Source organism: Bos grunniens, chromosome 4 (genome assembly GCF_055505025.1).
Source record: "Bos grunniens cultivar Pamir isolate PY7600 chromosome 4, Bosgru_T2T1.0, whole genome shotgun sequence".
Lineage (NCBI taxonomy): Eukaryota > Metazoa > Chordata > Mammalia > Artiodactyla > Bovidae > Bos > Bos grunniens.
This window is the reverse complement of record NC_141168.1, coordinates 27763680-27834465: the sequence shown is the minus strand read 5'-3', so window position 1 is coordinate 27834465 and position 70786 is coordinate 27763680. Positions and strand designations below refer to the sequence as shown.

Sequence of the window (70786 nt, the reverse complement as noted above, 5' to 3'; positions counted from 1 at the left end):
CGCCAGCCTGGAGCACAGCGGCCGTGTCCACGTGCCCGCCTCCCTCCCTCCTGCTCTGTTTCTCCTCTCTGGGCAGCCTCCAGCTTCTATTTCTGCCTCCCTCTGTCCCTCCTGCCCTTCACTTATCACGGTCATTATCAAGTTCTACACCTGGAGAGCTGAAAGTGACCCTCCACACAGTGGGTCCTCAACTTCTGCTTATTAAATTGGACTGCAGGTCACTTCCCCCCGTTTGCCCCTGGGTCCTCACTGCTCTGACCCCTCTCCCCGCTCCCAGATGACCTGTACATTGTCTGCTCCTGACTCTTTCATCCTCGTAAATTTGCTGCATCCATGCTGCCTTCCACCTCTCTGGGTCAGGTCCCTCCTATTGCCTCTCCTCGGAACTGTTGCAAAGCCTCTAACCTCTCCCCCCAGCCAACAGCCTCTCCCTCTTCCAATCAATTTCATAAATTTTTCCTGTTCCAAAACCTTCAGAATTCTTTCCCATTTAGGTTGTTACATAATACTGAGCAGAGTTCTCTGTGCTATACAGTAGGTCCTTGTTGGTTACCATTTTTTTTTTTTTTTTTTGGTTCCACTATGCAGCCTGTGGGGTCTTAGCTCCCTGACCGGGGATTCCACCCATAACTCCTGAAATGGAAACATGGTGTCTGAACCACTGGCCCCTCAGGGAAGTCCCTGGTTATCCATTTTAAATATAGCATATATAGAACTGAATCACTTTACTGTACAACTGAAACCCACACAACATTGTTAATCAACATACCCCAGTATAAGAATATATATAATATATATAAGTGGGCTTCCCAGGTGGTGCTAGTGGTGAAGAGCCTGCCTGCCAATGTAGGAGGCGTCAGAGACGTGAGTTTGATTCCTGGGTAGGGAAGATCCCCTGGAGGAGGGTGTGGCAACCCACTTCAGTATTCTTGCCTAGAGAATGCCATGGACGGAGGGAGCCTGGGGGGCCACAGTCTATAGGATCACACAGAGTCAGACACGACTTAAGTGACTTAGCACTTATACACACGCACATATACAAACAACCTTCAGAAGCTGCACATTGCCTGCTGGAGGAAATACCTGACATCGAGGCTGAACTTTAGCCGTTTGACCTTTTATTTGTCAAATGGCCATTTGACCTTTTCTGACTCCTCCCCATCCTTCACAAACCACCCAACCCCCACCCCAATCTGTTTCCACCTGGAGCCTTTGCTTCAGCCAGTCTCTCTCCACCTCTGAGTCCCAGAAGTTCAAACCCCTCCTGCTCCCCGGGACAGCTCCCAAGAGGCTCCTGGGTGAAGCCTCCCCAGTCTCCTCATGCTCCCCCATCCCTCCTGGAGGAGTGTCCCCTTCCTGGCCCCAGGGGCACTGGCACCTCCTCAGACACCCATCGCTGCCTACCTAGCCCATCATTCTCTGTGCTGGCACCTGCGCAAAGGGGTCCCAGGGGAGATCAGCTCCCGAGGAGGCTGAGAAGCTCGCTGGGAGATAAGTTTCGTCTGAGGGGCTCAGGACACCCAGGGAGCCATGTCTACATTTTCCCTTCTAAGCTGGGAGTTCCTGGTGGGTCGGGACTGTGGCGGGCTCCCCTCTGCCTCCCCAGCATCCTGTGCAGTTGTGGCATCCGGCAGGCACTCACAGACATCTGCCAAGTGAACAACCAGGAGTCTAGCGAGTGACCCTGAGACACACGCGGGACCAGGATTAGGGAACCCAGGAAAGTGCCAGGAAGAGGTGGAACTGATGGACTGAGCCAGGAGTTCAGTGAAGAAAGAGAGGAGAGGATGGAGAAATAGCGGGTGGAGGGGGCAGAGGGTAGGCGGAGAGACAGCCTCCTTGGGAGGAGCAGAGGGGCTGGGGTTGGGCTCAGACAGGGGACTGTGTCTGGATCTGGTGAGGTTGGTCCTGCCTGGACAGATGGTGTGCCAGGCAGAAGAGCTGGGGAAACAGAGGGAGCCCTGGCCTCACCCCACACCTATGGACGGTCCCTCTCCCCTCCCACCAACAGGGGCGTGGCCTGAGGAAAGCGCTTGAGAACCTGGTCCTGCCTGTGTGGGAGGGAAGAGCTGGAAGCTGGAGGGCAGCCTGAGGCCTTCTTCCCTTGTGCCATCCCATGGTTTATGCCTTCCAAATCCCCAGAGGTACATGGGGAAGGTAAGGATCTCAGCACAGCACACAGCTGTTGCCAGAGCAGTGCAGGGCTAGGATCAGAGCCACCTGGCCAATCCTGGGGCATTAGCAGGCGTGCACAGAGATGAAGAATCAGAGGAGCCTATGGAGGCACAACCTGGTGCTGATCGGAAGTGGGGGGTGGCGAAGGGGGAGTCACAGTTGACCTGGATGGGGTCACTAAGGGCAGAGCGTGGAGGGAGAGGAGGGGAGGGGGCACCCGGTTGACTCTGGCGCAGGGAGCTCGGGGAGATGAGGCGGGTATTGCCAGCAAAGGGGTGGCCAGTGGGGAAGGTGGCAGACAAGCTGGGGAGGGGTGTTCCAGAAGGACTGCACAACCAACTGTGTACAGCACTATTGACAGGTCAAGTGAGACAAGCTTGGAGAATCGACCACTGGATTCCAGCACGCACATGACAGTGGCCTTGATAGGAGTGATCTTGGGGACAAAAGTGACTGCGGGGGATTCAGGAGAGAGTGGGAAGGGGGTGATCAGAGTACCGAATAGTTTTGCTTGCAAGATGGGCAGTAGCTGGAGAGAGATATCTGGCCAGTGGAGGCCTTTTATTCAGGTGGGAATGACCCAGGAGGGGGCCACTGGCCAGTCAGTGTCCATGAGGTGGCCAGGGGGGGAGGGGTTCCAGACAGAGGGGAAGAGTGGGCCTTAGGGAGGAGCAGGATGGCTCATCAGAGATCAGAAGGGAAACACAGGTGTGCACAGGTGGGGAGACGTGGTAGCAGAAACATAAGGTGTTTCTATCAGAGCCACACACTGGGTTACTACGCCCACTTTAGTGGTGAGGAAGCCAAGGTACAGACAGGTCAAGTATCCACTATTAGGCAGTAGAATTAGAACTTGGCCTGAGATTGGAAGCCAGCAGACACTCCCCAAGGAGTAGGAGAACAACAGAGTCAGGGCAAGGCTGTCAGCAACCTTCTAGCTCCTGTCTGTCCTGGAAGCCAAGGGCAAAGAGAGCTGCATGGGCTTTAGGGTCAGACAGACACCAGTTCCGGCTGGGTCTCAGCCACTCACGGGCTGTGATTAGACAGGTCAGCTTCCTCCCCCGTGGGGGTGGGTAGAGAGTACCCCCTCCACGGGGTCTCTGTGAGATGTGAGCAGCGTGTGATGACTTGCAGCTCCTGTGTGATAACAGTGGAACGCCCTGGAGGGCCAACATCAGAGCAAGGAGGAGCCTTGGAGAGGAGGACCAAGCACCCTGTGGGGGCGATGGGACCCGTGCACGCAGGAGGGGGCCGGCTGACTCCCTGAAGGCTCTCGGTTGCCCTGCCTCGCGGTCCAGTACCGAGGCCCGCGAGTCTCAGTTCAGACCCTCCAGTGTGATCCTCCTACGCCTTCAAAGTCCGGCCCGGGAGGGCTGCGGCACAGGCTGGAGCGGGGGAAGTAGGGCCGGAAGAAACCGCGGGGTCCCCAGGGAACCCTGGAGCTGTGGGGAGAACGGGGTGGAGGGCACCTGGGAGCAGTCCGAGCTCAGACAGGCTGCGGTGATTCTCAACTCCTGTGAACATTCTGAAGCAGCCCCAGGTCCCTGTCCTCAGGATGCAAATGAATTACCACCAGGTATGGAGTCCGGAAGGCGGTGCGGGGCCACGCATCGAGGAGGGGGAGGCTGGGCAGGGCCAGTGTCTCTGGGCGGCCCCTGCTAACAAGCCTGTGTTGAGACCCGGGGAGGCATGAGCACCCAATCTCTCTGGCAGGTTGCAGATGCGTCCTCGACTCATTTAGGAAAATCACGAAACAAATCACCCTGTCCTGAGCTCTGCCATGGACCACAGGCCGAAGCTGTCTATTCGGCAGACCTGTGATGCTGAGCGGACTATGTCTCCCTCCACCCCTCAGCACTTGTGGCCTCTGGGGGCGGAGTGGGGCGGGGGTGGTGGGGTGGTGGAGTCCTCCAGGCAAGACAGGTGAGACCCAGGCGGGGCGGCTCCTGGCACTTCTGGGAGGCTTTGCTGACTGCCCTCATTAGGGAAGCAAGAGGGCGCTGAGCTGTGGGTGCTTGGCTGCCACCTCCGTGAAGCGGTTCATTTGATACGTGCAAGGGAGGTTTCACAGGCTAAGCCATCTGGCACTTGACCCCTGACTTCACCATAACCATCTCATCTGCTGAGACAGAGGGCGTTGTCAGAACACACCAGAGGCCCAGCCCTGCAAGTTCAGAGTTGTCTGGCCTCAGAGGTCTCATCTGACAACTGTCATCCAAGCCCCTCTTCTGGGGGCTCTGGGCATTTATAACTCTGCGGGATTCCCGACAGGATCTGGGTGCACGGATCCCCCCACCCAGGCTATCATACAGGGAGGCGTGGACCATGAAAAGGAGACATGCAGGTTCAAACAGCCCTCGCTTGAGGATGCATTACCGTTCTCCCAGGCCTGCCAGCCTCCCCACCAAATGGACCAGGTAAGAATTAGGTTGTGACACTGAGTTGGGGGAGGAAGGGGTTACTGAGAGTCTTGCTGCCCGCTTGCTTCCTGGCACTCTCAGCTCTCTCCTTTCACCTCTTCCCTCTCCCCAGCTCCTGGCTGCATCTCCTATCAGAAGGCCACCTGCAAGCTGAGCCCCCGAGGGCAGCGCCTTCCCCTCCTGCCCACTGGCCCTAGCAGGGCTTCCGGCCCCTTTGGATCTTTTTGCGGTCTGGGCTTGCTGTTCCTCTCTACAGTAGTCAGGAAGCCCTTACCCCAAAAAGTATCTGCGGGAGGCCTTGTCTACAGAGACATGCGCCAGAGAGCTCCCAGTGGGTCACATACCAAACCCATGGACATGGAGTGAAGCCATCAACCTGGCCGTCCCGTAGAGCTGCTGTGTGACCTTAGGGCAAGTGCTGAGCCTCTCTGTGCCTCAGTGCTCCACCACTGGACCGTCAGTCATTTGACCTTCAGTCAATTACCGGTGCGCGAAGTCTGCGGGAGATTCCACGAGGTAAGAAGAAATAGGAGTGGCTCAGTTAATGTGATGGAGGTTGTGTGATGACTTGGCCCCAGTCTTCTGTCCTGTCTGGAGACCACCTCCCTCTAAACTTCTTTTGGGGAATCACCTCTCCTACGCTGTGGGCACTCCTGGTGGGACTGTCACTTGAGGCATCTCACATTTCCCTGCCCACTGTCCCAAGACAGGCCTGGGAATTGAAATCCCATGGGGAGGGATATGAGATTGGGAACAAAACATCGATGCTGACTGAGTGGCAGCTCTGCTGATGGGAAGACTGTGAGCTCGTGCTGCTGAAGTCCCCTGAACTGCCTGGCACCTGCCCTTCCCCAGCCTGGACCCTCAACCCCCCACTTTCATTTCATGAACCACTCCCAAATCTCTCCAATAAAATGCTTTATTGCTTTAGTTAAGCAGTCAATAGAGTTGCTTGCCTCAAGATCCAGAGACCCCTAAAGACAGGAGGTAGGATTGCTTACCTTGGAGAGAAGGCAGGGCAGGCCCTGGGGGAGCTGAGTGAGCATCCTGGAGGGAGGGGCCTCCCATGGTGTCAGCCCCCAGGGCACAGGGGACAGGGCAGAAGACAGAGATCACATACACAGCTTGGGTTAGTGTCCCAGGAAGCGTTCCCAGAAGGTGAAACAATGTTGGGATTCAGGACAGAGGAGGTCCATGTAATATGGAGAAATGTGACATACAGATAAACAGGGCCCTCAGGACTTCCCTGGGGGTCCAGTGGCTGGGACTCCCAGCTCCCAGTGCAGGGGGCCCAGGTTCCATCCCTGGTGGGGGAACTGGATCCCACATGCTGCAACTAAAGATCCCGAGTGCTACAATTAAGGCCTGGTGCAGACAAATAAATAATTTAGAAAAAAGATAAATAAGGTCCTCATTTTCTCACTGGGGGACAGGATGGGTTATGACAACCACAGGTGGCTGTGGATTGCTGTCCCTCCTACCAGCTGCGGATTTCTGGGGACGCCTTCTGTGGCTGCAATGAGCACAGGCCTCAGTGCTGCGGATTTCTGGGGACGCCTTCTGTGGCTGCAATGAGCACAGGCCTCAGTGTCACGCTCCATCACTCAGAGAGGTCCCGAGTGCCTCGGCACTCTCTATCCAGGAAAGGCTCACTCCCCTGCCCCTCTGTTCCTGAAATCCTCCCTCTGGGGGCCCTGGCTGGCTGCTGTGCCCGGGGCAGCCCACAGCGAGGGGCACGTGTCAGGCCCATAACCCTTAGAGGCCACACAAGAACCACAGCCTACAAAGAAACAAAGCAGCTGGAAGTTTCCCTCCCCACACAGAAGCCACTAGAGGCAAGTCGGAGAGACGTCCGGTGAGCTGGTGTATGACCCACACTGAGTTTAAAGGTGCAGAAGGAACCTGAATGAGGCTCGGTGTTCACTGGGTCAGGGAGAGGGCTCAAGGAAGGCAGGCTTGGGTCCCGGAGCAATTAACTGTAGGTATGTGAGGTCACCCACCCAAACACAGTCAGACATGAGTGGGAAATGACAGGATGGTGACAAAGCCTGCAGGGCTAACTAGTGCCTGTGACTGCCAGAGCTCCTGCCCCCAGTGCCATCCTCATCTCCCAACCCCACCCAGCTGCAGAGGAGGCCATGCCTTGCCACCTGCCCGCGGGCATGCAGGTGGGGAATGCGTATGCAGCTCAAGGGTGTCATCGTGTGGTCATTTGAGGTAGTGCACCCTACAGCCTCCCAAGAGCTCCATCCATGGATCACTCCCCCAGCTCCAAGACCGACTCTGTTCTAGGAGGGCAAGGCCTATGGACCTTGCCCACAGAATTGGAGTTCTTTGAGGTGCTGTCCTGAGGGGCTCAGAGCCTGCGAGGGGTGGTGGAGAGGAAAAAGAGAGATGGAGTATGAGAGGGAGGTGGGGGAAAAGGTTGCTGAGTGGAAGAAGCCCCTCAGGGAGGGTGTCTGCCCCCCAGGCTGCTCTCCTGTGTCTAAGCCACCTTTCAAAGTGGGTTTCTGGGTCCACATCACAGGCGTTTGACTGTCCTTGGCGCTTCACTTGAGCCCCTCAGGCTGCAACTCAGATCCCTGCACCCTAGGGAAGCTGCTCCCAGGGAAGAGAGTGGAACCAGGGAAAGGGAGGATTCAGAAAAGACTCCTACTTCTGGTGTGAATGAAAGAATCTCAACTTCAGAATGGATCGGATCTGGATTTACATCTCGGGTCCTCGCCATACGAGCTGTGTCACCTCCTTCACCCTCCCCGTGGGTACCTGTGGCCTCATCAGTGACACTGCTATGATGCGCACCTCACAGGAGCGTGGAGAGGAGTCAGTGCCGGTACAGTGAGTGGTCAAAACCGTGTAGAGGAAGGTCCCTGGCTCTGAGTCTAGGGGTGTCGGCTCTGGGGAGTATCTGCCCGGCTCCCCGAGCGTTGCTGTGTCTTTCTGCTTTTGTGTGTTTGTGTTCATCTGACAGCGAGCTGTTTGATTGAAACCAACCACGTGTGCATGCCCCCCACCTAAGGCACCCCAACAGACAGGAGGCGTGCCAAGGGCTGGAGGGCTGTGGCCAGCACTGAAGCAAGTCCACAGGCCCCAGGAGCTGAGAGGGAATGGGGGCAATGGTGGGGGGTGGGGCACGGCTGCCAGAGTGGGAGGCGCCAAGGCTGAGTCTTAGGGAGAGGGAGGAGGGGGAGAGGAGAAGGGGCAAAAGAAAGTCAAGAAAGGAGGGGAAGAAAAGGGGAGAGTTCATGGCAGCATGGAAAGTCTTTCCAGGTGGCCAGGGTCCCCCTCTTTGGGGGCTGACACTGATGGAGTGTCCCTGAACCGGTCCTTCTCTGGGCCTCTGCTTCTGCCTCCAAAAAACCAGAGGAAGTTGGATTCCCTCTCTCAGCTACCATTGCTCCCCTCCAGGGCCCACCAGGTCTCCTGGAGCGTGGGAGCCGTGAGGGCGCTGGAGGAACTTGTGGGCTCACCAGCCAAGGGGTCGGGGGGTGGAGGGGGGTGGGACTGAGATAGAACATCAAGCTCTGGGAGGAAAGAGAAAAATTACCAGCAATGAAACCTATAGGTTTCCCCAAACTACAGTTTGAATAGAAATGTCAACCTCACCTGGAGTTATTACACCCTGTAATCCTAATGACATCTAATCCTATATACCAACTTGATAATATCATGAGCATGTATGGCAATACCTCAGCGTGTTAATCCTGCCTTCCTCCCGGAAATAGCTTTCTCCTCCCAGCGGCATCCTGCCGCTGCCTTTGTTCTCCCCAGAGGCGGCCTCATCCCTGCTGAGCCTGGGGAGGGACAGTGGGAGGACCAAAGCGCTCCCAGAAAACAGCTGTTGTTTCACCTGGAGGGGAGTGGACAGTTGTCATTTGGTTTGTGCCTAATCTGGCTGGAACCCGAGTCCCTGGGAGTTGCTGAGCCCCCACCTTCAGCCTCTCTGTTCCAGACTGTCTTTTCCCCACCCTTCCTCTGTATCCTTTTCTTCTCTTACTCCTCCTTCCCATTTCCCTCCCTTCTTTTTTTCCTGGCATCTATGGCATGTTTTGCCAAGGACACCCTCAGACACGGTTCTGTCCTTCGAGAGCCCCCTGGGACTAGCCCATCTCCTCCTGTGGGGCTGTGTCCCCCGGCTGTGGGGTCTGGGAGGGGGAGCAGATTGTTGCTTGAGGCTGGAGAAGCATGGTTAGTGGTCTATGGACAGGGGGCTTTCAGGAGAGGGGACAGAACATCTGGGCCAGTGTACCCCTTATGTTGGATCCTGGGCTTGGCCTATCTGCAGGGCAGCCCATGATGGTCCCCGGGTGTGAAACTGCCTTTGCTGTCAGAGCAGGAAATTTCCTGGGCTCTTTTAATTTTTTTGGCCACACAGCATGTGGGATCTTAGTTCCCTGACCAGGGATCAAACCCCTACCTCCTGCATTGAAAGCATAGTCTTAACCACTGGGCCACCAGGTCCCTGGGCTCCTTTTAAGGAAGTAGGATTTTTAAGGTCAAAGTTGCAGAGTTATTCACGCAATCCAGGAACCCCATCCCAAACTCCACACCCCTGTGCTCAACCTTCTAGAACCATGATTCCAGAAGCCTGGTCTCCCTGGACTAGTAGCTTCAGTGTGACCTGGGATCTTATTAGAAATGCAGATTCTCAGGTCCCATGACAAAAATGTGCTGAGATGGTTTGCATCACCTTGGGAGAAAGAAAAGTGCCCGTCCCCTCCCTAATCCCACATTTAATGACAGTCAAGTTGGGAGTCTGAAATCAGCTGTGATGGGAATACTTACACCATGGGAACTGGCAAGCACTGCAAATCAGTGCCTGTTATCCCTTCAGAGAGCAGCTTCCAGCACACCACTGGGCCCATCCAGACCTCCTGAATCAGAGACTCTAGAGGTGGGGCCCAGCGGTCTAGGTTCGAATAAGCTTTCCAGGTGACTCTGATACACATCCAAGTTGAAGAAGCCCTCAGTGGGTCAGCGCTGGTGGAATCATGAATCTTGAGATTGGGATAGAAAAGGGAGATGTTGGGACTTCTCTTGGGGTCCAGTGGCTAAGACTCTGCACTTCAAAAGAAGGGGGCCTGGGTATGATCCCTGGTCTGGGAACTAGATCCCACATGCTGCAACTAAGATTGTGCAAACAAATAAGAATATTAAAAAAAGAAACAAAGAAAGAAAAGGGAGATGTTGGGGGTGGCCAAGGAAGAGCATTCCCAAAGTAGAAAACTTTGGGAAAGGTAAAGAAAGGAGAAAGTAAACCAGACCTTGAGCCTTCCCTCCAGGCAGAAGGGCAGCAGGCTTTTGGCAGGAGGCCCTGCTGTGCAGTTGGGTGCGGCCTGCCTGGAGCAGTCTGCCCCCTCCAGGTATCTGGATGAGGGAACCACGCATGAGATCAGGAGGGCCCAGAATAACTGGCTGGAAAAGTGCCCCTCTTGATATTTCCCCAACAACAAAAGCACATTTACGAGCATTTTGTTAGAGATTCAAGGAAAGGAAGTCTTGGAAAATTTTTTTCAGATACAAGATAAAAACGGAAAATCACAGTACCATACTCATTACGGCTCATGTCAATGGGTGCAAAATGCCATGGGAATTTTCTTTGTCCAACTTACCAAACATACAGAAAAATATAAGGGGATAATACAACAAAATCCTTGCACCTACTCCCAGAAATAGCAAAGCTGAACATTTTTCCACAGCCATATCAGATCAGTAAAAAAAAAAAGAAAAAACTTTTGTTTGGCAAAAGGTTTGGCAAAGTTCCCTTTGCACCGCTTTTCCTCCCTCTAAAAAATAGCAACTGTCCTGAGACCGATGGATTTTCTTTTCATATATGTGTTCATACTTTACTACATATGAATTACTCATATATCACAACCTGCAATGCTTTGAGTGCTTCTTAATTTACATAAGTGGTGTCACACTGAATGTATCATTCTGGAACCTGCTTTTTTTGTTGTTTAACCTAAGATTACATTTCCAAGATCCACTCTTGTTGATGGGTGGAGACCTAGTTCATTCATTTTGATTGATGAATAGCATTACACTGTACAAATAGACCACAATTCATCAACTCACCTACTGATAGATATTTAGGTTGCTTCCAATTTTTCACTACCACAAAGGTTTCTGGGTGAACATCCTTGAACTTGTTTCTCTAGGACACATCCCTGGAAGTGGTGCTGCCACTCTAGGGAGGGTGCATTCCCAGTGACACTCACGTTGCTCAACTGCTCACTAGCTTGGCTGAACTGGTTGACGCTTCCACAGGTGTGGATACGATGTATCTTAAAAGACTCTTTATTCAGTATGCTCTTGGATTGTGTTCTTTTCTGAACAAAAAACCCCTTCTAATGTTCTCTAGTTCATTCCTGACCTTTCTTCTTCTAACTTTACTCTCCTTTGAAGTCTTAAATTCTTCAGTCATCAGTTCTCCTACCAGTAGTTTTCCAGGATCTGAACCTAGTGGCCCACAAGGCGCGACCAGTATGAGTATTGCAAGGTGGAGTGTATGGCTGTGTTTGCAGCTTTGTGCCAAAGCAAGCAAGAAGGACTGGAAAAGGCAAGACTTCCCACAACATCTTTTCAATAATCCATCAAAACTGAGGGGTTGGGGGTACCCGCCGTGATGGAGAATCCTCTCTTCCTCCATCCCTTCCTCTTGCTTGGCATGGGTAGGGGGCAGGATTGTCCCAGGATGTCACCATCTATGCATCTGCCCAGCTCTCCTTGTTGTTTAGTCTCAGAGTTGTGTCCGACTCTTTGCAACTCCTTGGACCATAGCCCACCAGGCTCCTCTGTCCATAGGATTTCCCAGGCAAGAATACTGGAGTGTGTTGCCATTTCCTCCTTCAGGGGATCTTCCCCACCCAGGGATCGAACTCTCATTTCCTGCTTGGCAGGCAGATTCTTTACCACTGAACCGCCTGGGAGCTCCCAGCTCTCCTACCCCCACCCAACTCCAAATACTTCTTTAAGCCACACAACCCACGGGAGAGGGGAAGAAGTGTGCTTTTCTGGGGAGGGGCAGCTCCATTTGGGGGAAAGGGTTGATTTCTTGGCCCTGAGCCTAAGAGTTCTTTGTTCATGCCAAGGGCTGCCTCTTGCATCTGGGCCTGTGGGATTAGGAGAGCTGCCAAAATCCTAGACTGGGAGTAACAGTGGACAGCCTAGATCTTGGTCGCTGACCCTGGGGCCGTTCGGAACTGCTCTGGAGTTCCTTTCCTCTCAGGAAAGACTCCCTGAAGCAGGGAGTCTTCAAGGCCTCAGAAGTAGACTTGAGAAACGGACAACACAAAATCACCTGCCTCAAACTAAAGGCCTTTCAAGAGGCAAGAACCCAAAGTGGATAAAAAAATATAATTCACAGTTAAGTGGGAATAGGGAAGGCACGGATTCAAAGACTATTTCTGGATGAGACATTTCCTCCCCAACACTTTAGGTGCAGCACAGGAATTGTTTGTTGTAGGGGGAGTTTGTCCTTTCTCAAAAAGATGAAGCCTGAAACCCTTGGCTTCCTTGTTCCAGAGATTCCAGGATTTTGGCCTTAAGCAGCCCACTCTCCTGGGCAACAGGTAGCTTTCTTCATGCTGGAGGACAGGAGGCCTACCCCTATTGGCAAGGGATTTCCACTGGAGTCCTCACCTTTGAGCCCCGCCCACCAACCAATGAGGAATCAGAGGTGATGTGACTACATCCTGTTTCCCAGCCCAGTGGAGGAGGATGGGACCCGCTGGGGAAAAGAGCCAACGTAAGTGACGGATGCCACGACCATGTTGGTAAAGAAGTGGAAGGCAGATGAGTCAGCAGCAAGTTTAAGCAATGAAACAATTGCACCACGGGGTGTTTCTTAAATTCTTGTCTACTTTTAGAAAGTATGCAATTCCATTTGGTTGAGCCTCTCAGTTCTGAAATAGCTACAGAAAATGTTAAAAATGTTGTGGGTGAAGATGTGCACACATCTACCTCTTCTAAAACAGTAGTTAATAATTGCACTGTGCGTCTCTCAGCAAATCTTTAACCCGATTATTCCTTAGTTTCCTCATCTGCAACAGATGAAAATTATCTCTGGAAATTCCTTTCAGTCTAATTCCATGATTTGATATTATGCTCACATTCTTAATACTCAGGCTGGGTCCACACAATGCCAAGGCCACTAGCCAATTTAGTTAGCGTGGACAAAATGTTCTCTCCCATCAATTCCTTGGCACCATGTAGATAAAACAACCAGTTAATTGACACAATTTTTCATTTCACAACAGGTTGGTCTGGGATCATCTTGACCAGTAATTCATCCATGCTGGTATCCTGACACGCTGCATATCTTGAGCAGTTATGAGGTGTGTCATAGGCAATTCGCTATTAATAATTAACTATTGGGATTTTCAGACAATTGATGCACTTTTTAAACAATTAGGACAGATCCAACATATCCCTGTGATGATGCTTCTGTCACTCACTTGCGGTCTGATATGCCTCCCAGTCTAAAAGAAGAAAGGGTGGAGTTACAGCTGCCAGCCGGGGATCGCATGTAGCCCTGAGCTGATGGGGATGCCCATGGGAGGGTGTCACATGTCATGCATGTGAGTGTTGCCCATCACCTGCAACCAGGCGTTTGACTTTGACTGATGGAGACCCTTGTTACATAGTGAGACATCAAGTCACTGGAGACTCAGGCCCTGGAGCAATCTGATCCAGATGTGAACTGCTGCCAGCATCCTATGATTCAGCTGTAAGTCAATAAAGTGTTGAAGAAAGCACAAAATGAAGGGCCTGTTCATTATGCCAGTCTCTTATTCCAAAACAGCAGTGTTTCATCATAATCTGTTCACAGCTGGGGGAGGGGAAGGGGTGTGAAGTAGTGATTATTGAGCACGTAGGTACCAAGTTCTGTGTCACACACTCATGGCAGGTGTGAATGCTGCTTGCCATGTACTTTCCATTCTCTGCTGTCCAATGGGATGGCACTTCCTCCCCCTTATGGTTTGGAATCTTCACTTAAAATTCTGACCAGTGAGTTGTGGGTAGAAGCAAAGTGTGTCAATTCAATGTCAGGGCATTTATCTGCTAGTTTTAGACCTTCCAGAATGCCCTCTCCCTCTACCATGGGGACTGGCAATAGTCCAGTGGCTGTTACATCTTCAGCAAGAGTCCTGGGGGACTATGGGGCAGGGCCCCAAGCCAACTGTGATGCATGTGAATAAGGCATCACATGTGAAGATAAAGCAAAACTCGGTTGTCAGAAATCACTAAGATTTGGGGGTCACTCATTACTGCAGCACAACCTAATTTTGTGCTGGCTGGAGCAATGTTTTATACAGCATAGTACTGGAGAGGGAAAATGTGAGCTTTAGAGTCAAAAAGACCAAGACTGGAATCTTAACTTACTGACCTTGAACAAATTCATAACTTCTCTGAGTTTCTTTATCTATAAAATAGTAGTTATGATTCTTATCATGATCTTGCCATTAGGTTTGGAAACAGTATTCATAAAATACCTAGGATTGGCATGTAGTAGACGGTTGACTATAATTATTTTAATTTCATTTATTTCTCAAAATAAGCCTGTGAGTAAAGAGAGATCATGGGAATATAAGAGAAAGGACAATTCATTATTGATGTTTCAAATGACTTTATACTCTATGGACTTTATATTCCAGGGACCCCAAGGGTAAGTGGACGTGTGGAATCATCTGTGCCTATCCCCTCTCACCCCCCACCCTCCATCCCCCCAAACCTAAGCTCAGAGAGGCTCTAGAAAAGAGAGGAGGCCCCCAGGATACCATTTACAATTCAGTCTTTCCATTGCCAGAGGAAAGATGAATTCCACTTACAGAAGTGATTATCGATACCATCAGCATATAAAGTAAGAATATAGCAGCGGAGTGGGCTAGTATCCTTGTTAGTTTCACAGAAGCTTGTTATCTTTCCAGGCAAGGGCCAGCTGAGATCTATCCCAAAGGCCCAATGAGCTAAACACTTCTGTTAAATCATCTTGTTAGTAGTATCATGCCCACTTCAACTGGCTCACCCAGGATAAGAAAACGTTTGTGGAGAGTAGAGAGGAAGGGAGAGGGGACCACACATGGGACAGAGGGAACTGGGGAGCCCTTTGCCTCCTCCTGCGCCCCACTGTGCCTGGCCTGGTAGAGCAGCAGGGGCACAGCCAGGGAAGGAGGTGGGGGACCCATCCCTTCCTCCCCACCTCAGTCACTCTGGAAACCATCACATTCCAGGGCTAATGCTTGCTGCAACTCCCAGTTACATGTAACTCCACCAAAGTGGAGCATGTTAAACCTCCAAGCCTTGTTTTCTCCACTGTCTGCTCCCAGCTTTCCTCTGAAATGCTACATCGTGGCCATGAACTTGGAATTGCAAATATTCAGTGACCTGCCCCACGTCGATTCTGCCTCTCTCTGGGATAGAAGCTCCTTAGACACACTCACACACATGGAATGCAGACACCCACTCTCAGGGCCCAGGGAGAACTTGACCACCGCTTAGACTACCTGGTCAGCAGTAGGTCAGGCAGGAAACACTGGTTGAGGCCCCCGCAGCCTTGGTTGAATGAAAAATAAAGAAATGTCCAGTTCCAGACAAAGCCCCACAGGCCGGGGCAGCTCTTTGTTGCCGTGAGTGGGCTTCTCGTTGTGGTGGTTCCTCTGGCTGTGCAGCACAGGCTCTAGAGCTTGGGTTCAGTAGTTGTGGGACCTGGGCTTAGTTTCTCTGAGGCATGTGGGATCTCCCGGATTAGGGATCGGACCCATACCTCCTGCATTGGCAGGCAAATTGTTAATCACTGCACCACCAAGGAAGTCCTCTTGGTGAACTTTTGACTTCTCCCAGGCAGATCAAGGCCCCATGAAAATTCCCATGGCCAGTGAGGTGACTGACCCCCAGCAGTCTTCTAAGTTGGGGTGGTTTAGCAGAAGCATGTGTTAGATATACATGGATCTGTGCTCAGGGGATTACAGTATAATGAGAATGGAAATAAGATTGTGGGATTGGGTCCCACTCCAGGGGATCTTCCTGACCCAGGGATGGTACCTGAGTCTCTTGCTTCTCCTGAATTGGCAGGTGGGTTCTTTACTGCTGTGCCACCTAGGAAGCTCCAAGGTATGCGTGGCTTCTTGCCAAGTCATTCCTTTCAGTGGAAAAAATGTTCTAAAGATGGGACCAGAGAAACCAGTTTTGTGTATGGAAAGATCAGAGCCCTCTGGATCCCTAGACAGCTATGAGAACTCAAAAAAAAAAAAAAAACAACAACAACAACAACAACAAAACAAAGGAATATTGATAGAAACTTAGACCACATAAGGGGCTGTAGCTTCAGTCCCCATGTCAAGATGGTAAATGTAAAAACTTTAGATGAGGTGAAAACTACGTGTAAATGTTGGGTTTTATAGAGCTGCAAGGAGTCTGTAGTAACATGCTGTTTATATATATGTGTGTGTGTATATATATATATATATATATATATATACAGTCTTTATTGAATTCTCAGTGGGGCAGTGGTCTCTCAGGGGTGTGGCTTCCAAAGAGCAGTCTCCAGCCCCCAGGTCTTGCAGAGAGGGGCGGATACCTGGGGTTGACCTGACTGTGTCCCATGCTGTGGGGGATGCTATAGAAAGGACACAGAATTTTGAATCATCTACATAGGAGACAGAATTGTAGCCTTGAAAATCGTGTGTTAAAGCCCTAGGCCCTAATGTGACTGTATATGGCAACAGGACCTTTCAGGAGGTGATTAAAGTTAAATAAGGTCATAAGGGTGGGGCCCTAAGCCAACAGAGCGGGTAGAAGAGACATCAGGATGTGTGCACACAGAGAAAAGGCCACTCGAGGACACAGCCTGAAGGCGGCTGCCTCAGTTCTTGCCGGATATCTATCTTGCCAGCACCTTGATCTTAGCCTTCCAGCCTCCAGAATTGTGAGAAGATAAATTTCTGTATTTAAGCCACTCAGTCTCTGGTATTGTTTTGGCAAGTCTTGCCAACTGTTGTGATCTACAGTGCAGATTGCTTGTTTTCTGTTGTCTGTTTATTGATCAATTTTGCAGAATAAGACACCTTTCCACAATTCTTCAGACCCTCTTAGTCCTGCTCGAGATTCTGAGTGGTCCCACTCACCCAAGTGTGAAGCCAAAGGGTAGAATCCTGTAGTCTGAGTCAGAACCATGGCAGGTGAGGAGACTGAGATTGAACATGGGGAGAACTTGCTTGTTAACCCCTGGTTGTGGGAGAGTGAGCAGATCCTCATCCCTTCTGTGCCTCAGTGTCCTCATCTGTAAAACGGGAGCAAAAATACTATCCTCCCTCAAAGATTATGATGAGGATAAAATGAGATAACACAATGATTAACACGTGGCGTGATGCTCAGCGAGGAATTCCTCTCAAAGCACAGGTAGCCTGGGTGCAGCCTGGGTGGGAGACATGTCTGCTCACCCTGACTCCGGTGGGCAGAGGAGTCCTGAGAGAGCATGGTCTTGGCTCTCCAGGAGACCAGCACTGTCCAGGAGGAAGTCATCTTAATTAGGACAGCTGCTCTTGACATCAGCACCTGTCCCCAGTGGAAATTTCTCTCTCCGGACTGTTTCCAAATAGGAGGAGACCGTCCTCCTCTGGAGAACCTTGTGCATCTTAATTAGTAAGATAATGAAGAAAAGCCTTCACCAAAACCTGGTTCCCAGCAAACACTCAATAAATGTTAATGATTTCTATCTACATGCGACCCACAGGCAATTCCACACCACCCCTGCATGGAGCTGTGGCCTTAAGATTAAGGCATAATGTGGACCCTTTTGATCAGACCGGCATTGGGTAACTTTAGTAACCAAGTTGGCTCAGCTTTTCTAAGGCAAAAACCTCTGTTAGTGTCAAAGGTTTCCCCAGGCCTTTCTCAAACATCCCTGGAAGGCTGAACTTCCCACGACCCCCATTAGGACACAGCAAAGCCCAACAATGTTCCTTCCTGATGCTCTGGGCCTTGTCACCCTGCCTGCTGAGGGGCAACTCACCCCTGTGACTTTACCGAACTCCTGTCCTCTCAATTCACCACACTCGCTCCCTCCCCCATGAGCGAGAGCTCTTTTGACCTGGGAGAGAGTAGAAACCAACACCAATCCTGGGCAGAGAATTAGATTTGCAGGAGGATTGGTAACCACAGGAAACAGCTCAACTTACAGGTGGTCTGAACCCAGGGGAGTTCACCTCACTGAGTCGGACTTGATGGGCTGCGACAGTCTGGCCAGGGTGCTTTGTATCTGACTCCCAAGGGGCTCTCCCTAAAGTGACTGCCAGCTCCTCCAGCGCTTTTCCGTTTTTGCATCCCCTGGGATCGTGCTGAGCACACAGGGATGCTCAGATAGAAATCTTTTTCTGTCTTTGTGTCCCCTTTTCATTAAAAGGGCTTTAAAAATCATGTTCTGAGATGGACTGCTTTGTACCTACGAGAAAGCCAGCTTTGCAGAATCTGGTGACATTAGGGGTCAGCTTACAATCTCACTTTATCAGGACCTGGTTGCTAAGGGATCTTTTGATGGAGATTAGTGATAACAAACTCAGCAAAAAGCTGATTCTTGAGGAAGGGATTCAGGTGAGGAAAATTCTCCTGCTGATTCAGCAAAAGGCAGTCACAAGTTTTGAACATTCTGGAAACATCACACTTTTGTATAATTTACTTTCTTTCCGCAAGGAAGCAGGGATGAGACAAAGAAACCTACAAGAAACCGAATCCTTCTTCTGAGAAGTTGTAAGAGGTCAGGAGGGGGTTCTTTAAAAGATGAGAGATCAGGGCTGGAGAAAAGCTATAGACCAGGACTCAAAAAATCTAACCAGATTTGGCAAACACCTAAGACAGAAGATTCAGAGTCAATGAATGCTACTCAAGCCCAAGGAAGACCAAGATTAAATTAAATAAAGGGGCTTGAGGCTTTAGGGTACAGCTCTCCCAAGACTGCTTGCCTGAGGTTCCAGCCACCTTCGCTCTGTGGCTGCTCTCCTATGGTGGAGATTCCTTCTGGGCTGGAAAGTGGAGACATAGAGAGTCAGGAGACACCTGTTAACCAGCCAAGCTCATGACCCTCCCTAGTCAAATGGGAATAACACCGTCTGCCTCTCCTGTGCTCTGGCCTATGGCAGGATGAGCAGAAAGCAGTGTAGGGAGAGTGCCTAGTGAGTGCTATGCAACTATGAGGTGCTGTCACTCAAGATTCATTCATGTTACAGACTCACTTTCTGCTCAGAACGGTGCTGGCTGGTGGGAAGCCAGGGATGAAAGATGCGTTCTGTCTTTAAGAGGTTCCCCGTCTAGTGGATGAGACAGAGTAAACATCGCTCAGTCATGTCCGACTCTTTGCAACCCCATGGACAATTCTCTAGGCCAGAATACTGGAGTGGGTAGCCTTTCTCTTCTCCAGGGGATCTTCCCAACCCAGGGATCGAACACAGGTTCTTTTACCAGGCAGGCAGATTCTTTTACCAGGGTGTGAATCACAAGGTGTGAAGAGTGCTTAATAGATGCATGTCCAAAGTGAGATGGGAGCACAAAAGAAGGACTCCCTCTTGATCCCAGAGAGGCAGGGAAGGCTTCCTGCAGGAGGTGACATCACTGAAGGATGTGTCGTGTTTAGCCAGATGAAGAAAGATGAGGAGGGTGTTCCAGACTGAGGGACCTGCAGGTGTGAGGGGTTAGGGGCATGGGAGAGTTTACATGTTTGGAGCCAGGCTCGCAGCCAAGTGTGGGGCCAGGAGAATGAAGAATAGTGGACCAGGTACAGCCCGGAGCATGTGGCGGAGCAGGTAGAGACTGCTCCCCGATTCCCTAGAGACTGGGCCCTTCAACACATCATTCCAGCCTCAGTGGGTGACCCTCCCTCTCTGCTGACACTGCCTATAACTAAGAAACTGCCAGACTTATCTCTGGCCACAACTTGCAAGGTGGGATCCCATGGAAACCTCCCATCTGCACCACGAGCAAGAACATGGACCACATGGGTCAGAAACAGAGACACAGCAAAACTTGCTCAGGGACACACAGGGGTGTAGAAATCTAGGATTCTCCTCTGCATTTTCTAGCATAAATACGAGGCCACACGCTCACAGACATGTCCTAAAGATGCAAGGTCCTGCTCAGAATTTGCCAACAGAAAACAAGCCCGGTCCCACCACCTGCATCTCAGAACTATCCCTCCCCAACCTGTACCCACCACCTGCCCAGAGCCACCCAGTGAGCCCTCAGCCGGTCAGCTCTCCCTGCATCCACCCCCTCAACCCCATAACCCCCTTCCTGGGATGGTTCTGCCCGATTATTTGCAACGTGAACACTCAGTGCCTGGAAGTCCGGGCTTGGAAAGACTAAGCAGCAATTGTGCTGTGCTTTGCAACCTGCCCCTCACTCCTCAATAATTCTTCTCTTTTTTTCTCTTCTGGAGAACACTTAGCAGGAAAAGCTAATTTATGAAGTCCCTAAAGATCTGAACTTTCCACAGAATTGGCTGCAGCTTCTAGTGGGTTAGAGTCTAATTGGAGTGGAGCAGAAGCCAGGATCTGTGCTGAGGAGGAGGAGGGAGGCACGAAGCCACAGCCCAGGAGTCACCCCTGTCTGGGGTCCCCAACCCACCCTCCTGCCCAGCAGGGAGCAGGGGGAAAGCAGAATGGGGAAGGGGCAGCACACAGAATGAGTCCGGAAAGACAGAGGTTTCAGGGGATTCTTGTGACACTTATTATTGCTAACATCCTAGCCAAATCTGAAACTCCCCAAGAGCTAGAGGCACCATCCACCCTTCTTCCTGTCCAGGTCGGAAGACTAAATCCAGCTTAAGTCTACACTACCCCTCAGGTCGGGGCTTCCCAGGTAAAAGAACCTGCCTGCCAATGCAGGAGATGCAAGAGATGTGGGTTCGATCCCTGGGTCAGGAAGATCCCCTGGAGAAGGAAATGGCAACCCACTCCAGTATTCTTGCCTGGAAAATCCCATGCATAGAGGAGCCTGGTGGGCTACAGCCCATGGGGTCACAGTCAGACACATTTACGTGCTGAGCAACAGAGCACCCACAAAAACACCCCTTAGGTCTTGAGCCGACTACACCTCCCTCAAGTTAAACATTCCCATCACTCCCCTACAGGCTCTGCGGGAGGGCCAGTGTTCTGTAAGGGTAAATAGAAATTCAAAATAAGAAGCTTAACTCTCTCTGTTGAAAATAATAGAAGAGACTTTTCCACCTCACCTCACTCCCTTTTCTTAGAGCATTTACTTTAGAAAACTTGTAATTGGAAGTGCTTTCTCAGTCTCTTCGAAATGTATGTAAATTTTTTCAAAAGCCAAATAAGCCTCTTGCCAGCTTTACTACCCAGGCATGTCTTTCTCAAGGACCCAGGAATCATTCATTTCTTTGAAACGGAATCATCCCGGAAGAAGTGCCCCGTCTCCTAGATTCTGTGAGAGAATAGGACCCTAACTTCGGCTTCCATCACAAAACTAGCTCTTGCCATAAAGAGATGAGTTTCTTTTTCTTTCGGGTAAAGGCAGTTAGCCGACACAGGTGGCCACGGCAATGAATGAATCCAGGATGAGCTACGCGTGACCCACGGTGCTGTCAAGGCCGCTCATCTAGAGGAAAGACTAGTGATTGCTTTCCATCTTTGCATTCTCCCAGCGGATCACCTCACATTCTGGTTTAATGCTAATTCAGTAGTAAAGTTGTTTTCCTTTGCTACCTCCGGAGAGAGGTTTGCCTGGTTGGGAGGAGAGTTTGTTTCAAACTCTGGTTCCCCAGAAATTCCCACGCTCTCCTAAAGGGAGAGCAGTGTTCTACCCAGGCTTTTCCCGAGGAGGGAGGGCACAGAATGGAGAGGGGAGAAGCACACAGGCCCTGCCAAGGTCACAACCAGCACGGATTAGAGAGCCTGGACGTCACCTGGAAGAGGCAGGCCCCATTCCACCCTGAACTGGCCGCCGTGTTTCCCAGCCCCCAGCTGCCCTCCTCACCGGGCTCCTTGCCCCGGGTTCACCTTGCTCTTTCGTGCACTGAGTGTTAAACTTCTTTTGTTTTCCCTGTCAGCATAGTAATCCTATTCCGCAGCTCTTTTCCGCTTTGCATACAAAAGCCGGTGTATAATAGATTGCACAGATTTCATTGCTCTCCGTCTGCTGAGTCCCCTTTGTCTCATAGTTAACCTCATTCATCTGGACCCCATTCATGACGATTTTTTTATATCATTTTTCTAGGCAAAGACCAAAGTGCACTTTGCTTTCTCTGTGAAGAAAGAATCTGTCAAGTAAATTTGTCAAGGAATTTGCTGGAAAGCATTTAATTGATTTGAGAGCAGGAATTCTTTCTGAGCATTTAACAACGTCTTTGCATACTGATTGTTGGATGCTGATTCTTTTTCTCCTTGTCTTCCTTCCCCAGAGCTGGCTGAGAAGTTAGCAAAGGAGAGGTCCCTTTCACCTGGTCTGCCGTAGTCAGGTTGGGATTGCTCAGCTGCCTTCCCAGGCCATTTGGTTCTAGTCTTCAGAGTCCAGTTCTCAACACTGGCTACACTTTTAACACCTGGGGAGTTTTAAAAGTATATATGCTGGGGCTTCCCTGGTGGCTCAGTGGTAAAGAATCTGCCTGCCAATGCTGGAGACATGGGTTTGATCCCTGATCCGGAAGGATCCCACGTGTTGTGGAGCAACCAAGCCTGTGCACCGCAACTATTGAGCCTGTGCTCTAGAGCCTGAGAGCCAAAACTATTGAGCCCATGTGCTGCAACTACTGAAGCCCGCACACCCTAGAGCCTGTGCTCAAAAACGAGAGAAGCCACCGCAATGAGAAGCCAGCACACCACAACTAGAGAGTAATCCCCGCTCGCCGCAACTGGAGAAAAGCCTGCACATCAACAAAGACCCAGCATAGCCAAAAAAGTGAATAAATAAATTTTTAAAAAGAGTATATGCTGATGCGTGTATCCCACCCCAGCATCTCTACCTTCATTGATCTGTGGTGGAGCCAGGGCAGCATCTGCCTTAGAGGATCCTGGGTAATTCTGAGGTGAATGGAGAGGAGCTCTGTAACTTGGGTCAGATTCCTCCCTCCCTGTGACAGCTGAGAGACAGCTCCCCCTGGGTCCCCCTCCCCTATCCTGGCTGCTCATTTAAGCACCTGAGGAGCTTTTTAAAAATACAGATACCTGGCACTGAGCCTAGCAGTTCTGATTTTATTAGGCTGGAGTGGAGACTTGGGCACCAAGAGCCTCTGGTGTGCACCCACGAACCCAGACAAGGGAGAGAGCCCTGACTTCTGAGACTGACCAGAACTAGAATCGGGGCTCTGCTGGGCAACTCTGAGCAAATTAATTAACTTCTCTGAGCCTCAACCTTCTCATTCCCAACCCTGGAGTTGTTACCCACATTAAAGGGTTGACTGTAGCCTACACGAATAGGGTCTTCCCCCACCCTCCTGGTACAGCAGGGGTTAAAGGGGTTAAATAATGCTCCCTTGTGCAAATTTACTATCAGTAATTAACCATGCTACCAATAAAAATTCAAGTTTTATTAATAAAAGGGTGCTGCTTTAGGGATGAGAAAAAGAGGATTCCAGGGCCTGCCCATCCTCCCAGTCTTTAGTAAGTGTCAGCAGCTTCTTATCTCATAAAACCCTGTTCAGGGCGCTGGCACTTCTGAATCAAATTTTAGTTCATTAAAATCTCCCTGGAACTCCCAAGGGGAACTCTCTGCATATGTTTAAAGTTCTGCACGCTAGATGTTATTGTAAAGAAGTGAATGCTTTTCTGTTAGAAGTAATCACATTTGTATCATAATATAAATATGCAGTGATTGAGCTCAGAAAGCGAGCCTCAGACTTGAAATCAGATCAGATGGATTCTCGATCGTTGTGTATGCCTTCGGCCAATGCCCTTCACCTCTCTTGGCCTCCATTGACTCACCTAAATTTTAGATGGAGATTCTAAAAATTGGGGTTGAAAATAGTTCTGCTGCTACACAGGGCATTTGATTCTGCAGCTCATCTCTGATGCCAATGTCTACAGGCTGAAGATGTGGTCTCAAAGTACCGCAGACGGTCACTGTGAGGCTTTAAAAGAAACTCCTTTCCCGAAGGGCACCCTTCCATCCAACTTTCTGAACCTGCTATTGGTACCACACTCTGCCAGATGTAGAGAAGGATGAAGATAAAATAGCTGTGGATTCTGCCTGCCAGCCCTCAAATAGATTGTGGTTGGGAGGTTCAGATAAATCATGCATGTAACTGACTCTAATGCACAGTAGAAAAGATGTCCAGCTGGGGGTCAGGGCAGGCTTGCTAGAGAAGGTAGTATTTTAACTGTGCCTTGAGGAGAAGAATTTAGGTAAAGGGGCAGGAAATAGCAAGGATGTGGAGGAACCCAGGATGTGAATGGAGAGCATGTGAGTGGAGGGGGCAGGAAGAGAATCCCTGGGAAACAGAGGCGAAAGGAGAGCAGGCAGTTCCTGGGGGTCTTGGATTTCTTTAGGGTGTTCCTAGAGGTGAAATCACCAGTTGAAAGGAATGTGTATTTTAAAGCCTTAGGTATACCATTGCTCAAGTGGCCTATGGAAAGGGTGCTCCAATGTCCACTTCTAAGGCAGCGAAATGTCAGAAACTTTGATCTAAATATGGGGGACAAGGAGGTGCAAGGGCTGTGAGTTGGGGTGCAGGCTGTCAAGTCAGTTTAATCAATATTTTTGGATCACTGGGCTGGGTGTGGGGGTGCAGAGATAAATATACACATCACTGCTCTTGGGGAGCTCGGTCGGCAGGACAGACAGACTACAGTCCAGCAGTGTGGGCAACCCCAGGGCTCCCTTGAAAGCTACAAGCAGGCTTTTGTGTGGAAGGGTGTCCTTTCTGGGATCTTCCTCTTTGAGGCACCTCGCTTACCTCTGCAGAGTTACATACATGGTTTCACCTGTTCTCATCAGATTACCTGCTCTCCAAGGGGCGGCTCATGGTCCCAACTGCAGTCCACTTCCTACCAAGGTCCTTACCCCAGCCACCACCCTTCAGCCTTGGGGGAATTTCCAAGATGCTTGGTGACATCTGCCCAGCTCCTTGCAGGTGGTTCCCTTCTCTGGGCCACAGGTAGGACAGCCACCACTGGGGGTCTCAGCTGGGGAGTCTTTGCAGTAGACATCCAAGGCCTTAAAATATACACACCTGTTGACTTAGCTTTTCTAAATGAGCCTAAGGAACTAAGCATGAATATTTGATTTATTTACAAGATTAGGCATGAGAACATTGTTCATGAGAAAAAAAAAAAAAACAGTGAAAACAATCTAAATTTTCAACCATAGGAAATTGTTTAAATAATTTATGGGACAGTTGCACATTGCCAGCATTATAAATTACATGGTAGAAGCATATTTTACAATGTGAAAAGAAAGTTGAAGACAATTGAAAATATCACATTGCAAAATGGTATTACTTTATGACTATTTATGATAGAAAAAAGTATACACACACACACACACACACACACACACACACACACACACCTATTAGAGAGGGAAACAACAACCCTCTCCAGTATTCTTGCCTGGGAATCCTATGGACAGGGGAGCCTGATGGGCTACAGTCCATGGGATCAAAAAGAGTCAGACACAACTGAACAACTGCCCACACACACATACACATCTATAGAGACACAAAAGAGAAGAGCTATGCATGAAAAACATAAAACATTTCAGGATAGTGAATTATAAGAAATTTAAAGCATCTTCTCTGGATGTTGTCTACAAGAATGTTCAGTACTTACATAATAAGAATAAAAGATACCTATTTCTTTCTTTTTATTTATTTATTTGGCCACATTGCCCATGAAGAAATCTTAGTACCCTGACCAAGGGTTGAACCTGCACCCCCTGCAATGGAAGCATGGAGTCTTAACCATTTGCCCACCAGGGAGGTCCCAAAGATACTCTGTTTCTTAAAGTGACATCTTCCCAGACACAGGGCTATGGGCAGTGTCTCTCATCTGAGATATACCCAGGTCCGAGAGGATCCTCCAGACCTCCGGGTGCCCCAGGTCATGCCTCAACCATGCAGGGTGCCACAGAGAAACCTCTGCTTATGCAACGTGTTGCAGGAAAAGTGCTCTTGGAAGTCTGGCCTCAGCCCTGGGCAAACAAATCTGCCCACTCCTTGGCTTCATCACAGGCCATGATGGGACAAACCAGGACTCAGGCTTGGTGGTTGCATAAAAGAAGGATAGATGGATGGAGCTTCTGGTCATTGCGTTCCACTCCACTGAGCAGGCATATTTGAACTTCCCCTCCCTGACTGCTCAGCCCATACAAGCCAAGAGCCTTCTTCAGGAAGACTTCCAGACTAACCCCACCATGCAGTGTACCCTGAATGTCCCCTTCTCTAATTAATAACTAACATTTGTAGAGTGGTTACCAGGTGTTTACTTGTAACAATCTGAATACCCTGACGATAAGGTGTGAGAAGGTACTATAAGGATCTCACTACCAATGAGGAAACAGAGGCGGAGAGAAACTCATTCCCTAAAGTCGTGTCTGACTCCTGCGACCCTATGGACTGTAGCCTGCCAGGCTCCTCTGTCCATGGAATTCTCGAGGCAGGAATACTGGGGTGGGGTTGCCATTCCCTTCTCTAGGGAATCTTCCCAACCCAGGGATCGAACCCAGGTCTCCTGCATTGCAGGCCTATTCTTTACCATCTGAGGCACCAGGGAAGCCCCTTCCCTAATGTCACAGGCTTCTAGATCACAAGTCCAGGATTCCATCTCAGACAGTGTGACCCCAGAGCCAACCCTCAGAGATGCCACACCTTATAGCCTCTCTGGCAGATGACTGATGTCACAGTCATGTTTCCATGGTGATTTTGAGTTGTTCCCAGATTTTTCCTGGAAGACTGAATTCCTCCAGGGTCACTGAGAAGGTGCTGGATACCCTGTTACTATTCTAACTACAGGAGAAGCAGGGGTAGCCTATGGAGCTAGCTTCCAGCTGCTGCCACCATATCTACAGGTGACTGTGCAAGTCGTCTGATAAAACACCTTTAGGGACAAAATTGGGCTGGTGACTTGGGAAGCCTCGGAATGCATTAGATCTGAGTTTTCTGTAGGATTGAAGGCTTCTTTCTGCTTCTCCACAGCATCTTCCCAAATGCCTGTTCAGCCCCCGGTACCTGGGGAGGGTCCAACTCTACACAGGATCATGGCCCGCGTCCTTCCACTCCAGTGGGGAAGAGAGATTAGGACAGAGAAAGAGCATGCAGCCCAGAGGCTGAGCCTCTTGAAGTCAGTCTCTTGGCTGTCATCTCTTTCTTCAGAGATTCCAGGCTGGATTCCAGCCTGGGATGTGAGAAGGCATTACCAAGTCTGGGCAAATCAGCACAACCATATTAACAAGTTATCTCCACATGGTAGAATTAAAGATGACTTTTTGTCATAGCTTTGCTTCTTTGCATTTTCTAATTTTCTGAAATGAACATGATTACTTGGGCAATTAAATTATTAAAGGGAGCAAAAGTTACTGTGCTTATTCTGTTCTTTGCAGGACTCTTTCCCCAGCCGTCTATAGACAGCTATCTCAAGGTGCTCTCTACTACATGTGGCTTCCTCAAAGCCCATTCTGTCCTTCAAATCAACAAATTCCCATCACTGCCATCTTCTTCCACACCCTCCACTGCACACTAATCTACTCAAAACCTTGTAAATGACATAGTGTTTCACAGGCCTGAGGCTGCTGGTCCCCCAAACCCTGGTTTCATGAGAAGTCATCTTTCCTGTCTTTGAAGATAATGCCTAGAACCATGTCTCCACCTGGAATTCAGCCTCAATTAACTGCTGGACATCTGCAAGCAGAGGTTCTAAACAACCCCACTGGCAGCATACCTTAGTCCCACTCTTATCGCTGCCCTCCACATGCAGACACCCCCTCAGTTTCTGTCTCTGCCAGTGAGTGACACCATCATTGAGCTCTAGGTAGGAAAGCTTATGGAACTTTGACAGATGCTTAGTTTCTTCCCAGAAGAAAAATCAGTTAACAAGGCTGCTGTTCTTTTATTCAAAACGTCTCTTGGGTCTTTCCTTCTTCTGTCTCCTCACTCATGCTCCTGAACTATGGCTGAGGTCCGGGACTAATTCTTACTCATTTTTGAAAACATCTTTTATTTTATTTTTATTTTTGGCTGTGCTGGGTCTTCGTTGCTGCATGGGCTTTTCTCTAGTTGTGGCGAGTAAGGGCTACTCTCTAGTCGGTGGCTTCTTTTGGCGTGGAGTGGAGACTTCGGTAGCTGTGCGTGCTGGAGTCTCGAGAACGGGCTCAATAGCTGTGGTGTTCTGGCTTAGTTGCTTGGCAGCATGTGGAGTCTTCCTGGATCAGGGATTGAATCTGTGTCCCCTGCACTGGCAGGCATATTCCTGACCACTACACCACCAGGGAAACCCAAATCTTACTCATTCTTGCATCTCCAGGATCTAACGTAGTCCTCAGCACACAATAAACACAATGTACGCTTTCCTGGTTGAATGAATGAATAAATGGGTATAAAAGAAATCTTTTATAACTTGTCTCTTTTAGTTTTTCCCTGCAATCTTTCTTATATTGCTTTGCAGTTGAATCTCCCCAAATGGTGACTTGACTATGTGAATCCCCTCTGGTGCCTTCAATGGTTCCCATTCTCTGCAAGGTCCTTCAAAATCCAGTTCCCCTAGAGACACAGAGGTAGAGAACAAACGTATGAAGGGGGAAGGTGTGGGAGTAAGATGAATTGGGAGATTGGGATTGACGTATATACGCTATCAATGCTATGTATAAAATAGATAACTAATGAGAACTGACTTCCCTGTGCATACAGCACAGGGAACTCTACTCAACGCTCTGTGGTGACCTAAATGGGGAGGAAATCCAAAAAAGAGGGGATTTATGTATACCTATAGCTGATTCACCTTGCTGTACAGCAGAAACTAAAACAACATTGTAAAGCAACTATACTCCAATAAAAATTAATTTTAAAAACTCCAGCCCCCCCCCCCGCTTTTTTTTTTAAAGAATTTGCTGTCTCTCGCCCTGAGGCTCTCCTCCAGCTATGATCCTGTGGAAGCCAGTGGACCTCAGGTGGGCTGTCTGTCCATCCCGGGCACTGCTGGGCAGCCTGGCTCCTTGGCTCTGCTCTGCTTTTTCAAACTGGAGTCTTCAGCTCAGCTGTCCGAGATGTGTGATCATGAAGTCTCTGTGGTATGTAGTCAGGGTTTATTCCAGGAATGTTTATTGAGGGCCCATTATGTGCCAGACACTGCTAAAAGCATTTGCTCAAAGCTTAACTGTTTCTAGAGTCCTTACTATGTTTACCTGGGCTAGAACTGGGCAGACCCAGTCTTGACTCTCATGGAACTTACGTTCTCATAACAAAGATAAAATCATTGACAAATTAGTAATTAACTGATTGTAGTTTTTGATTCATGCTATGTAGAAAGAAACATGGTGCTCTGACAGATGGTAACAGGGAGGACATCAGTCATTAGCAGAAGTAACTCAGACCATTCATGCATCTGATGGGCATTTATGGAGCCCTCACTAGGCATCAGGAGCTGTGCCGGGGCAGGCAACAGTGAGGGGAATAAGATACAGTCTTTTCCCTTAGGGAGCTCACTCCTGAGAAGCCATATACATGCCAGGAGAACAATCCGGTCCACCCACCCACCCACTCCCACCTTCACACAAATATTTAACTTAGAGAAAAAGAGCCCATTATTTGACCAAATTATCCTGTTGCTCCTCCTCACTGTGGTTTGAAAGGCACATTTCACACAAGAGAAGGTGCCTGGGATTGCCTAAGATCAGAACAGAGATCTAACCTTTGTCTGCCTTTTTCCTCCTTCAACAGGGCACCAGTAGTGACTCTGCAAAGCATAGAGCTCTGTGAGGACACCTTCAGACCCTGGCGCACCCACGTGAGCCTGCAGCTTGTGACTGATCTCAGTGCAAAACCACAGGGGCCATGGCAGCTGGGAACTGTGGTCTCTAATAATGCCACTTGTTGGGCCTGTCCTTTGACCACGCTGAATCGCAGGCTCTCATATATAATAGGGAAATAAGACCCATTTTATCTCTTTCTGTGGGTTACTGTCAATCAAGAGACCATGAAAGTGCTTTGAAAAAGAAAAAGCAATATTCAAATTCAAAGGGTTAGAATTACCTTTTTTGTTTTAACTGTGAGGGTTTTCAAGGTTCAAACAAAAAGGATTTTTAAGTTTTACTATTTAATAAAGAAGTCAAGTGTATCAGAAGTTTGATAAAACACCATAGTTGAGTATGCTGTTTAATCACTAAGTCATGTCCGACTCTTTGTGAACCATAGACTGTAGCCCACTGGGCCCCTCTGTCCATAGGCTTTCCCAGGCAAGAATTCTGGCATGGGTTGCCATTTCCTTCTCCAGGGGATCTTCCCAACCATGGGGATTGAATCTGGGTCTCGTGCTTGGCAGACAGATTCTTTACCACTGAACCACCTGGGAAGTATAGCAAGCATTGTTCACTGTATACACAAGATCCATTTCTCCTCTTCTTCTGAGCTCACAGAACCCCAATTCTTTCAGGAAAGAACAAAGCTTCCTTTCATCTGCCTTGATCTCCCCCAGACCCAGGGGCAGACCTATGATTTGTCTTATCAGTCATGGCAATCACCTTCCATTTGGCCAGTGATGGGTTTAAGGATATTTCCCAGTTCCAGTCAATGAGAAATAAGGGAAACTGTGACTTCTCTTTCCCAACTTGAAACACAATCTCAAGAGGAGAAAATTGAGGGACTTCCCTGATGGTCCAGTGGTTAAGACTCTGAGCTTCCACTGCAAGGGGACACAGATTTGATCCCTGGTCCAGGAAGTAAGATCTCCTATGCCACATGGCTTGGTGGGAAAAAAAAAAAGAGAGAGAGAGAGAAAATCTTTTACCTCTGCCCTGCCCTTTGTGAGGCTATGGTGCCTGGAGGAGCAGTTTCCGTCTTCCAACCGTGAAGCAATGAGCGCAAGGGCACAATGCAAGAAGAGAGAATCAGAAGAAACAGGATTCTTGATGATGTCTCCAGGCTACTGCAACCGTCCTTCTCCAGGTATAAGAGACGATGAAATGCCCTTAATGCTTGAGTCAGTGTTACTTGCTGCCAACTGCATATGTAAATCAGTACAATCTCTGAGGAACGTAGCTTGACAATGTATTTCTATTTTGAATGTACATACCCTTGAATTCAACAATTCTATTTGTCAAGAAATCTCCCACAAATATACTCACACTGTGCTCCAATAAGTACTTTTGAGTCTATTAATTAACAACATTATGTATCTAACATTATGGTTAGATTGATTATGGTGCATCTGTGAAATGAAACATACGCTGACTCTAAAATGATTGGCACAGTCCTGTGTATTGGTAAGAAATTGTATTCTAGATATACTAGGTGAAAGAAGTGAGATTAATAATGGTTAAAATTGGGCAATGGTACATGGACATTTGTAATGCCATTTTTCCTTATAAGTGTATTGTGGAGATTTAAATTTTTCCAAAAAAAAAAATGTGGAGGCAGGGGCAAGAACATTAGTGTGAATAATATGACATTATTTAAATGCCCTTAAATATATTTTTTTAATTAATTAATTTATTTTTTCTATGCTGGGTCTTCATTGCAATGTGCAAGCTTCTCACTGTGGCAGCTTCTCCTGTTGTGGAGCATAGGCTCCAGGTGCCCAGGGACTCAGCGGTTGCAACACACAGGCTCTAGAGCTTGGGCTCGGGAGCCGTGTCACATGGCCTTTGTTGCTCCCAGCATGTGGAATCTTCCTCAACCAGGGACCGATCCCGCGTCCCTGCACTGGCAGGCGGATTCTCATCCACTGTACCACCAAGGAAGGCCTGCACACTTTTTTTTTTAAGGAAATGGATATATGAAGGACAGAAAAAGAATATCCATGGAAGGTTACACCATAAACTGAGAAGAACAACTACTTCTAGGGAAAAAAGGACTGGGGAGAGACGGAGTTTTCATATCTTTGTTCCTTTTGAATTTTAAGAAAAATAATACATTATTCTAACACAACATTGTAAAGCAATTATACTTCAATAAAAAATTAAAAGTAAAAATACTTTATTATATAATAATATATAATTATAATATAATATAAACATTCAGTTCAGTTCAGTTCACTTCAGTCGCTCAGTCATGTCCGATTCTTTGCGACCCCATGAATCGCAGCACACCAGGCCTCCCTGTCCATCACCAACTCCCGGAGTTCACCCAGACTCATAGTAATATATAATAATTTATTTTAAAATAATCATTAATCAACAGGAAATGTAAAAAATAGGTAGGTGATGGGTAGATAGGCAGACAGGCAGTCCACACCCTCACATGTGGTCTCAAGTGCTACTTGGTGTTCAGGCAATAACTCTGGTCCCAATCTGACCTCTGACCCTTAAAAAGGTGATGGTAAGACAAGTAACCTGAGGCTGCCAGGGCCCCTGCCTATGAGCTAAGACTCTGCTTAGAACCAAGTTACAAAGATGTTGCAGACAAGAAAAATTTGGTCGTAGTGGATGCTACTGCCTCTATTTGAAAAACAACACAAACATTTCCGGGGAGGGGGGAGGCGGAGAGGAGGAAAGATTTTCTTCAAAATGTAATTTCATTGTAGACACTTCTTTAAAAGAAACATTTCTTTATTTGACAGTTCCAGGCCTTAGTTTCAGCAGGCAGGATGTTTAGTCGCAGCATGAGAACTCTTAGCTGCGGCATGCGGGACCCAGTTCAGTTCCCTGACCAGATATCGAACCTGGGGCCCCTGCATTTGGAAGCAGGGAGTCTTAGCCACTGGACCACCAGGGAAGTCCCCTGTAGATGTTTTTATGAAAAGCAGAAAAGCACAAAGAAGAGCTTAAAGATTCCTGATCCTACTCCCAATAGTGATAATGTATATTTTGGTGTGAGTGTGTGTATTGATTGGAATGTGTGTGATCAGAAAACACATACCATTTTATAATCCGGTTCTTTCCAGCTCACAAAATAAAGTTATTTTCCTACATCATTAAATATTACTTTACAACATAATTTTTAATGTGTGCATATTGCTGCTATGTGATTTTCAATAACTTACTAATTTCCTATGCTGAACATTTAGTTGTTGTCCAACCTTTTTAGTGGCCATGTAATTATAAATCATGGTCAATGCTAACAATTTCTGACCTCACAAACATATAGTACAGTATCCTTCCTTTCTTCAATAGATAATTATTAAAAGCAAAACAACCAGGCTCAAACAAAGCAATTATAAAATATCTTTAAAAAGACATTGGGTAAAATTCAAATGCAGACTAGCTCATGATGTTAAAGAATTACTCTTGTGTGGTAATGGTCTTGTGATAGAGATAGAAATGCTTCCTTATTTTTCAGATAAACACTTAAGTATTTAAGGATGAAACGCCCTGATGTTTGTAATTTGCTTTAGAATATTTTAGCCAAAAGAATTAATGATGCAAATATGCAAAAAGAGTACGTTAAACCTAAATTTGCGATTTTCATTTAAAAATATATCTATATATCTATAGCACGGGGCTATCAATGTGGGATACAGATGTGAACAAAACGGACCCCTGTGGGACTCGGCGGAGCACACAGATTTTGCGGGAGCACGTTCCCGTTAGGAAGTCTCTGATGCAATACGACCGGTGCCTTCAGGACCTGTGAGGCTGACTTTCCTTACCCCTCCACACCATCATCAAGGCAGGTGTGATTTTCCAGGCCAGGCCTACGGCCGGGTTTCCCGGGGGCCAGAGCCGTCGGGTCTTGCCGCCCAGCGGAGCTGGCTGCTCCGGCCTCACTGTCGGGGCGCCACCGCCCCCAGCCGGCTCAGAGGAACCCCTCACCGCCACCCTGTCTCAGGCGGCCGTTCCCCGAGGCCCGAGGGTCAGATCCTGGGGCCACCTCGAGGATTTCTCACACCTGCCCAGCCACCCCCAACTTTTCAGGCGATACCGGAGGGTGGGCGTGGGGCTCCTGGCGCATCCGAGTCCCTCCCTGGAGTCCCCGACCGCGGCCGCCCGGCCCGACGCTGCCCCGCCGCCCCGCAGGGCGGGAGCCGGCGCTGCGGGTGCGCCCCGGCCAGCCGGGCAGTTGCGCAAGTTGTGCTTCGGCGGCTATAAGAGGGGCGGGCAGGCATGGAGCCCCGGAGGGATCGAGGAATCGCGGCGCCAGCAGCGGCGAGGTAAGTGCCCGGCTCTCTCCTTTCTCCTTCTCCGCCGGTCTTTCTTGGCAGGCCACCCAGCCCAGCCCACCCGGGACCCCGGGGAAACTGAGGCAGGCGAAGGGCAGGGCGGACGGCTTGGTTCTGGATTGGGGTAACTTTGCACCAGAGTTCTAACCGGTGGGAAGACGGCTGGGAGCCGGGGAACGTTAGCTTTGGGGCTGGGCTGTGCCTGCCCAGGAATCAGCGCTCCAGGAGCCAGCCTGGGCCCCAGGAGACTGCCAGAGCCTCCAGCCCTGCCTTTGACATGCTTTGGAAACGGCCTTGAGCACACCCCCAAAGATCAGGATACCTCGCCCCCATGTGCAGAGGATGTGCGTTGAGTTTCTGAGGAGTGTGAGTTCTGAGGGTGTAAAGGAGTCTTGGTCTGCAGATGAGAATTCAGGCAACGTTTTCCAGCAGGGTTCCTGACTTGTGAATGCGAAGGACTGTATAAAACCCAGGCCATAGCATGGAGATGAGGAAGTAGGGGTGAGCAGAAAAACTGGGAGAACCCAAATCTCCCAAAGAAATTATGGAAGATCTCACTCCATCTGTCCTCAAAGTCATGAGAACTGCCTTCTACACTGTGGATAAAATAGGTTTCCTTTGGGGCGACCAAACAGGGGATCATGGGAAAGGCCTGTTAAACTTTTCCCACTGTAACCATTTCTCTAGCCAAAACTGATAAATGCACACTATTGGCAGGTGGGCCCCCGGTGACACCTGCCAGGCCTGCCTTCTCTCCTGGCTTGGTTTCGATTTCTTGGTGGATGGGTTTGCCTTCACACTCCAGTTTCTATAGCTTAAAGATGTGGCACTTTGGAAAAGTGAATTCTTAAATACAGTTTGATCCAAGTGACACTCAATGGTGACCTGGTTGTCATTTGAGAATAGCAGCCTTGGAGAGGATTGGAAGGTAGTCTGCAGGGGAGACGAGGCAGAGGGCAGGGACTGGAAGGCAAGATGCAAGAGCTCAAAGATTCCCCACGCTGTCCTCTGTCCAGCCTCTGGTGTTTGCTCTGTAGAGCCTAAGGTGGCAGTGCAGTGGGCAGCTAGGACCAGGTGGGACAGAGGATATCCAGGCTCTTCCCACCGGGACGGTGTGCAGAACCACAGTCGCTCCCACTCTGATGCCCTCCTGAGCAGGAAGGTCTTGCTGATCTTTTCTCTCATGCAGGCAGGGGGAGAAGGCATGAGAAAAGCAGTGGGTGTGGCTCAGTTCTTTGCTTTTCAAGCAGTTGAGGACATTGGGCTGAGAGGAACGTTTCCATGTTGGCCAAAGGAGCATCCCTCTCGTATTTTGTACATCTTATGCCCAAAATAACTCTTCTTGGTATTTGGGGGAAATATTTTCCTCCCCCTCCATTCCAGGAAATGGCTCCAAGCGCCAAGGACAGAGCCAAGGAGATTGCAATGAATTCCTGCCCGTCAGCCTCAGGCGGATGCCTCTCGAGTCTGAGTGGCCTGTGCAGGGTGTGGAGGTGACGCTTGGGAGAACCTGGGTCTTTGTCCCCACTCTAGCCTCGATGCCACTTAGGGGGACGTGGTGGTGGTGGTCAGTGGGAGTCAGAGAGAGATTAGGGCTCCAGCGATGGGGAATCCTCATAGTGTGTGTATCCTTCAACCACATGCATGTAATTGAAAGGAAAACTGAGCCAATTTCTCCTGCAGTCAGTCAGTCAGTAGGCCCTGTTCCCACCAGCAGTAGGAGTCCAGTGGCGACAGCGCCCTCCTGGCCTGTGAGCCAGAGTCTTGGAATTCTTCTTTGTCCACACAATTGTCTCAGAGAAGTAGAAAGGATGTTTCGGCTTAAAAACAACACACCTGCCACCTGGGCCCACAGAATCCTTTGCACTTCATGTGTGACAACAGATGTACCTTGCTTCTCAGCAATCGGCATTTTACAGTGTTTCCTGCTCCATTCATCCATCAGCTCTCTGGAATGATCGGTGTCGATGCTGATATCTCATCCATCCCACAGAAGATTTCATTCCCATCTTACACATACTGAGTTTGTACTCTAGGGTACTCCAGACTGGGTGTGCCAAAGAAGTGGAGAAGCCACAGGGAAGAGTCTGAGCAGAGCAGAGACCTCTGAGAAGGGCAGGAGGCCCAGAGCACAGTAGGAGGAGCCAGGCTGATGAATGGGACCAAGACAGGGAGTATCTGGGACAATAGTTAAGATGGAACAGAATTCAGGAAGCTGAATGGGAATAGGGGCCCATGTAGTGTTAGAGGACACCTGTGGGGTACAAGACACCGTGAAAAGGAGATCAGGATTCTGCAGCATTTTCTGTCTTCATTAAGAAAGCTTCTTAGGAATTCCTGCTGGGCAAAACTGAATTCTAGATGGACTTTAAAATGGAAGCAGCCTAACCATCTAGAGGTAGGTTAACCTCATTAGATAATGAAAACCAGAGATGGGAAATATTTCATTCACTCATTCCACAAACATTCAGTGAGGACCTACTCTGTGCCAAGGCCTTGGGGGAGATGTTGAACAAGTGACATATTCACCACTCCTGGACCCAGCAGACATCAGTGATTGATCACAGCACCTTATCCCTCTCATACTGGAGGGGGCTTCAGATTCCTCTCCACTCAGCACTCCAAGGAACCACAAAACCTGATCAGAGTTGCCACAGGAATTGAAACCTATTTGTTGTCCCTGATGAGATTGAATCTAAGGGTAGTTTCTGATGAACAGAAAAACTATAACCCTTGCACCCACATTCTGGCTACCAATTAAGTATGTTAACCTGATTTCTCAACCAGGCTCCTTATTTGCAAATAAGAGAAAATCACTCATGCTAGCTCAGTGTTTTCAACTGCATATTGCAACCAACACTTAAAACCAGGGTGGAGACTCTCCAGTATGCATCACCCATAGTGAAGATGAATTTTATTTCCTGACACTTGTTTTTCTTACAGGTGTATCTATATGTCTCCTGGATGAAAAAAATGTATATTCAGAAAGTTGAAAACTACTCAAGTGAGCAGTATATGTGAAAAAGTATCTCACCCTTGAGGCTAAGGACAGGGCGAGCCTAGAGCCAACAAGCACAGGAACCAGAAAGAAGGTCAAGAAAAAGGACAAGCATTGACCATAATCCACACGCCCCCCTCCCCGCAGTGGGTAGATGGACCCTGGTCTCTCTTAACTACTCCATGCATGTGATGTCAGCCATGGCTACCCTTGAGTTTCTGAGTCTTCATCAGAGGCAAACTGGACTCCTCAGAGCATACTTTAAATTCCTGGGAGAGATGTTAACTGACCCAGTCAGGACCTGGAGGAGGAAAGGGAAGAGAAAAGAGTATTCTGCTTCTCTTGCCCACTACTGTTAATGCAAACATCGCCTCCAGGATTCGTGTGTGTGTGTCCTGCATAGGGCAGATCTCCCAGAAGGTCCCGGCCACCCATAGAATCAAGCCCAGGACATTCTAGCTCTCCAGCCTCACATACACTACTCTTCTTCCATATTGAATTCTCTCAAACCCACCATGGTATATCCCAACTCCACACTGTCCCCTTGGCCTGGAATGCTCTGCTTGCTTCCCTCCCCCTGGGAAACTCCGGTCCTTCAGGTCTCAGTGCAAACTATCTCGGCTGCCCAGAGTCAGCCCTTTTCCCTGTGCTCCCCCAGATCCAGGTTCCTTCCCTTATAACTTTCACCAGGTTGTATTAAAATGAGTTGTTTAAGCTTCTGTCTGTTCCACTGGATTCTGAAGAACTCAGAGGACCCAGACTTCTCTGTCTCCTTCATCCTTTGTCCTTTCTTCATCCCCAAGTCCCTTCCTACTGACAGTTAGGGAGAAAGGAATGAAGGAAGGCTGAGAGGGAAGAATGCAAGGGAACCAACAGGAAAGATTTCTACAGGGAGAGAGAAGGCATAGACTACCCAAAGCTTTTTCCTTAAAATGAATAGTAAATACCACATTCAGTTCAGTTCAGTTCAGTTGCTCAGTCGTGTCTGACTGTTTGTAACCCCATGAACCGCAGCACGCCAGGCCTCCCTGTCCATCACCAACTCCCGGAGTTTACCCAAACTCATGTCCATTGAGTCAGTGATGCTATCCAACCATATCATCCTCTGTCAAATACCACATTACCTGAATTTAATTTGCACTAACAAACCAAAGATCACTGGAGTTGTTCAGTTGCTCAGTTGGATCTGACTCTTTGTGATGCCATGGACCACAGCACATCAGGCTTCCCTGTCCTTCACCATCTCCCAGAGCTTGCTCAACCTCAAGTCCATTGAGTCAGTGATGCCCTCCAACCATCTCATCCTCTGTCCTTATCTTTCCTAGCATCAAGGTCTTTTCCAATGAGTCAGCTCTTCACATCAGGTGGCCAAAGTATTGGAGCTTCAGCTTCAGCATCAGTCCTTCCAATGAATATTCAGGGTTGATTTCCTTTAGGATTGACTGGTTTGATCTCCTTGCAGTCTAAGGGACTCTCAAGAGAGATTACTGGAGAGAGGGGTATAAAAAGCTGCTGGCTGGAGAAGGAAGAGAGAAAGCTGTACCAGGCCCCTTGCTTACCTCTGGTACCTTCTACGGGGAGAAGGCAGAGGAGTTTGCATAGCTCAAAGCTAGTGGCCTTTACCAGCAAATGTCTGTGACCGGGAGCTTTCCCTATCTCCCCCACCACTCCCCCCATTGCTAGAACCCAGGGTAGGCCTGCCCTGGGCCCAGCTAAACTTCTAGTGTGTGTGTGTGTGTGTGTGTGTGTGTGTGTGTGATCTAGAGAAACACCTCCTACCTTAACATGGAGGCTCCCACTTGGTCTGCTGCATCCCCCAGGACAAGAGGGAAGGTGAGGGAGCTTATGTCTGGAGGCCACCAGCTTCTTGGGGAACCAAGAGGCAAGCTTGTCTGTGGAGAAGGGGACGCTGCAAGGAACTGCCAAGTGGGGGAACAAGGCCTGCAGTCAACCCTGGATGAGTAGCGGGGGGTGGGGGGGGCCAGTGCCCAGGACCCAGGTGAAGTCAGAGCAGGGGTCGTGACAGGGTTGATGGCAAGGTTACAGGATCCTCTTCCGTCAGCCTTTAGCCTGTTTTCTGTGATTACATTTCATTTTCTAGTGCTCCCCTGGGGGTAGGGGGTGGAGCTCATTCACTGGTTTTTCTCTTTTTTTCTCCAGTGCCCCTGTGGCAGGGGATGCTGGTAGACCTGATGGGGCATGGTCAGGTCTTAATTCAAGGAAAGGAAAGGCAGTCTGAAGCACAAGTTAGTTGGCAGGGCATCTAGAGGATGCACAGACCCACAGAAGAGTGGGTGGTGGGGAAGCCAGCGGAGTGGAGGGGAGACCTCAGGGTGGAGAGTAAGCCTCCCCCTTCATGAGCAGCACACACAGTCCAGCTACCCCCTACCCTCTCCCAGTAGTGCCCCCTTCCTCTCCAGGCTCAACATTTCAGCAGTTCTTCTGAGAAAAAGACAGCTCCTTAAACATTTAAAACTTCTAGAGGGAAAAGGCTTTGCAGCCCAGGCAGATGGCTGACACCTGCCTTTTTCCCTCATGGCTCCTCCCACCTCCACTCTCTACTCACTCTTGTCAGTGGCTCCAGCCAGCACTCCTGGGTCTCTGTCTGCAGCACCCCCTCCCCTTTTTTTTTCCTGAACTGAGACCCCCCGCCCAGTTCCAGCTGTCAGCGGGACAGGCCCACCTGAGGTCCCACCAATACTAGCAAATCAGCATGAATGTTCGTTCATCAAACCTCTCCTCATACCTTTCCCAATTTCCTGCTGCCTCCTTCTTATCACCTGGGCTGCAAGCCTAAGCCTGGAAATGATCAGAGTGCCTCACTTCCACAGAAAGAAGCCTGGCCTCCCTGCCTAGCACTCACAGCTCCACCCCTCCCATCACACCTCCCATGCCAGCCTGGAGCCACCATTTTCTGAGCCGTCTGTTGGGGCTTCCCCACTCCTCCACCTTCACAGACACAATCCTACTCCTCCATTCTCAGTGTGTGTTAGCCACTCAGTCTGTCTGACTCTTTGTGACCCCATGGACTGTAGCCTGCCAGGCTCCTCTATTCATGGAATTCTCCAGGCAAGAATACTGGAGTGGGTTGCCATAACCTTCTCTAGGGGATCTTCCCAATCCAGGGATTGAACACTGGTCTCCTGCATTGCAGGCAGATTCTTTACCGTCTGAGCCACCAGGGAAGCCCCCACATTCTCAGGGCCCTTATTAAATGCAATCTCCTCCAAAATGCTTCCTCCATTCCTTCACTGGAAATAACAGTGACAACGGCTAACATGTATTGGGATTGACCATGTGCCAGGCACAGAGCAAGAATTCTCCATCACCTAACAGCCACAGGTAGGAATTATGATTTGTTTCATCCCCAATTTACAGCCAAGCAAATGGAGTCTCCAAGAGATCAGCAAACTTTCCCAAGGCCCTGTTGGGCTTCCCTTGTGGCTCAGATGGTAAAGAATTCGCCTGCAATGCAGGGGACCTCGGTTTGATCCCTGGGTTGGGAAGATCTCCTGGAGAAGGGAAAGGCTACCCACTCTAGTATTCTGGCCTGGAGAATTCCATGGACTGTATAGTCCATGGGGTCACAAAGAGTCAGACACAACTGAGTGACTTTCACTTTCACATGCTCTAACTTAAACATAGTTCTGCTGAGCTCTAGAGCTCATAGTTTTATTCATGAGTCCCTCCCTTGAGTTATCCAAGGCATTTTATTTCTTTAAACATTCTTCCTTGCATTGTATTGATAGTTAATTAGGTAAATTCTTAAACCTGTTGAAGAGCACAACAGTTTTGTTCTTTACTTTTATTTTTAACAAATAACACATGTAAGTAGTTGACAATGCTGAATACTGTGGTGTACTACCTGGGCTTCCTGGGAAAACCACCAGTTCAGCCCCAACCATCCCCACTCCGGATCCCAGTTTCCTGTGGTTGCATGTCTCTTTCATCTCTGCCTCTGGCCCACAGTGGACCATCCATACATGTTAGATGTCAACCATCAAATAGATGTTGAGTAACCATAATGCTTCCAATAGTCATGTACAGATTGAGAGTTGGACCATAAAGAAGACTGAACACTGAAGAACTGATGCTTTTGAACTGTGGTCCTGGAGAAGACTCTTTAGAGTCCCTTGGACAGCAAGGAGATCAAACCAGTCAATCCTAAAGGAAATCAACCTTGACTATTTATTGAAAAGACCGATGTTGAAGCTGAAGCTCCAATAATTTGGCCACACAACGAAAAGAATCAACTCATTGGAAAAGACTGATGCTGGGAAAGATTGAAGGCAAAAGGAGAAGGAGGAGACAGAGAATTAGATGGTTGGATGGCAACACTGATTCAACAGACGTGAATTTGAGCAAACTCTGGGAGATAGTGAGGAATGGGAAGCCTGGTCTGCTGCAGTCCATGGGGGCTCAAACAGTTGGACACGACTCAGTGACTGGACAACAACAGCAAAACTATTATGTGTCCAGCGCTGTGCTCAGTGAAGTTGTAATTGCTGTCCTGCTCTTACCAGCCACTCCCCACGAACTGAAAATCTCAGGCCATGGCCAGGCCCCACCCTGGTAGTGACACTGAAGTGAACCAAAAAAGACTTGATGTCTGATCAAGTCTGATGTCTGTGTCCAGGTGAATAAATTAATTAGTGTTAAGTTTGGCCACGTTTAGCAGAGATCCAAAATAACAGTGGCTTCACCAAGACAGAGCCGACGTCTCTCACACACTCAGCACAAGTCCAGGGATAGGTGGTCCACACAAGTATGTCATCTCAACTCCAGGAAGTGCTCAGAGACCTGGCCACCTCCAGCTCCCTACATCACCATTCACACAGTGAAGCCATCATCCTCATGATCCGAGAGGCACAAGAACACAGGATGTGCATGCGTGCTAAATCGCTTCAGTTGTGTCTGACTTTTTGCAACCCAGTGGACTGTACCTGCCAGGCTCCTCTGTCCATAGGATTCTCCAGGCAAGAATACTGCATGGGGTGCGATGCCCTCCTCCAAGAGATCTTCCTGACCCAGGGATCGAACCCTCATCTCTCACATCTCCAGCATTGGCAGGCAGGCTCTTTACCACTAGTGCCACCTAAGAAGCCCAGGAACACAGACTACCACATCCATAATTCAGGCATCAGGATAGAGGAGGGGACAGAAAAGGGAGGAGCAAAGGCACACGGTGCGAGAACTGCCACATCGCACTTCTGCTTGTATTCAGTTGTCCAGAATCAGCAGCTGGGAAATAAAGTATTTATTCTGAATGGCCACCTCTCTATCTAAACTTGGATGTTCTGTTAATTGGGAAGAAGGGAATAGATCCTGGAGACGAATCACCAGCCTCTAGCAAAAGGGTTAGATGTGCGATAGGACTTCTCTGGTGGTCTAGTGGTTAAGACTCCATGCTTCCAATGCAAGGGACCCAGGTTTGATCCTTTGTCGGGGAACTAAGATCCCATGTGCCTCAAAGTGCAGCAAAAAAAAATTTTTTTAATTAAAAGGGTTAGATGAGTTGATGTGTGTGTGTGCCCACCTGAGTATGCTGTGTTCTACATGTGAGCAAGTGGTTTCATGTTGTGTGTGTGGGTGGACCGGCGTCTCCTCATCACTTTGATCTCAGATGGGCCTGTTACGAGTTCTCTCTGCAGCGCCCCCAGGGAGCTCCCCTAACCCTGGCCTGTCCTCTTAGGCAGGCTTACTCAGCAGCAGCTTCTCAGTTCCACATCTCAAGGAACTGTGATTTATTTTCAGTGCCCACTGAAGCGTATTATCCATGGTGATCGAGGGGGCTAGTAAAACTGTTTTTCCACTCAGGTATTACAAGGTGGCCATGACATGCGAGTGACTATGATCAGAGTTAATCTGGTAATAAATTCTCTTGGGAAGGAGGGTATCATTAATACATAAATCCTAGAAAAGGTTACCACTCAATCTTGTGCCTCAGGGGGAGGACCCCAAAATACCAGGCACCCTCTTGAGATGCCCAGGGAAGGCAAGGGGCCAAATGCTAGATTCAGAGTTGGCTACAGGTAGTGTTGCTGAAGCATTTCAAGTTCTGCCAAATAATTACACAATTAAAAAAAAAAGCTGACATTTTCCCCCTGTCCCCCACCCCTATCCTCCACCTACACCCTTACACACACACACATACACACAGCAGACAGGGACTTTACAGGTGCTCTTCAATTACCCTTAGAGCCAAGTGATGTTATGTGTTCCATTTCACTGATGGGAACTGATGCTTTAGGGAATTAAATCTTGCCCAGAGACACTCGGTGAATAAGGGCGGAGCCCACTGATGAAGCTTTGGTGTCTAACCACTGGCTTCCACTTTTGCTAGGGTTTCCTGGACTCATGCTGAGGGATTAGCACTATTTAATTCCATTCTTCAAGCATTTGGTGGAAATGTTTACTCAGAGAATGAGGAGTTAATAGAGGTAGTACTGAATTTTTAGGAGCCAAAACAAGCACAAAACCATTTGAAGTACCCTCTCTCAAATTACTTATATTTTTCATACATGAAATAATTATGGGGGTACAATCTCTTAGCTTCATCCTAGAATAGAGCAGGGTGTTTGTTCCCAAGTGCCACAGTCCCAGGAGCTGCCCTTGGTCAGACATCGGGGTGGCTTATAACTTGGACTTTTCTCCAGGTTTCCCTTAAAGCCTGGGGAAACTGGTGGGGTGGGGTAGAAAGTGTTCCAGCTTTTCTGGGTGTGGCACCTTTGGCTATGAATCCTAGCTTTGCAGCTTACTTGTTTGACTTTGGACAAGTCCGCATGTTTTCTTGGGTTTCACATTTCCCCATTGATAAAATTCAGATTTTAAAAACCCCATACTTTTGATCAAGCATTATAATATAGAAATAGACTGCTTCTTTCTTTTTTTGAATTAAGGATTTAGTTTTGGTTGTGCTAGATCTTCATTGCTGTGTGTGAGCTTTCTCTGGTTGCGGGGAGCCAGGGCGACTTCGTTGCAGTGCTCGGGCTTCTCACTGCAGCGGCTTCTCTTGTTTCAGGGCACAGGCTCTAGATGCGTGAGCTTCAGTAGTCGCAGCACCTGGGCTCAGTAGCTGTGTCTTGAGGGCTCTAGAGCGCAGGCTCAGTAGTTCTGGCTCATGGGCTTAGCTGCTCCACCACATGTGGAATCTTCCCAGACCAGGGATCCAACCTGTGTCTCCTACATTGGCTGGTAGATTCTCATCCACTGTACCACCAACAAAGTCCCCAAAGCTTATTTATTTTCTTTTCTTGCTTTGGGATATTAGTTCCCCAACCAGGGATTGAACCTGGGCCACCATGGTGAAAGCACCAAGTTCTAACCACTGTACCACCAGGGAATTCCCAAGACTGCTTACTTCTATTATAGTGTCAGAATATGAATTATACTAATATTGCCACCTATGGGAGAGAAGGCAATGGCACCCCACTCCAGTACTCTTGCCTGGAAAATCCCATGGATGGAGGAGCCTGGTAGGCTGCAGTCTAAGGGGTCGCTGAGAATCGGACACGACCAAGTGACTTCCTACTTTCACTTTCCACTTTCAGGCACTGGAGAAGGAAATGGCAACCCACTCCAGTGTTCTTGCCTGGAGAATCCCAGGGACGGGGGAGCCTGGTGGGCTGCCGTCTATGGGGTCGCACAGAGTCGGATACCACTGAAGCGATGCAGCAGCAGCAGCAGCAGCCACCTATGGACAGAAAATGCATTACCTGTTTTTAATCAAGACCCAGATGAAACAGAACACAAAAAGCAGAGATGAACTTCTCTGCCATCTCCAAAACCTTCATGTTAATACTTAACACCCATAATCATTCTTTCAGGCTCATCCACACATACTTAGCATGGATCATTGGCCAGACTTGCAGGCATTTAACCTGATTACCTTTTGCCTCATGTATCTCATTAAAACTTCACAGCTTAATCAAGGACCTGCATATTATGAATGTTAGAATTCACGGTTCCACAACTTTGGAGTTTCAGACATCCTGAGTGAACACGGTAGGCTGAGAGTGTATGTGCTCTCTCTGGCCTTCAGGTCTTTGTACCAGCTGCTCTCTTGGCCACTTATGGCAACCACTTTGTATTCTTCCAAGACCTCCCCTTCGCCTTCAATACCCAGCTCAGGCGACACCTCTTCTCAGGGAGGCCACTTTGTAATCCTGCAATATCTTGTCCTTCTTGCAGAGCTCTTTCTTAAAAAAAAAAAAAAAAAATATATATATATATATAATTTATTTTTAATTGAAGGGTAATTGCTTTACAATATTGTGTTGGTTTCAGCCATACTTGCAGAGCTCTTTCCTCCTGTACTGCTACGGCCTGTTTACTATCTCCCCTATTAAACTGGAAACACTTTGAGAGTAAAAAAACATCCGTTGTTCACTGTGGCATCCTTGGTGCCCAGCACTGCGCCTGATTATCAGACCTTCTGTAAGTGCCCATCGGAGTCAGGCTCCCAATGGGAGAGAAAGGAAGCAATAAAGCCAGTGGTAAATGCCATCACGGAGGTATCAGTGCGCTGCTGTGAGAGAGTAATGAAGAGGACAGTCACATAATCTCTAATAATAGGGTAGTAATAGAGAACCTTTCACAACTCCTTTAAAGCTCTTTCACGCACATTATCTAATTTGATCCTCATAAAACCCTGGAGATAGGTACATTGTGGCGGATACAGGGGGAGTTTTTAGCGGTTATGGGATATGCCTGAAGTCCTACAGCTATTAAATGTCTGGATTCAAACCAGACCTTGAAAGCCCGCTGTCCATCCGCTCGTGCCCTGGCTCACTGCTGTGTGGTCTACAGCACACCTCCTGTGGTTTTCTTGATTCCGCCGCACCTCTCCCCAGGGGAGTGCCTTTCATTACTGTCATTTCTAGACAATGAATTGTCTTTGAGGAGATGATAGCCATGGCAGACAGCAAATCTCGTTGTTATCCGCATCTGAAGACATGGATGCGGGTGGTAGCAGAGCACGTGGGTGTTCTCGGAGATCGGCGACGTGCCACGTGTGGTTTCTTCTGTTTTCAGGCCCCAGAAGCCCATCCCGGGAAGGAAAATGCGCTGTGGATCCCTGTATCGATTCCTGTGGCTTTGGCCCTATCTGTCCTACGTGGAGGCTGTGCCCATCAGCAAGGTCCAGGATGACACCAAAACCCTCATCAAGACGATTGTCACCAGGATCAATGACATCTCACACACGGTAGGGAGGGACTGGGAGACGAGGTAGAACCGTGGCCATCCCGTGGGGGACTCCAGAGGCTGGCGGAGGAGGCTGTGCAGCCTTGCACAGGGCCCCAGCGGCCTGGATGCCCCCCTGGCTTAAGGACAGCTCCTCTCCTCCTCCACTTCCCTTGCCTCCCGCCTTCTCACTCTCCTCCCTCCCAGACCGGAATCCTAGTGCCCAGGCCCAGAGGGAGTCACAGAGGTCTCGGGGTCCCCTTGGCAGGTGGCCAGAACCCCAGCAGCACTCCCTCTGGGCCTCCATCTCATTTCTAGAATGTTTTAGTCATTAGGCATTCTTCCTGCCTGGTAACTGAGCTCAGACCCTGCGAAGCGTCTCCTCATTACTGCCAGCCCTGCCTGTCAAGCCCTCTTCAGATACAACCCTCTGTGTTTTTGTAAACAGTTATCAGTGTCTCTTGGGGCATTTTTTCTGAGGTCCACAAGCTCAGACCTGCAACCATAGATGAGGTCTGTATTTAGAATGAGGGAGATGTCTGTAAAGTCTTAAGCTAGTCAGGTTCCACAAGGTTTTTAAACTCCAGTTTCCTCATCTAGAAAATGAAAGTGGGAAAGTGTTAGTTGCTCAGTCATGTCCAACTCTTTGAGACCCCATGAACTGTAGTCTACCAGGCTCCTCTGTCCATGAAATTCTTCAGGCAAGAATACTGGAGTGGCTTGTCATTTTCTTCTCCCAACAAGATCTTCCCAACCCAGGGATTGAACCTGGGTCTTCTAAATTGCAGGCAGATTCTTTACCGTCTGAGCCACCAGGGAAACCCATAAGACCTTGTGAAGACTATTAAGATAGTCATCTAGACAACAAGACTATCTTAATAGTCTTCATAAGGTCTTCATGAGACTAAATTAGATAAAGCAAGTGACCCTCCCTGAATACCCTTGCAGAACCAGAACTGTGTGTGCCCTCTTTCAAGGTTTTCAGTCATGACTTTTGATAGCTTCCCACCTTAAAAGCCAACTTGCTCACCTGCGTGGAGCAATCTGGAGACTTCCACATCTCCTGATCACTCTATATTTCTAACAGTGGCTTTGGGAAGCCAGAGAGCAGTTAGGTAGCCAGAAGTGGGGACAGATCAGAAATAGACAGTGTCTGCATTTCCTAGAGAAAAGCCCTTAAATTCCTTGCTTTCAAAACAGTCATTCAGCAAGCTGTACACAATAGACCCAGAGTGCCTCAACCTGTGTGGTGCCGGGATTGATTGCTGTGGGTGGCGGGGGAAGGGAGAGCCCCTCCTGGTAACCAGGGTTACTTGAGCAGAGCAGTGAGCTGGGGCATCGCTGGGGTAATGGCCTGAATCCCTTAGGGGGTGAGACTTCCTGGAGAATCTGACTGTGAGGGAGGAGTCTGCTTGGGGTGGAAGAGTTGGGGACGGGGAATGTATGGAAGACCTCAATGCCTGGGGAAGAAACTCAAGCAGGAAATAGGGAGTCATGGCTGGTTCTATAGCAGAGTCATTTGGAAAAGGGAGCAGCCTGCAAAGGCTGGTCTGGAGGCAAAGGGCAGGGTGGTTTGGGAAGGGCAGAAAGATAGGAGCCCAGGAGACCAGCTTGGAAACATGGTGGTCACATGGGCACAAGAAGTAAGGGCCCAGGGAGGATGGTGTGGAAGCGGGGGAGGAAGCACCTCTATGCTCTAGGGAAAGGCGAAGTCAGGGGAGCTCTGAGGAGCTGCCCTCTCTCCCACTGAGCTCTTGCTCTCCCCTTCCTCCTGCATAGCAGTCCGTCTCCTCCAAACAGAGGGTCACTGGTTTGGACTTCATCCCTGGGCTCCACCCTCTCCTGAGTTTGTCCAAGATGGACCAGACATTGGCGATCTACCAACAGATCCTCACCAGTCTGCCTTCCAGAAATGTGGTCCAAATATCCAATGACCTGGAGAACCTCCGGGACCTTCTCCACCTGCTGGCCGCCTCCAAGAGCTGCCCCTTGCCGCAGGTCAGGGCCCTGGAGAGCTTGGAGAGCTTGGGCGTCGTCCTGGAAGCTTCCCTCTACTCCACTGAGGTGGTGGCCCTGAGCCGGCTGCAGGGGTCACTACAGGACATGTTGCGGCAGCTGGACCTCAGTCCTGGGTGCTGAAGCCTTGAAGGCCTCTCTTCCCAAAATCTAGGGAAGAAACCTGAGCTTCTGGCTGTCCACAGGAGAAGAGAGCCTATGTGGGCATCCTTTATGCAGGCCAGCAGGCCATTTCTCTCTCGCTCCTCTCAGCCGCTCTTCCAAAGGCAGAAAACTGCGAGGCAGGAAACCAAAGATATAAATACAGATTCCACGCCCACCGGGAAGGGGGGCCCATCCAGCAAACACTAGACCGGAGCTGGGATTTTCACAGCAGTCTTCCTCCCTGTTCTAGCTCCCTCTCACTGCATGCTTCAGCATGACCTGGGGTGATTTCAGAGCCTTTGGACCATCAAGCAAGATTCCCTCTGAGAATCCAGGGAGCATCATGAAGGCTACAGCACATACAGCTGGATATTCCCACACAACATACGATGGAAGCATTTATTTATTTATTATGCATTTTATTCTGAATGAATTTGAAGCAAAACACCAGCTTTTCCAGGCTCTTTGGGGTCAGCTGGGGTGAGGGACGCTCCTGGGGTGCCCATCGACAGGCCTCGCCGAGGCAAACCCATTTTGAGTGACTTGAGGCCTCTCAAGTTTGTTCTCCAGGGACTGGCTTTGTTTCTACTGTGACTGACTTTAAATTACAGTGTTTGCAATGGCATTGCTCTGAATGGATCTCAAAGGACCAAGTTGTTTTAAAAAGAAGAAGATGAATTTTGTCAAGTGTAATATATCGCTGGGTATAACCCGGAGATGGGAGATGTGTTGATGGGAGTGGGGGAGATCCAGAATGTGTTTTCTGAATAACATTTGTGTGATGGACTCTTTGGATGGGGTGAGGTCATCTTCTCATCTTTGTGGTTTTCATGAAGAGGAGATGACTCCTTCAGGGGGATTGTGGGGGTTTGCCAACCATCCATGGATGGAGCGGTGGGGGCACTGAAGCTGAAGACCGTCGGGGTAGTGGTGAGCTCTGGCCTTCTCTGACTGTTAGAGAGTGGTCTTGCTCATCAGGAAGTGAGGACCCCACACTGGAGATGGTGACCCCCAGAGCAGGGGTCCTTGGTGTGAATGGTCTGGGTTGACCCCACATTGTGTTGATAACATGGTCGTGACCTTCTTTGGGATTTGCATGCTCACCCAAAGCAAGGCCATGTTTCCCATCCATTTGGGAAGGATTTTTATTCCAGTGGGAGGGGGAAGTATTCCAGTGTGGACTTCAGTGGATGGTCCCTCGACCTGGGTCAGCAATGGGTCAGTTGAGGCCCAAGACCCCAGGACCAGCCCCCAGGAGCCTCCTTCTCACTAGTGGTCATGTGCAGTAGAACAAAAGAGGAGGCTTGGGTTTCCCACCATCCTGCCATTGTGATGCAGCCGTCACACAACAGGAGGTGGATCCGTCCAAGGAAATTGGAATCTAAGCAACCAATTTTAAGACTGAGCACCTACTTGTGCTCAGCCCCAACTGGTGCTATGGGCTGAGAAGCTCACCAAATAAATATTAAAATGCAAGCCCTGCCCTCAGGGACCTTGCATTCCAGATGGTAGAATCCCACTCACCAGCACGCAAAGGCTGCCGTTTCACCATGGCAACTGAGCAGCTGAGACAGTGCAGTCCTCAGCAGGTGGGAAATGCTGAGCTGTGGAGGGCAGTGCCCAGGGGCCTACAGGCTAACTGTGCTTGCACTCGGTAGCATTTTTACTTTTCAGGGCACGTCAGCATCTATTACTGTGATGCCACATCCCTTTGAAGCGGGATAGCTAAGAATTTAATAAGAAGAAAATACCTAAGACCATAACAGCAGACAGGGGGCAGGACCGAGACTAGAATCCTGGTCCTCTGACCTCCAGAGTGCCCCTTGAGCCAGGTGGTAGTCTCTGGAGATGTGAACAAAGTAGGGCAGGGAGGGCAGGAGTGTTTGCTGGAAGAGAGGAGTTCCGAGGCCAATTTTGCAGGCGGTGAGGGAAGTGAATTGCCTGGAGGGAGGAGGCTGTTTTGTTTGAAGCTTCGGTCTGAGACACCGGAGGGAGGTGATAGGGTGAGCAGCTAGTTACAAAGAAAGGCAGAGGAAGCAAAGATGGGAGGGAAGGGTTATGTTGAAGAGGACTTCAGGGGCCAAGACATTTGCTACTGAAAGAGATAAGGGTGAAAGTTCTAGAACGAGACTCATGTGATGGACAGTCAGACCTGCTCGAGAAGATAAGTCCTGATGATCACAGCCCAGTCAGACCGGGATGTTTTAAGCCTTTTGCTCACAAAACCTGGCATGGCACTAGGGCTCGTTCCCAGAGTGTGAAACTTCCAAAATGTAAATGATTGTGTTTTTCTGTAACTTAAAACAATTTTTTTTTTTGTTCCAAAAAGTCCAAATAAATGACCTTTGCCCCGTGGTCCTTATTTTTGGTCGTCTGTTGTGGAGGGGCTCCAGAAGGGCTGCCTGTGTGTGACAGGGCACTGCCTGGCTGGCCCCAGTCCATCCCTGGGATCAGCTCTGCCTGGGCTTGGCCACAGCCGGCCACCAGTTATTCAGGCTAAAGGATTCCCCCAAAGCCCAGAGCACTTGCTGCACCAGAGGCTATACAGATCAGCCTTGAGAAAAACCAAGCAGCCAGCTATTCCAGAAACAAAAACTGAGAAAGGAGCAATCGCAACGAAACCATACATAAAATCATGTGGCCCAGTAACAGACCAGGTGCACAGACTGGAAGAGACTGGACTGGTCTTGTCCAGGACACAGAGCACAAACACTCACCTCTGTGGTGCAGTTTGGACCTGAGAGTTTCAAAACTCAAGCCCCAGGGAGGACCCAGGGGGCCGGCCCCTCAAAGGCAGTCACTTCCACAGGTGAAAAATTGCTCCTCCAAAAATTTCTGATTTCTCTGGAGAGTTTAATGAGATAATGACCTAGCAGAGTGTCAGCCTTAAAACAGATTTAAGTGAATTTTCTTCTCTTCACATCACAATTAGCTGCTGCTGCTGCTAAGTCACTTCAGTCGTGTCCGACTCTGTGCGACCCCATAGACGGCAGCCCACCAGGCTCCTCCGTCCCTGGGATTCTCAAGGCAAGAACACTGGAATGGGTTAGCAGCAGGCTTTAAATGTCAGTGATCCAGGCCCAGGGAACACACTCATGCAAACCCACCTCCACTAGCTTGGATGGGGGAGGAGAGGGGGAAGCAAAGCTTCTGATGTGGCTGGAGCCTAAGTGGGATGCTTGGCAGCTTGGGGAAGTGTCTGGCCTCTCCTGGTCAGACTGGACAAGAGTCCTTTAGCTGGGAATGACAGAAACCCTAAGGCAAACCAACTTAAACAAAAAAGAAATTTTTTGGCCAACGTTGCTGAGAAGTTCAGACCTCAGTCCATCTCTTACAACACTTTGCTCAGGGACCTGGAAGGTGCTGTGCCGTGATCCATGCCCCTCCCCTCCAGCCTGAGGGGCTGGGGAGATGCAAACGCAGCCTAAGTCCCCCCACCTCCAGCCATCAGCTGGGGAAGCCAGCCCGAAGCAGCAAGGGTCTCCCGGCAGAGGCCTGGGGATCACACTCCCTCCTCTGTGAAGTGACTCCCAGGGTCAGAGAAGAAAGGCCTGTTCTTCAAGCTGTCCTTCCAGAACATTCTCCCTCCTCAGGCATTCTCTTGTGCTCCCCTGGGGCAGCAGCTCATATCTGCCAAACAGCTGGCAGAGCCTGGGAGCAGTGTCTGGTGGCCGTGTTCAATCTCCAAAGGCAAGACTTTGGCTGAGTCTAGTGAGAAAAACCTGAGAGCAACCCAGGAGGACCTTCTGAAGACCCCAACCCAGAAACTTTCTGCACAACAGCACACAACCAAAAAAAATCACACCCTATTTTTCCAAAAGGAATTTAGAGTAATTTATTCCAGGCTTTTAACAGCAGGGTCTGAGTCTAGTGACATCTGACCACATAAATTCATCTGGGTTAAGTTCACCAGTGGGGTGCTTAACCCTTAGGCAATCTACTTAACATCTCTTGCATGCATGCTAGTCACTTCAGTCATGTCCAACTCTTTGTGACCCTATGAACTGTAGCCCTCTAGGCTCCTCTGTCCATAGGGTTCTCCAGGCAAGAATATTGGGGTGGGTTGCCGTGTCCTCCTCCAGGGGATCTTCCTGACCCAGGGATCGAACCCACATCTCTTGTGTCTCCTGTGCTAGTAGGTGGGCTCTTTAGCACTAGCGATACCTGGGAAGCCCTAACCTCTCTTAGACTCAGCCTCAGCCTCAGTTAATCATCTGTACAATGGGAGCATAATAACACTGTCTGCGTAGATTTTTAGAAGATTGAGTGAAGCTATTACCCCAGTGACTGCTCCACAAAGAATGCTCAATAAATTACGTTGCTGTCATTCGTGTTAATGAGTCAGGGCAGAAAAAGGAATGAGGACTGCTGTAACAGACACGGTGGATGCCCTCAGCCCACTTCTGAGTTCAACGCAGCTATGTGTGCAGCTGAGCCTTGCATGGCCCTCCCTACATCGCTCCACGTTGAAGCTTTAGTCAGCTTTCTCAGCTCACATGGGTCAGCCTGAAAGAGAAAGACAGTAAAGACCTCAGATAAGCAAGCCACAACCAGTGTGGGGTGGGGGCCAGCCTCCTACGGTTCGCAGAAGCAATTCTGAACTACCTTCTACCTGGATTGAGCCCCTGGTGCTCCCAGCAGTCACCACATCAATAAAGCACTCTCAGTACCTTTTCCTCCTTCCACATCTCAGCCCCTCCCCCCTCTCTCTTGCCTCCAAAATACATTAAGTACACCTCCTGCACCAAGAACTCAGGCGCTGCTTTTGGAAGAACTCAAAGTAAGACAGCTGCGGAGCAAATGGAGTGGACTCAGATCCTGGGAGAACTGGGAAGCAAGGTTCTGGAGAGGTGCAGGAATCACGCATCTGCACTCAGAGAACACTGGGCCACCCCGGGGAACAAGGCTAAGTGAGAGGTCCTCAGGAAGAAGGGAATCCACCTCAGGAAAGCTTGACTTGAGAGAGTATGGACAGGAAGGGGAATCCATTAAGAGGGAAGGATTACAAGATTAAGAAAGAAGGAAGGCAGGGAGGGGAGGAGGGAGGAAGGAGAGGAATGAAAAGAGGAGAAATATGTAAAGTTAAGCATCACCTGTCTTAGCGTGTCCAGGATGCTATAACTAAATACCATAATCTGGGTTTCCCAGATGGCTCAGTGGTAAAGAACCCACCTGCCAATGTAGGAGATGCAGGTTCAATCCCTATGTTGGAAAGATCCCGTGGAGAAGGAAATGGCAACCCACTCCAGTATTTTTGCCTGGGAAATCCCATGGACCAAGGAGCCTTGCAGGCTTCAGTCCATGGGGTTGCAAAAGACACAACTCAGTGACGAAACAACCACATAGTCTGGGTGGCTTGTAAGTAACAGAAATTTATTTCTCACAGTTTTGGAGGCTAGAAGTGCAAGACCAAGGTGCCAGCAGATTTTGTGTCTGGTGAGAGCCCCCTTCCTGGTTCATAGACCACATCTTTCACTGTGTCCTCATGTGGCAGAAGGGGCTAGGGGTTCTCTGAATTCTCTTTAATAAGGACACTAATGCCGTTCATGAGGACTCCACCCTCATGACCTAATCATCAGGCAAAGGCCCCAGCTTTTAACACCATCACATGGCATTAGGATTTAACACATGAATGTGGGGGAGGGGGGACACAGACATTCAACCCACGGCATCACCTTATGATAGCTGACTGGAGGGACAATCAGGCCAAATCAAAGGAGTCTCAACTGTTGAATATTTTCTGTGTAAAATGTCTTCTTACAAAAATAGGACTTAATATTGGCATTTCTTCCTTCAACCGAACTCTCACAGCCTCTTTGCTCCCAGACACTAGCTCACAGGGAATCATTTTTCATGGCTTTCACAGCCACATCCCACTCTGAGTAGTGAGCCTCTGAGGGCCGCTCAGTGCCTGGCTATAGCATCTGGCACAATGCAGGCCTCCCATTCCTGCTTGGTGACCAAAGAAATTGAGGCTCTCGTATATTAAGCCCATTATTTACATGTAAACCAGTTCTGCAAAAAACCTGAAGACAGTCCTAGCCGTTAAATTAGAATTTTCATTAGAATTCTGGTCACTCTGAATTTGCTCGGCAAACTTCTTTTTGAGTTCAAAGATAGAGATCCAAACCAACTGTGAAAGACTGCTTTGAGGCAATGGACAGAAATCTGACTGTGGATTCTGTTTTAGATGATGACAAGGAATTCTTATTAATTTTCTTAGCTCTGATGATGGCAGAGCTAAGTTTTCTTATTCATTAGAGAGTTTTCTTATTCATTAGAAATAAGAAAGTTTTCTTATTCATTAGAGAGTCAAACTGAAGTAGTTTAAGGTGAAATACAGTGATACCTGGGATTTATTTTAAAATACTTCAGGAAGAAATATATCCTTTTATTTATTATGTATATATATACATATGTAAGTGTAATATGTATATACATATACATGAAGTTAAATAAGCAAGATGTATCATAATGTATTATCTACATACATATGTATGCTATGTATATATATACATATGAAGTTGAATAAATAACATCAGCACAATGTTGTTCATTGTTAAAGCTGGGTGGTATGTACATAAGAGTTCGTTTTACCAGGTCCTCTACTTTGGGGTAAAACTTCCAGAATAAATATATGCAGGGGAAGGGTCACTCGGCCCAGCCCCTCCACTGCCTGGGCATCTGCATTCTTGGAAGGAAGGAGGTGATGTAGGGAGGAGGGAGAGTGAGGATGCCACGTGGAGCCAAGCTACATTTCACGTCACAGTTGATGTCACCACTTGGCAGATGTCCCAGGGCATGGGGGGAATGGTAGACTGTCAAAGCAGGTGTGAAACACTGAACTAAAACAGACATTTAGCAAATCAAACAAGGAGAAAGTGGTTAAGAGCCAGCTGAAGACACTGGCAAGGCAAGTTCTGATGCTGGCTAAAAAAAAGAAAAAAGAGCAGAAATCAGAGCTGTGAGCTCTGCCCCCTCCTTGCTGGGCCCCAGGGTGCCCGAGGAAGCCGTGAGCCTTCCTTCCCCTCCCCCAGGGAAATCATGGTCCTCCCTCTGTTCAGTTACTCCTCCATATTAAACATTCTATATAGAGAGAAGCCCTCAGTCCATTTGTGAAGGAAAACAGGATTCTTGTCTCTTTCCCAATTAAATTATCATTAAAAAAAAAAATTCACCTGGAGAAGGAAATGGCATCCCACTTCAGTATCCTTGCCTGGGAAATCCCATGGACAGAGGAGCCTGGAGGGCTATAGTCCATGGAGTCGCAAAGAGTCAGACACGACTGAGTGTGGCTAAACCACCAGCACAGAGATTCAGACATTTTGGCACTTCATATAAGCCAACTGAGGGGTCACTGATGTAGAATGATCCAAGAAAGCTAATGAATAAACTCTTGTTCAAAACAAGCAAGTGAGTGAGTGAAAGTCGCTCAGTTGTGTCCGATTCTTTGCGACCCCATGGACTGTACAGTCTGTGGAATTCTCCAGGCCAGAATACTGAAGTGGGTAGCCCTTCCCTTCTCCAGGGGATCTTCCCAACCCAGGGATCAAACCCAGGTCTCCCACATTGCAGGTAGATTCTTTCCCAGTTGAGAAAAAACAAACAAACATAAAGATTCTTCATCCCAACCTTCAGAACCTTGTCCCTAGGGCTCTGCATCAGGTCACAGCCCAGGGAGGTTCATCACTTTTACTTTGGATCTGTGCTCTGCCCCAGTGTGCAGCTCACCCCCCAATACACACCCACACCTTCCATATAAGCTTCAGGAGATTCAGGGAGTGCAGAGCGGGGCAGGCCCTGTTTGGAAGGTGTGTTTCCTGACGTCCTTGGGCCGAAGCCAGGCCCTGGGTACTCAGGGCTGCCAAACCTCAGGCAGGGCCTTCCTGTTGAAGACCAGCATTTCATCCCAGGCAGAGGGCCTCCAGAAATATCACAGGTCAGAAAACCAATCCTGGGGACTTCCCTGGTGGCCCAGTAGCTAAGACTACATTCCCATTGCAGGGGGGGCCTGGCTTCAATCCCTGGTCAGGGAACTAGACCCCACACACCACAACTATTATAAGACCTTGTGCAGTGAAATAAACAAAATAAACGGAAAAAAAGCCACCGCCAACAATTCTGAAGTTGCCTTGACAGCCCCACCCTTTTTTGGCCATAATTCCTGAGGGAACACCAACCCTCACAGCTTCACCTCTTCTGTGTATAAAATGCATGTATTCGTCTAGGGGAGGCCCAGCAGGTGCAGCATGAGGCATGGGAAGCAGAGACTCCACCCTCCCACCAGCCCCAGTCACAGAAAGGGGAGCCCCCTCCCTTCCTCACGTGAGCTTGGACCTTGGTCAACACAAAATGTGGAACTGGCCTTTAAAACCCACCAATTATTTGGAGATCATGAAAACAGGAAAACTCCCTCCACACTTCAGGAAGGAGAGATTGATGACCGTCCTATCCTTGGGGCAGTGTGACAGAGTGTTGTCATTTATCCCATGTATTAGAAAATGCTACCAAGGCCCAGGTGGCTCAGTGGTAAAGAATCCACCTGCCAAGCAGGAGACAGATTCGATCCCTGGGTTAGGAAGATCCCCTGGAGAAGGAAATGGCAACCCACTCCAATATTCTTGCCTGGGAAATCCCATGGACAGAGGAGCCTGGAGGGCCACAGTCCATGGAGTAGCAAAGAGTCGCACATGACTTAGCAACTAAATAACAACAACCAAGGCTTAGAGGTATCACAAGACTCCCATTTGAGGAGTAGAACCTGAGTCTGAAGACTTGCAACACCCAGGCTGGATATACATACAGTAGTCCCCCCAGCCCCTTATTCAGCAGTTTCCCAAGATTTCAATTACTTTCAGTCAACTGGGGTCTGAAAATACTGCATGGAAAATTCCAGAAATAATCCAAAAGTTTTAAATTGCTCACCATTCTGAGTAGTGGGATGAAATCTCTCGCCCAGGACATGAATCATCCCTTTGTCCGAAGTATCCTCTGATTAGTCTCTTAGTAGCAATCTCAGTTTTCAGCTCCACTGTCCAAGTATTTCAATGCTTGTGTTCAAGGAACCCTTGTTTTACTTAACTCTGGTCCCAAAGTGCAAAAGTAGTGATGCTGGCAATTCAGATATGCCCAAGAGAAGCCGTACAGTGTTTCCTTCAGGTGAAAGTTCTAGACCTAATAAGGAAAGGGAAAAAATTGTATGCTGAGGTTGCTAAGATCCGCAGGAAGAATGAATCTTCTACCCATGGAATAGTGAAGAAGGAAAAAGAAACATGTGCTAGTTTTGCTGGCATACCTCAAACTGCAAAAGGTATGGCCACAGTGAAAGGTCAGTGCTTAGATAAGATGGAAAAGGCATTAAATTTGTACAATAAGATATTAATATTTTGGTAATGAGAGAGACCACATTCATATAACTTCTATTATACTATACTGTTAAAATTTTATTTATTATTATTAATCATTGGTGTTCATCTCTTACAGTGCCTAATTTATAAATTAAACTTTCCCATAGGTACGTATGGATGGGAAAAAAGCATATACAGGGTCCTGTACTATCTGCGATTTCAGGCACCCACTCTGGACCTTGGAATGTATCTCCCTTACCCTGCCTTGCCTTGTCTTTCCTGTGCAGCTAAACCAGTGTGCTCAAACCATGTCACCAAGCATCGTTCTCAATCTCTCAACTCTGCTTCTTTCAACGTTGGCATCATTCTTAGATTGGTAACAAAGGCGACCACAAAAACTCCACGCTTCTATATTCCTGTTTGAAGGATCCACCCAAAGAAGAGAACATCTCCTTCCTAATTGTTCTAACAGAAGTCTCAGGACCTACTGTCATTGGCCTGGCTTGGATCACGTGCCCCTTGCTGAGCTAATCACTGTGGCCCAGAAGATACAGTATTCTGATTGGTCAAATTTGAGTCATTCCAGAAACTGGGGAAGAGGTCGATCTTAGTTGGCATAAGAGTGAGGAAGGGGTAGTTCCCCCCACCCCCCAGCAACGAGGGTTCTATTACCAAAAAGAGAAAGAGGAATGGACTTTAGGAAGATAGAAACAATAGATGATCTCCTCCAGGAATGCTCTGAGCATCTCTGTCCTGGCTTCTCTGATTCCTGACGGCCTTCCAGAGCCTTGTTCCAGTTAGGATTTCTTTCTGAGAAAGGGAAGAGGGGAGACTCACTTTGACCCCTTACTCTTTGTACAAAGATCTAAAACCATCTCCGACTGGCTCTTCACTTCAACTGTGTGCTGTGCTCTGTCATGTCCAACTCTTTGTGGCCCCATGGACTATAGCCCACCAGGCTTCTCTGTCCATGGAATTTTCCAAGCAAGAATACTGGAGTGGGTTGCTAGTTCCTACTCCAGAGGATCTTCCCAACCTAGGGATCGAACCTGGATCTTGTCTTTTTACCACTAGCGCCACCTGGGAAGCCCCTTAACTTCAATTACACAGCATCAGATAAAAAATAGCCTTTGACCCCAGGCTTAGAAAAATGTGGAATGATTGTCTTTGGTACTAAAAATTTCTCCTCATTAGAATGGGGAACATTTTGTTATTGAAGAAGACTCTTGAGAGTCCCTTGGACTGCAAGGAGATCCAACCAGTCCATTCTGAAGGAGATCAGCCCTGGGATTTCTTTGGAAGGAATGATGCTAAAGCTGAAACTCCAGTACTTTGGCCACTTCATGTGAAGAGTTGACTCATTGGAAAAGACTCTGATGCTGGGAGGGATTGGGGGCAGGAGGAGAAGGGGACGACAGAGGATGAGATGGCTGGATGGCATCACTGACTCGATGGACGTGAGTCTGAGTTAAGTCTGGGAGTTGGTGATGAACAGGGAGGCCTGGCGTGCTGTGATTCATGGGGTCGAAAAGAGTCCGACACGACTGAGGGACTGAACTGAACTGAACTAAACTGTGCTGAACTGAGCCTTGACATGAAGTGATCCAAGTTGTCATCCCTCTTGTTGGGGTTATTTTATTGGTCTCTCTGCTCTTTCTGGGGTCACTCTTTTCCATTGGGAAAATTGGTTCCTTTTTTCCTCCCTTATAATGAAACTCCTGCTGCTGACACTTTATATTATAAGGTATGGCGGTTCTGGGCACATTACAATAAGCATGATGATCAGTAATGATCCCGTATAGGGGAATAGCATCTTGACATCTGGAAAAGACCTTCACACACATTGTTATGTTTGATCCCCACAAAAACCAGGGTGAAGGAGTATAGTATTGTATTTATTTTCTTTAAGTACGGAAATAGACTCAGAGAGGTTAAGTGACTGGCTGAAGGTCACAGAGCTATGTTGGCTGGGGCAGCAGGAAAATACTGGCAGGAATGAGCAGACATTTATTCAAGGCTTCCTTTATTTAACAAGATTAGACTTTATTGCTGCAGAGGTAATCAGCCAATACCCCAGCAGTATTACTTTGCAGTATGCACACTGCAGGAGCTTGGAAGGACCCAAGAACAAACACCGGGTCATGGGGCCCTCAAGAGCAATGACTAGAGCCCAGCCCAGCATGTCAGCACTGAGGGGTCACCCGCAAGCATGTTCCGCCCTGCTGTGGAACTGCTCCACAACTTTCCAGCTCCTCTTCTCAAAGAGACCGGTAGCTGACCAGGGGTAGGACTGGGGCTGTGGTCACAGAGAGGGAGGGGACAAGTCTAGCAGGGTCTGGAGTGCTGCGGAAGTCCCAGGCTGGGTGGAAACTTCAGCCTGATATGCTGGAGGCTTCTCGTCGAAGGCCTCGCTTCTCCCCCTCCCATCCACCCCCTGGCCTTTTCCTCAAGGCCTCTCCTCTCTGACAAGCCCCCTCAGAGAAACAGCTAGCCATCCCCCTTGGCCTCCTCACAACTCATAGATTCTGCTAGGGGGCATGGTGGCCAGAGGCGATAGTGCCTCCTGACATGAGAGGAAGAGACTCTGGGGACTTGGGGACCCCCACCCCATTATTAGGCCTGCCCCCTAGAAACCTCGAGGGACCCTCTCATCCAGACCCTCTGCCGGTGTCTGAGGCAAAGCACAGGCAGACAAGATAAAGGCTGCCCCCTGACCCTGCGGACCCTGCCTCTGCCTTTCCAGCCCTGTCCCTGGGACTCATTGTCAAAGTCCTGGGATGGCAGGCAGGAGAGGAGGCAGCCCAGCATCAGGAGCATCCGGAAAACCCACTCTGTGCTGACCCCGGGCCCCACAGCGGGATTCAGTAGGTCAGAAAGCTTTTCCAGCGCTGAGATGAGCAAGACAAGGCTTTTCTTTTTCTTTTTTTCCCCCCATTTTTAAAAATTATTTGTTTATTTGGCTCCACGGGGTCTTGGCTGTGGCACTCAGGATCTCAGATCTCTGTTGCAGCATGTGGAGTCCTTACTTGCAGCATGCAGAATCTTTTCACTGTGGCATGCAAACTCTTATTTGCCAGCATGTAGGATCCAGTTCCTTGACAAGGGAGTGAACCCAGGCTCCTGGCACTGGGAGTGTGAAGTCTTAACCACTGGACCAGCAGGAAAGTCCCGGACAAGGCTTTACAAAGCCTGCATGGGCCAGAAGAGGAGCCAGTCAGCTCACCCTGCCCCTCCACCCCCAGCTTGAACCAAAGGCTTCCCTGAACCATCAGACTGTGTGCTGGAGGGGGGTTTCTATTCCAGAAGTTTCCGTCTCGCAGCAGAGACATACAGCAGATGCCAAAAACTCATCCATGTGAAAGAATTTGTTTTTCCCCCACAGGAGAAAAACCCAATCACACCTTCTCCCAACTGGAATATCTGCAATTACCTACTTCCCGCCCCCCACCCCCCATAAGCGGGAAAAGAATGTCAGGACTAATCAAACTACATCACTCTGGGAACCCAGCCTGTCTCAGCACCAATCTGTTTGAAAGGCCCCATATGGGAAGACAAATTCAATTTGTCTTGTCTAGGGGAAAAATGAGTTTTAAATATGTTGAACCAAAAGTGATATCTTATGTATCAGACAGGGATCCAGAACAAATGCCCTGGGAGAAAAATTACCCTGAAAATTGTAAGCAGTCAGGAGCCAGAGAACTAGGAGTTTATGCTGCAATCTAAGCACAGAAAATCCACATGGGACACCCTCATGTCCCGGGCTGGGCCATGGAGTATTGTGCCTCAGACAGAGCCCACGTTCCCAAGGGCTGGCCTGGGCATCTTCCCTCAGGGATACCTCCTGCCTGCCTCCTAGAGACCTGCAGCCTGGGTGACCTAGGGAGCCAGCCTGGCCAGAACAAGTTGGTGGGGACGGCTGGGGAGTGAGAGAAAGGGTCCAGTTTCCACTGTTTCCCCAAGCCTAGTGGACACTGGTTCTATTAAATAGCTGGTTTACAAACCCTGAAAGACACTGGTTGTTCTCTTTCAAGACAAGCCCATGCAGCAGCAAGCTCCAGGACCAGAAGTCTGGAGATTCAGGTTCTAATTCTGACTCTGCCAATAGCTGGCCAGTCCAAGTCTCTTCACTTGTCTAAATCTTAACTTATTAAATCAAGAGCTTAATTTAAGTGATCCCTGGGATCTCTTTCAATTCCATGACCAAGATGTTTTGCTTTCTTTTTCCTCTCTTTTTCTTTCAAGAGTGTAGAGCATGGTGAGTAAGAGCAGTCTTTCAAATCAGTCTTCGTGGTTCTGAATCCCATCTCTGATGCTTTTTAACTGTGTGTCCTTGAGCAAGTAACTAAACCTCTCTGTGCTTCCATTTTCTTTTCTGTAAAACGAAGATAATAATATCTATCTCATAACCTTGTGAAAGGAAAAGATGAATTTACATGTGCAAAAGGCTTTGCACAACTCCCAGGACATTGCTGAGCAACTAATGTATGCTAGGTTCTGTACTTGGTATGGTACTTGGCATGGTACATACAGAAATAAATCAGAGCCAGGTCCCTGCCTTCCAGGATGTTACTGTCACCTAGCAAAATGCAGGCACCCAGGAAGCCCCTCTGTCACAGTCTCCTGAGGTGTCCCTAAGGCGGGGTGACTCCTGGTATTCTGCCTTTGGCGTGGGGTGGAGCATGCAGCAAGTCTCCCTGTGAGTCCCTGAAGCACACACCAACTGCCTGATCTCTAACTTTTCCTGCTGCTTTGTTGCTTTTGTGCTCTTGATTTCACTTGAAGTCTAACTTCAAAGACAACAGAAATAAAAGCTGCAAATCAGACTTTTCTCCTCCTCCCCCATCCCTTTCTCTCTCTAGTTTCCTCTCAGTCTCCTGTTGTTCCAGTTGCATCACTTAGTCTCACAGCCTCGCTCCACTTGCCCCATCTGGGGAGCTTCGAGATCCCCCGGTGCCTTCCTGCCCTCCTAAGAACACACTCTGGCCTCGCTCTTCCAAGAACTGGACATGGCCATCATCTCCTTGGTTAGTGAGGACCTTGGCTGTGGGAACATCAGCTTTGTTTTCCCAGGGGAGGTGGGGTAGGGGCTGGAGAAAATGTTCTGCTCCTGCACGGTCAGCAAGGAGGGTAATAGGGCTCAATCTGGGCACTGCCAAACGCAGATGTGTTCCCAGCCCAGGAGGAAGGACAAGCAGCTACTGTCTCAGGGGCCAGCTGCGGCGGGCCCCGGGAGAAGAAGGCGGTCCTGGCCCAGAACAGGCAGCCCCACGGGGTTCTAGGAAGCATCCTGGAAGAGTGAAGCTCCCCGCCCAGCCCCACCAGGCCAGGAGAGCTGCTTGATGGATGCCTTTCATAGACACATCGGGGAGCTGGCAGGCAAAGTGTTTATGCCCAAAGGCACACTGGCTGTTTCAGGAATTCTGAACTCCCTCACTGGAGCCTAACTTATGAAAAACATTTCTAGAGGAGTCCTGTGGCTTCTCTTGCCACTGGGCTCATCCTTGGGCTGTCTGCGGTGGGGGTGGGGGGTGGGTGGGGGTGGGTGGGGAGTGGGTGGGAGGGTTGGGGGAGGAATGTGAAGGGCAGCTCTTTAGCCACTCCTAGCAGGTTCTGGGTCAGCCCAGTTAAATTAAATGTGAGGAGCTGGAGTAAAAGGAGTTGTTTGGCAAACATTTCCTGGTGCCTACTACGTGCCAGGCACTGTTGCAGACTCAAGGGAACAACAGCAAATAGTAGCAAGCAGAGGAGCTCCTACTCTAGCTGGGCAGACAGCTGCACAGAAGGAAGAAGAGCCTCCCAGAGCTGTAGGAAACACATCAAGGTGATCTCTGAGGTCCCAGTGTCCCTGCCAGAACTCCCCCACTCCCTCACCTCTGCAGGTGCCAGATCCTCCACAAGTAATCGTGACAAGTGAAGAGTTCCTTCCAGCGTGATTAGAGAGGACATTCTTGAACCCCCAAACCCTCCAGCAGTAGATGGGGTTGGGGGCCTATAACAGCAATGTTTTAGGAATATTGACAGATCTAGGGGGAGGAATTTGAGGAGTGGCCTTCAGTAAATCACAGGCTGACCTGAATCAGGATATCTGGTATCTGGTTCATGGTGCCCTTTCCCCTTAGCTGGGGTGAGCCGGGCAAGTCAGAGCAGCTCTCCAGCCCACTCCCTGCTCCCACTGTAGCGAGAAAGAAGAAACCACAGACCTGGTCACCACTGGAGGTTCCACCCGTGGGAGCCTTTCCTATCCTCACCCCAAGCCTGAGCACCCCCTTCTCACATACCCAGGTGTATGCCTGCTACTGAGGTTTATATGATCACTGTTCACATTTCTTTATATGTAAAAAGTTGTTGAATAATACAATATCTGATAAGGGTAAACAGCAGAGAAGGGGCTTTCATGAGGAAGTGTGAGTGGAGGGGAGGCCTGCCACATTTTGTAATCCGGTGTCTGAAAAGGCAGCTTCGGGGCCATCTAATCCTGGCTAGACAGGAACCAGGTTGCCCTGGGACCTGGGCTGGGAAGGCCGTGGGGCTCCGCTGTCTGGCTGTCAATCCTTTAAGCTGATCTGACATGGATGTTTGGCCAGCGCCTGGTGGCTGCCCAACAAACGGTGCCTCATTCTCCTCTCTCAAACATGCCCTGATGCTGGGGCTGGACGAGGCCCAGCGCCCTCTCTCGGTTCTCACCGCCAGGGGGCGTTTGGCCGGGGTCGTCCAGCCTGATCAAGACCCGAGCTCGGCCACGGGAACTCCTCCACCGCCTCTCCCGCTGGCCAATGCCCGGTCCAGAAACCGCCTGGCCGCGGGCTCAAGGAGCCCCCAGAAACCGCGCCGCCGCGGGTTCGGGGCGCTGAGCTCCGGCTCTTCCTGCAGACTTCCAAACCCCGCTGAAAGGGGGCTGGCCGGAAGCGAGGTCTGGGCTCACCGACAGCAGTGCAGAGGTCGTCTGGAAGAGTTAATCAAGGGCCCCACACTGGGATGTCAGATACCAGATTCTAATCTTAAGGCTGGGCGTCTCTGGGCCTCAGCTTCCTCATCTGAAAAATTCACACGCTACAGTCCATTTTTTAGGTCTATTCTCGGTTTATTATTCCAGGATTCCATACATAAACTTACAGGTGAGAGGTGAGGCCCTTCTACAGCCCGGGTCCAATCATCCAGCAGCCACAACTTGCGTCTGAGCCAACACGCCAATATAACACATCTGGAAAACAGTTGTATTTCTTGTGCCAACTTAGGTCTGTGGGTAGTGGCCATCCGCAATGCTGTGCTGAGAAGGAAGCTGAAGCCTTATCTGAGTCCAACAAGAGACGGGATGGTTGAGGGTTAAAAGCTGGGCTCACAGGCAGGTGCCTTTGCCAGTTGTGTGAATCGCGCAAGTTACTCCATCTCCCCCAGCCCAGGGGATGGTAACTGCCTGCTTCCCAGGGTTGGTTGTGCTGATGAATGAGATAATGCACGGAAAACTGCTCTCATGGGGTCTGGTACGTAATCAGTGCCCTGCTAGGAAGAGCCAGGGCTGCCTGGGGTGGGCATGGAAGCAGGGGGAGCAAAACAGAGGGGCTTTCCTAGACACGTTATCTTCTCTCTCTCTTCCCAGGGCTCATTTCTGGTGATGAGGGCACTGTTTCTCTCAGAGGGAGATTAGGCACCTCACAGGGTGAGAGTGGAGTCGGAAGAGACGGCCCACCCCCAAATCCTCCTGAAACTTTGAGTTGCCCCTTTCGTTTTCCTTTGGTCCTGGATGGAATTTATTTCCAGAAATGCCTCTGTGATCCCCGCCCCCTGTTCTTCAGGGAGCCCACCCTATGCCCGTTTCTCCGGCCATAGACAGGAGACTGGTTGCCATCGTCCCTCCTCTATCCTGGATAGACCTGGAGGGTCTCAGGCCTATCTTCTGTAGGGGTCTTCCAGTTTCCAGCCCTGGGCCTCTAGAGGCAATGAGGAGAACAGCCAAGTTTACTGCAAAAAAATGCCCCGCCGCAGGCCCCCGCTGGCATCCAGTCACGTGCTCAACTTGCTGGGTGTCAGGAGAGAATTTCACTCGATCAGCAAATTTCCTTTTCTTGTTGGTTTTGTCTGCTGGCTTTCCCGCACGTTCTCTTTTTCCTTCTTCCCTTGAGTCAACGATGCTGAGCCCAGCGACTCAGATGGAGTGAAGAGAAAGAGAGACTGTCCAGGGCGCACCCAGATCCCTTTAGCTGCATATCCCAGGCCAGCTTCCCTGGTGTTTCAGCTGGTAAAGAATAGGCCTGCAATATGAGAGATCAGGGTTCGATCCCTGGGTTGGGAAGATCCCCTGGAGAAGGGAACGGCTACCCACTCCAGTATTCTGGCCTGGAGAATTCCATGGACTATAGAGCCCATGGGGTCCCAAAGAGTTGGAGACCACTGAACGACTTTCCCTTCACCCAGGCCAGCTCTGCGCTATGGCGACCTGCGCTTTGGGCCCCCTTTTCTGCCCAGACAAGTAAACATCTGCCCCTGCCTGGGGCTGGTGTAAGGGCATTGGCGGGGGAGAGCAGGCACTAGTCACCTGTGGTCTCCTGGGAGCCCTGCCTGTTTGCCAGGCCCATGGCTCCCTTTTCTGAAGCTCATTCCCAGCTCTTTGGACTTGGATCACTTCAGACCCTTTAACACAGTGCTTTGCAATACGCTTTGTTCTCACTAAAACTTTGAGTAGGTCCTGTTACCTGACTTGTTACTGTCAGCAGCCCAACTGAGCAGTAGTAATAAAATAGTAGTCAGTAAACCAGTGACTTTTCATCTGAGCATGAAGATTTGAAGGGACATTTGGAAGAATCCTGCCCACAAAAATACTACCCTACACTCGGGTCTAAAAGTCTATCAGTATGTATATTTAGCATAAGTATGTCCCATGCAATATTGGGAACTTACTTATACTAAAAATTTATCTATTGTTTATCTGGGATATACTTATGTTAAAAATGATCCATTTTATCTGAAATTCAAATTTCACTGGGCCCCCTGGTTTTTTATCAGCTATATCTGGTATATAATATTAGCCCCATGAGCCCTGAACTAAGACTGCAGATGAGCCTCCGTTTCCAAGAAATGCTCACTCCAGGCACAACCACAGCACCCCCAGCTGTGGGGGACCCCCCTTTCTGGTGGGCTTTGTCTCTCTCCCATTCTACTGAGTAGGCTCACTTAGGATCTCTTCTTTCTCCTCCTTCTATGCTGCAGCCTCTTCCCAGGCTCACAAAACCCCAGCCCAACTTGCCCAGGTGAGCAACTTGCCCAGTAGACAGTAATCTGCAAGGAGCTGGGGGTTGGGGTGGTGCTGAGTAAACCAATACCTCCAGCTGGCACTTCTGCAATTTGGGCTACTTCCTAAGACCCTCTTTCTTGCCCCACTGGAAGACAAGGGGGTCCCCCCCTCTCATAGCAACATTGGGAGGGGGCTGCTAGAGAGAAGTGAAAAGGACTTAGAGTCTGGAAACTTTGATTCCATACCAGCTGAATACAAGGGCTTCCCTGATAGCTCAGTTGGTAAAGAATCTGCCTGCAATGTGGGAGACGTGGGTTCGAGTCCTGGGTCAGGAAGATCCACTGGAGAAGGGAAAGGCTACCCACTCCAGTATTCTGGCCTGGAGAATTCCATGGACTGTATAGTCCATGGGGTTGCAAAGAGTCAGACACGACTGAGCGACTTTCACTCACTCAGTTGAATACTGTTCCCAGCCTTCTTAGTAACTCCAGGCCTTTGGAGCCTTCATTGCCTCATCTGCAACAGGGCTGATAATACCCAGCTAACTCCACTGGAGTGAGAGTGATATACAAACCTCAAGAATGAATAACTGACCAAACATGCAGATCTTCACCATCCCGTCTTTCTCACTCTCACCCTCCAATTCAGGGACTGCTTCAGCAGCATGTATACCTTTTAAAGAAATATCCCCCAGTGATCATTTGACAGAACCCCAAATGACAGTGATCAAGATCCAAATGGGCCACAGAACTGAACCTTCTGGAAACAAGTTCCCCAGCTTTGCTTTCTGAGCTACTGCTGATGTGAAGAGCAGATGCCTCCTCCTGTAAGGCAGCTTTTGGGGCTGACTGCATCCTGTAAACCTCCCCAGGGTGACGGCTGCCTTTTCAGCCTAGGATCCAGCAGTCTTTAGCCCAGCCTGTAGGATTCCATCCTCTCCTCCTTGGGCCCAACACAACTCTCGGGGTACAGCTCCCTCCTGGGGCACTGCCTTGAGGCCCACACAGTGCCAGTGTGGACAGGAAGGAGAGATACAGTGCAATAAGCCAGGCTCTGGGTAGAACCTCATCCTGGCTCTGCAGAAACACAGGGGGAATCAGGATGCTCTGAGCTGCAAATCCCAAAGCTGAGATCTGTCTGTCTCCATTAATTCATTCACCAGACACATATTGGGCACTTCCTTCCCATCACAGCAGACAGGGAGACAAAAACAAACACAGGAGCTTACAGCCTGGTCCCTCGTGCTTTGTCTCTCCTGAACGTCTCTCCACAAAACCTGCTCCAGCTCTGGGGCTGGCAGCTTTCCCTCCCCCTGTCCCAGATTCTCTGAGATATGGGGTCTTGTCCAAAGCCCTTCCCTACACACCCCTAATTCCATCCAGATGTCAGGGAGGAGAAAGACAGGGTAAGAACAAGCAGCTGCACAGTGAGGCTAACTTATCAATAGACTCTGCCAAAGACCCCAGAGACCTAGACTGACTTTTTACATGTAGCACGTGTCCATTAAGGGCTTTTATGTCCCAGGCCCTAGGGCTGTAGGAGTAAACAGGACAGCGATCCTTGCCCTGATGGAGCTTACTGTGGATCTAGTGTGAGAACAGATAAGTAATAACAATCTAATAATAAATTAGGTAATAATAACAGTATAGGTCATAACAGATAAATAATTACAACATGATGAGGATTATGCTAAGAGAAGGGAAACTGCTGTGGCATAAAGCAGGGGTCTCAGCCAAACCTAGGGGTTTGGTATCTGGGGCAGAAAAGGGCTCCCCAGGGACTTCACTGGTGGTCTAGTGGCTAAGACTTCATGCTCCCAAAGCAAGGGGCCCAGTTTCGACCTCTGGTCAGGGAACCAGATCCCTCATGCCACAACTGAGTGTTCTCATGCCGCAACTAAAGATCTGGCATGCTGCAATGATGATCGAAGATCCTGAGCACCACAACTAAGACCCGGCATGGTCAAGTAAATAATTAAAAAATAAAAGAGAGAGAAGGGCTCCCCCAAAGACGAGGGGACTGAGAACCAAAGGCTGAGCAGGGGCTCTCCAGGCAGAGGAGGAGACAGAGTAACAGTGTTTTGAAATTCCCAGTGCAGGAGAGAGGCTCTAGAACCTTGAAAACATGATGCTTGTATGATTCCATTGATATAAAATGTTCAGAATTGACAAATTCATGGAGAAAGAAAGCATATTAGCAGTTGGGATGATGGGGCTTATAAAGAACGACTGCTGAGGGGTTCAGATTTCTTTCTGGGGTGATAAAAATATTGCAAAATTAAACAGTGAGGATGATCACACACTCTTGTGAATACAGGTGTCCCCCAACATCCAAAAGTAAAGTGTTCCTATGAAACCTTTTGTTAGCCAAGATGGCATAAAGCAAAGAAACGATTACCTTAGGACACATCCAGCTAATGGACGCGTAGAGTAAATCAGGTTAAAGCACAGATGCTCACAGACACAATGTGAAGCTATGGCAGCTTGATGCTGAGTGTAGCTGCCAAGGAGGGAGTTGGCAGGGCCCCTCCCACTGCTCAGGGTGCACACTCCTCTCTAACCACCCGCTGCAAAACCAGTGCTGAGCCACGTTTTTGTTTTCCACCTCTTTTCGTCCACTTGGGATTGCTTTCCATTAGTGAAAACAGGTACGAACGTAACTCTTTCATAAAAGTGAGGTGACTAAAGCAAACTTCAAAAAGCAGGAGATACTTATATATGAAAAGACACTGAATTTTACACTTTAAAATAGTGAATTGTATGGTATGTGAATTATCTCCATTTTTTTAAGGTAGGAGGACAGCCTGAGGCCCACTGAGCACCTGAATGATGCTCAGCTCACATGGGACAAGAGGGGGAGTTGGGCAAGACCAGAGCCTGCAGAACCTCCCTCAGAGGGGCTTGATCAGAGGAGCATGGAAATCAGCCAAAGGTTTGAAGCTAGAGAGTGACATGAGCACGTTGGTGCTTTAGGAAGATGGCTCTGGCTGCAGTGGAGGATGCATTGAATGGAGGCTGGGAAGACCAGTTAGGAGGGTGCTGTGGCCCAGGTAAGGGACTGTGGGACCCTGACCCAGGAGCAGCAAGGGAGGAGAAAAGCAGGATTTGAGGGGGAGGCAGGGGGGAGCTGACAGAGCTTGGGGATCGTAAATGGAGGGATGAGGAGAGGAAGGAGTTGAGGGTGAGGAGGCAAATGGCACTGAGGGTGAGGTGCCAGGGCAGGTGAGACTGGGGTCATGTATTGGGAGGAGGGAGCCTGGGGGAGCCGGGGCAGAAGAACCGTGTTCCATCCACTTGGAGCAGGTGGAGCCTGCAAGGTACTCGGGGGGACGACCAGCTCTCTGAGACAAGTGCTCAGGAGACAACCTGGGCTGGCAGGAAGACCCTGAAGGCAGCAGCATGTGAGGTCACTGGGGCCTTGGGATTGAGGGAGCCCCCCTACTCCAAGGAGAGGGAGAGGCCAGCCAGAGCCTTTGGGAACCCAGTACCTGAGCACAAAATGAGGAAAAGACCTTTCAGGGAGCCTGAGAAGGAGAAATCAGAAGCCAACTAGATGTGAGGGGCACATGGAGGTCTAAGGGAGGGCATGTCTTGATCAGCCATGTGAGCACTACTGGGGGCCCAGCCAGTGGGGACACGCATGTATCCACAGGGTTCAGGGAGAGGTCAGTAACAGGTGACCCTGAGAAGGTCAGAGTTGGCACCACGACCTGAAGACCGGAGTAGATGGAGGAGGAAGACATGGAAATGATTCTTGGGAAAAGTTTGTTTGAGGGGGCAGGGAGAACCCAAAAGAGGACTAAGGGTAGTAGGGAATTCTGAGATCCCCAAGAGGCAAGAGATAAAAGTTGTGCAGAGATTTCTAAGGAACTGGGCGGTGCCAGAATTCATAGCATCCAGTATTCTGGCCTCAGATGGGAGGCAGGATGCGGAACAGGAAGGAAGAAGAAGAAGCAGGGCCAAGGTGGGGGAAGAGCAGAAGGGTATAAGGGTTCTCTCTGTATTATTTGCTACAGTTGTGTATGA

At 49.2% G+C, this 70786-nt stretch overlaps 2 protein-coding genes across 3 annotated transcripts; both read left to right on the top strand.

Annotated features, from left to right (window-relative positions):
* Positions 1-1901: 1901 nt before the first annotated feature.
* On the top strand, positions 1902-6120 carry LOC147373855 (uncharacterized). The gene is made up of 4 exons (XM_086398108.1): positions 1902-2157; positions 3310-3751; positions 4447-4592; positions 4708-6120. The coding sequence occupies exons 1-4, from the start codon at positions 2149-2151 to the stop codon at positions 4747-4749; spliced, it is 639 nt and encodes a 212-aa protein (XP_086254234.1). The 5' UTR covers positions 1902-2148; the 3' UTR covers positions 4750-6120.
* A 27678-nt stretch (positions 6121-33798) lies between these two features.
* Positions 33799-50540, top strand: LEP (leptin). Of its 2 annotated transcripts, none has more exons than XM_086398361.1 (3): positions 33799-33835; positions 45876-46047; positions 47808-50540. In XM_086398361.1, exons 2-3 carry the CDS (start codon positions 45904-45906, stop codon positions 48162-48164), a joined length of 501 nt encoding a protein of 166 aa, XP_086254487.1. In that variant the 5' UTR covers positions 33799-33835; positions 45876-45903; the 3' UTR covers positions 48165-50540. The 2 variants fall into 2 exon arrangements, with proteins under 2 accessions (XP_086254487.1, XP_086254486.1); XM_086398360.1 differs by having other exon boundaries at positions 47805-50540.
* Positions 50541-70786: the final 20246 nt, after the last annotated feature.

What these genes read in the sequence shown, in the direction of transcription:
- LEP (XM_086398360.1), top strand. Translation starts at nt 45,904, where the DNA reads ATGCGCTGTGGATCCCTGTATCGATTCCTGTGGCTTTGGCCCTATCTG. An exon ending in TCAATGACATCTCACACACG is followed by an intron (nt 46,048 to 47,804) that starts GTAGGGAGGGAC and finishes CCTCCTGCATAG; the next exon opens with CAGTCCGTCTCCTCCAAACA.
- LOC147373855 (XM_086398108.1), top strand. An exon ending in TGCAAATGAATTACCACCAG is followed by an intron (nt 3,752 to 4,446) that starts GTATGGAGTCCG and finishes GATTCCCGACAG; the next exon opens with GATCTGGGTGCACGGATCCC. An exon ending in CTCCCCACCAAATGGACCAG is followed by an intron (nt 4,593 to 4,707) that starts GTAAGAATTAGG and finishes CCCTCTCCCCAG; the next exon opens with CTCCTGGCTGCATCTCCTAT.